The sequence below is a fragment of the Leucopleurus acutus genome (genome assembly GCF_964270905.1).
Source record: "Leucopleurus acutus genome assembly, chromosome: 3".
In the NCBI taxonomy this organism is placed as follows: domain Eukaryota; kingdom Metazoa; phylum Chordata; class Mammalia; order Artiodactyla; family Delphinidae; genus Leucopleurus; species Leucopleurus acutus.
Window position 1 is genome coordinate 17,437,604 of NC_139145.1, and position 72,089 is coordinate 17,509,692.

General features: G+C 44.3%; 1 protein-coding gene across 1 annotated transcript; it reads left to right on the forward strand.

Moving 5' to 3' along the window:
* The first annotated feature begins 1,229 nt into the window (after positions 1 to 1,229).
* Positions 1,230 to 46,749, forward strand: MAML1 (mastermind like transcriptional coactivator 1). Its single transcript, XM_082836641.1, has 5 exons — positions 1,230 to 1,799; positions 35,876 to 37,288; positions 39,539 to 39,778; positions 41,692 to 41,788; positions 43,350 to 46,749. Exons 1-5 carry the CDS (start codon positions 1,473 to 1,475, stop codon positions 44,327 to 44,329), a joined length of 3,057 nt encoding a protein of 1,018 aa, XP_082692767.1. The 5' UTR covers positions 1,230 to 1,472; the 3' UTR covers positions 44,330 to 46,749.
* The last annotated feature ends 25,340 nt before the right edge of the window (positions 46,750 to 72,089 follow it).

Below are 72,089 nucleotides of genomic sequence, written 5' to 3' on the forward strand. Positions count from 1 at the left end.
AATTTATTTAATTCTGGTGTAAAATTTATGTTTGAAGAATGGTAAAAGCAAGACTATGTTATGGCGTTCATGAGCCCTAAGCACTATTGCCTTGGTGGGCCACTTGTATTTTTTTACTGCATTTGTATAAAAACAAGTACTATGTGAATAAGGACTCAATTTTTTCTTCTGATTTTAAAATAAAACATTTTCATTGGCCTAGTAATAAGTTACTGTACCAAAGTTTGAGCTGTTTATGGTGTCTCATTGTGCAGCCTTTTGGCACCTCCTGTTTAACTTTTTAGCAGTTAGGGTGCCAATACCTGTCTCTAGTTTGTCTTGGCCCAACAGAGACGGTCTGTAGTTTCATTGCTCCTGTTTTTTCCTCTACAGTCTCCCACTCCCTTTGCCTACTAGGTATAATACTAGAGTGTAATTGTCTTTAGTTGTATTTTGTTGAGATTCAGTTTTACCTAACAGACCATCTTTTAAATGTAAAGCTTGCAGGCCAGGCTCCCTGTTTTTTTACTGAAGCATCATCCTTTGCAGTTCTACCCCCCCACACCAGAAAAGGAGCTAGACTCCTTCACATCCTCTTCTTCCTGTCTGCTAGGGCTTTTGTTGTTGTAGTAATTGAACTTCTGAAATTTGTTCAAAATTTATGTAAGGGAAGATTATATAGTCTCGATGATTCAGAACGGCGCGAGAAGAAAACTCTTCACCTCATCCGTGTACAATTCTTACCAATTGTGAGGCTGAATGTGAGCCGTGAGGTCGAACGAAAACAGCTGACACTGAAAAACCCTGGATACTTTTTAACTTATCAAAGCCCCATTTAAGAAGCTACAGGAGGAATAAAATGATGAAGCGCTATGGTGCCGGGAGCGTCTGGATCTGGCGGGTTACGCCGCGCCGACTGCCCGTCTTTCCGCGGCGGACCCGGAAGGGCCTGTCCGCGTGAGGCGGCGTTTAGAGCCGGCTCTTGTCGGTCACTTACATGGGTGAGGAGGACTGAAGCCCGCCCACCTGCTTCCCTCCGCCTCACTTGAGAGTTCCTTTTAAACTGCGCACGGGAGCAGCCCCAGTGCGCCTCTTGCGTGCTAGGCCCCGCCCCTCGGGCGGCCCGCTCTTCCTTCTCTGTTTGGCCGCAGTCCCTGTTCATCAGCTGTGACGCCGCTTTCGCCTGCCGGAGCCCCGCCCTTTTCCGAGAGCCCTGAAAACAATTTTAAGATGGCGGCGGCGACGGCGGCGCGGAAAACAATGGGGCCGGGGCGGCGGGGACAGGCCGAGGCCTGAGGTGGGCAGCGAGCGACTGCCTGGGTTGGGCCGAGCGGGGCCAGAGGAAGACCCCCGCCGCGCGCGAGCCCGCTCCGCAGCTTGCGGGACCATGGCGTGGCCGTGAGGCAGCCGGGCAGCCGGCGGGGAGCGGAGCCTGCCGTGCCAGCCGGCCCCGAGAGGCCCGCCTCGGGCCCGGCCCGTGCAGCCCGCGGCCCATGGTGCTGCCCACCTGCCCCATGGCGGAGTTCGCGCTGCCGCGACACAGCGCGGTCATGGAGCGCCTCCGCCGGCGCATCGAGCTGTGCCGGCGCCACCACAGCACCTGCGAGGCCCGCTATGAGGCCGTATCGCCCGAGCGCCTGGAGCTCGAGCGCCAGCACACCTTCGCCCTCCACCAGCGCTGCATCCAGGCCAAGGCCAAGCGCGCCGGCAAGCACCGGCAGCCGCCCGCCCCGGCCCCAGCTCAGGCCCCGGCCCCGGCGCCGGCCCCGGCCCCCCGCCTCGACGCCGCCGATGGCCCAGAGCACGGCCTCCCGGTCGCGGTGAGTAGGGCTCGGGGAGCAGCCCCTTCCCGGGAGATGCTGCCCCTGACGCCGCCCAGGGCCCTTTGAGACTTCCCCAGTGCCCGCAACTTCTCTGGTCTGACTCGGGGGAGGCTAACATGGCAGGGACTGAGTGGTTGTCATCTGCGGGAAATGGCACTGTGGCGTTACTTTGGGAAAACATGACCCTAAGGACCTTACATTAAGGTCCCGGGTGGGAAGGCTGGCGAACTGTCGGTGAAAGGTTTTTCTTCCAGACTGGATTCCGAAATTTTGAGAACTTTATTTTGGAAGAGACTGGCATTTAAGTTGCCTGTGATAGTGGCTTCATTTATTCTGCAAATGTTCATTGGGTCCTTGCTCTTTGCAGGGTCAGGGCTTAAATATGGAAATAAAACGGCCTTTAGTTGACCAAACTGTTCTGCATGGAAAATCAAGAATCTTTGGAAATCTTAGTAAAGACATAGTACTGCTCATTGAGGTGTACAAAGGTATTCTTTATTTAGGCAACCCTGAAATTTGTGAATTTGTGATTCCAGCAATACTGTTGACAAAGCCAGTTTTCATTATAAGCCTGTTTAAAACCTCTGATGATATTAGAGTTTGTTGGTAAATTATTATGCCCTTTGGGTTCTCAGTAGATATTCGGGAAATTTGTTGGTTAGAGGTTTTCCTTCCTGAGACTGATTATAAGGTTCCTTGCTGTTGTTTTCTTGGTAATTTAAAGTTTAGAACAAATGTTACCAATTTAATTTGTGTGTTTTTAAATTCATGCCTCTGTTAAGGTCTCACCTGGGCTGTTGCAGTACTCTTCCCTAATTAGTCTTAAGGTGTTCGGTCTCTTTTACCCTTTAAATGCTAGGTGTGTCACAGCCCCTATGCTCTGTTTGAATTATTTTCCTTATTCTCTCCCACACTAGCTTGGGCTACTGGACATCTCATTGCTTATTGTTATCAAGTCTTACATAGTCAAGTCTTCTCATCCTCACTTTTCTTGTCTGTAAACTGAGGATGTGTTTGGTTTCCTCTAGGATTTTTATAAGACTCAAAAGAAATGAGTGTCGATGTGAAAAATATTTCATAAATGGAAAGGCTGCCTGCAGGACCCTCCCCCATCACCTTTCAGAATCCTGATATCCTTCAGGGCCATCTCATCTTCCTCTTTAAAACCAGTTTCCACCCTACCCCACAGCAGTTAGGATCTCCTTTGTCAAAACATTTAGGAAATGTATTGTCTATGCTATTTATTTTAAGCACAACGTCACATAGTACTTTAGGACATGTCTTGCAAACAGACTGTAAGCCCTGGGAGACAGGGAGGGGTGCAGCTCACAGTCAAAGGAAAGACTTTTAAGAGTTGTGGGGGGTGGGCTTCCCTGGTGGCGCAGTGGTTAAGAATCCGCCTGCCAATGCAGGGGACACGGGTTGGAGCCCTGGTCCAGGAAGATCCCACATGCCGCGGAGCAACTAAGCCCGTGTGGCACAACTACTGAGCCTGCACTCTAGAGCCCGCGAGCCACAACTACTGAGCCCACGTGCCACAGCTACTGAAGCCTGTGCGCCTAGAGCCAGTGCTCTGCAGCAAGAGAAGCCACCACAATGAGAAGGCCGCACACCACAACTAGAGAAAGCCCACGCGAAGCAATAAGACCCAACACAGCCAAAAATTAATTAATTAATTAATTTTTAAAAAGAGTTGTGGGTGGTAATTCCGTGTAAGTAAATAGTGAAAGCTCATAAAAATCTCAATTTTACACTCACATAGTTACCTTGAACCACCCCCTAGAATGTATATTAGTAGTGATTCAGTTTGTTTAAAGAGACTAAGAATTTAGATCCCCTATGATATTTTTAGTCCTCAACTACTAGAGAGAAATTGGACATGCTGTTTGAAGAGAAATTAATTCTGAGTGTGTTAGAACTTGAGTCTGGCCTGTCAGTCATTCTTTTGGGTGATTAGGTATGCCATGTTATGTTGATGTCTTATCGCATTAAACCTTGACCCAGGGATTTCATGAGTTAAACTTTAGAATGGAATTGCTCTTCAACCTCCTTACTAGGAAGAAGGACCTTTTTCACTTCAATCTCCAAGTGATTCTAGGTGAGCTCTTTGGCCTTGGAGTGGGGTTTTAGGAATGGAAGATCAGTGTCACTAAGAACACAGTGGCTTGTTCCGTTTTAGTGGCTCCTGCAGTTCAGAGAGGGGGAGAGTCCTTGCCTTGGTAGGATTTGGAGAGAGAGCACAGCTTTGCCAGAGAAATGGAGGGGAGAAAGTGCCTCTTAGTCATTGTTATTTTTGACAATTCTGTGTATGTTTTTGATCTAATTAATATTCCTTACATAAGGAATATTATTCTTATTTTTTTTCCAAATGTCCTGTAGTACTCTTAGGCAGTCGTTTCATATCAAAGTTACCATTGGTAAACCATTTGTACAAGTGAAAAGGGATCAAGTCAGATTACTAGTAGAGTACACCTTCTGCTTATGTTTTTCCCCTTCTTAGGATATTCCACCACAACAAAACCTTGACCACTATCTTCCCACTGTAGATACTGTTAGAGATGGATCAGAAACAGTGCTTCAGACTTTTTTCTACTCTAATTGTCAAGGAATTACCTCATTAGGTTTTCTTCATACTGTGTGTGCTCATTAAAAACCAAATAGTAGTTTTCTAATGATAGGATTGACTTTTTTTTAAATTTATTTATTTTATTTATTTATTTTTGGCTGCGTTGGGTCGTCATTGCTGCATGGGGGCTTTCTCTAGTTGCAGCGAGTGGGGGCTACTCTTTATTGCGGTGCACGGGCTTCTCATTGCGGTGGCTTCTCTTGTTGCGGAGCACGGGTTCTAGGCATGTGGGCTTCAGTAGTTGTGGCACGTGGGCTCAGTAGTTGTGGCGCACAGGCTCAGTAGTTATGGCACAAGGCTTAGTTGCTCCGCGACATGTGGGATCTTCCTGGACCAGGGATCGAACCCGTGTCCCCTGCATTGGCAGGCGGATTCTTAACCACTGCGCCACCAGGGAAGTCCAGATTGACTTCTTTGTATTAGGGATGCCAGATAATAGAGAATTATCCACTCACTTTATACATTCATTCTGTCATGAAAATAGTCTTCTACAATAGCTTGAACATTTCCTTTTAGTAAAAATTTTTTTTTAATATTTATTTATTTTGGCTGCACCTGGTCTTAGTGGCAGCACACGGGATCCTTGCCGTGGCACGTGGACTTCTTAGTTGCAGCATGCATGTGGGATCTAGTTCCCTGACCAGGGCTTGAACCCGGGCCCCCCTGAATTGGGAGTGCAGAGCTTCAACCACTGGACCACCAGGGAAATCCCTCTTTTAGTAAAATGTTATAAAGGTTTATGCCACATCCCCTTATCCACCATTGTCACACTTTTGCTGCTTACTCCTTAAGTCGTTGTGATAGTCTACCAAGAAATTTGACGGTTGCATGCCAACCATTCATGGAAGTTGCCTTTCCTGCTTAGTTTAGGCATGCAGTATTTCTCTCTCTCTCTTTTTTTTTTTCTTTTTCTTTTTATCCTTTTAATAAGATCTTTCACAGGACAGAAAAATTTAATTTTAATAAAATCCAGTTTATAATCATTTATGAATTGTGTTTTGGTGTTATGTTTAAGAACTCTTTTTATACATCTCTAGATTCAAAATGTTCATATTTTGTCGAGGATTTTTTGCATTTAAGTTCATGTAAAATGTTAATCTGTAATTTCCTTCCTTTCTCTCTTCTTTCCTTTTTCTTTCTTCTTCTTTTTCACTTTTATCTGTACATAACTACACAAATAGTACAAAGAACATCTGCATACCCTCCTTAGATTCTACCCATTGTCATCATCATGACCCATTTGCTTTATCGTTTGCATACATACCTCTTTCTGTCTTCTCTTTCTCCCTAAAACTTTTGTTCTCTGAACCACCTGTGAGAACACTGCACATATGGCTCTCTACCCCAAACACCCAGTGTGTACCTTCTAAGAGTTAAGAAAGATGTGTGAAATCTTAATAATGATTTTGTAGACCGAACTTGTGTAGGAATTATGTAAATAACAAATTATTTTTAGGGAGTAGATATTTCTAAACATAAAACAGACATTGTTCTATAATCATATGGGATAATTTTAGAGAAAAGATGACTAATGTGGTTTTAGAATCCCATTTCTTCCTGTAACATTTGCGACCTTGTCATAGTACCATCTTTCCTTTTTTATCTTCAGTATCCCCTTTCCCACTGGGTCCTTCCCTTTAGCTTGAAACAGGAGCACATATTCTCCTTTCTTTTGTCTTTTCTCACCCTCAAAATAGTATTCTATCTCCTTCCTTCCCTTTGTGCTTTCCACTGCACTTCCCATTTACTCATTGCCCCATTGTAATCTGCCTTCTACCTCTTTTACTTTTCCAAAGCTGCCCCCTTAAAGGACACCAAAGATGGAATTACCAAATTCAGTGGCTTCTTAGTCATCATTCTTTTTGACTTCCTCCTTCCTAAGACTCTTCTCTTAGCTTCTACTCTCTTCTGATTTTCTTTCCAGCTTTCTGACTTTTTTTCTGTCTCCTTCCTGCTTTCCCTTATTAATTCATGCAACAAATGTTTGAGTGCCTACTGTGGGCCAGAGCATATTTTAGTTGCTAGGGTTACAGCAGTGAACAAGACAGATTGAAACTCTGCTCTTACAGAGAGAGATCAATAATTTTTAAAATTAATTTTAAGTTATAATAAATGCTAAGAAAAAATTTAAAGAGTTATGTGATACTGAGTGATTTGTAGCAGCAGCTTTAGATATGGTAGTAGCAGCTTTGTCTTAATTTGGCCTGAATGACAGGAGTTTATGAATCAGCTGAAAGTTTCAGGAAAGAACATTCCAGTTAGAACCACCAGCACAAAGTCTTGGAGGCAGGAACCTTCTGAGCTTGCATGAAGACAGAAAGGAGGTCAGTGTGGCCAGAGCAGCAGGTATGCAGCTGGTATGAGTAAGCAAGGATCAGATCAGGTGCAGTGAGAAGCAATAGCAGGATTTTAAGCAAAAACATCACATGATCTAACATTTTTTAAAGGCCATTCTGGTGCTAGATGGAGGATGTCTGGGATTGGTCTGGGTGAGAGTGGATGCAGTTAAAGCTTTTGCAATGTCTAGGCTGGGGCTGGTGGTAGTAGTGCAGATGGAGAGGAGGAGATGGATTCTGGACAACTTCTTAAGGCAGAAGTGACAGAGGTTGCTGATGGACTAGACGGATTGGATGGGGGCAAATGGGAGGCGTTGAAGGGAATTCCAATTTTTTTGGCTTGAGAAACTTTCTTTGCACACTTTTTAAACATTCATGGTCCCCAACCAACTAAATTCTCTACTTTTTTCACTCAGTTTTCTTTTCCTGGGTTAATGTCATTGATTTTTTTTTTTTAATATTTATTTATTTGGCTGCGTCGGGTCTTAGTTGTGGCATGTGGGATATTCGTTGCAGCATGTGGGATCTTAAGATTGTGGCGCTCGGGTTCTTCGTTGCAGTGCACAGGCTTCTCTCTAGTTGTGGTGTGTGGGACTCCAGGGCGCCCAGGCTCAGTAGTTGTGGCACGTGGGCTCTCTAGTTGTGGCTTGCGGGCTTAGTTGCCCTGCGACATATGGGATCTTAGTTCCCCGACCAGTGATCGAACCCGCATCCCCTGCATTGGAAGGCGGATTCTTAACCACTGGACCACCAGGGAAGTCCCTGTCATTGATTCTTTCATGGTTTCATCTATCACCTGTAATAATGAGATTCTCCAGATATCTCTACCAAGGTTCAGATCCAGCTGTCTATTGGACATTTCCACTTTGATTTCCCACATGTCCAAAAGGGACTCTCCCTTTTTCTTGCCAGTCTTATGTTTCTTCAGAGTATTTTCCCTAGTCCAGTCATCCAAAGTAGAAACTTGGGAATTATCCACTCCTTTTCTTCATTTCCTGTTTTTTTGAGTTTTGTGTTTTGGGGGTTTTTTTTGTTTTGTTTTGGGTTTTTTTGGGCATGCTCTGCAGCATGCAGAATCTTAGTTCCCCGACCAGGTATTGAACCAGTGCCCCCTGCATTGGGAGAGCAGAATCTTAACCACTTGGACCGCCAAGGAAGTCTCTATTTCCGTCTTTAAGTTGGTTATTTGTTCAACCAACATTGAGCTCCTGCTGGGAGCCAGAAATTGTGGTGGTGCCAGACCTGTGTGTCATGCAGTCTCTTGGGGAGTAGGTGGTAAACAGTTCATTGCAAAGCCCTGTTGAGGGCTGAAAAGCCTGTGGGAATACTAGGAAAGGGATGCCCCTTGGGTGAAGTTGGGAAAGTTTTAAAGACGTGACTTTTAAAATGGGTCTTAATATTTTGCCAGATATTTTCCCAAAGGGCGTTATATGAAACGCTAATTTCATGGGCTGTTAAAAGAGTTCTAGAGTTGAGCAAATTTGGGTGACACTGGGATAAACAAATTTAAAGTTTCCTTTATTTAGGATATTTCCAAACATTTAATAGGCTAATATGCATGCGGACTTGAGCTTTTATCAGGGGGCATCTAATAGGATTTTGATTTCTTTGGGAAACTAAGCAAAAGCACAAAATTATGACAGTGAGTAAATCTTTGAATTTAAGGCTTAAAGTGCCAGAGAGGCTGGAAGATAAAACTGGAAAGGTAGGAGTCATATCACGAAAAGCTTTGTCTTTGATACTGGGTGTTTGGACTGAATAATTTTGAAACATTGTGAATCCTGCCTCACACATTTTATGTTGACATTTTGAAATTTTCATCCTAAGTTTTTAAGCTTATGAAAAATTATAATGCATTGGTTGTGTTAATCAATTGTATATTAAATTACTGTAACAATTTATTAAGTGAAATATATGAAATAAGAAATTTATGTAACACATAAGTGCTACATATGTTTAATGTGAATCAACTATTTTAAAAAGAGAAAAGAAAAAGGGTAAAAATGCTGTTTATAGTTGCAGAGGATATAACTTCCAGAGAATTATAAATACTAACATTTAAAAATAAAATGGTTATATCATTTTTTAAAATGTTGCCAGTGGAACCTGAATACCTTAGTGATATGCTTTCATCAACCATTTAAAGAATGCTTTTCTTTAACAGAAATTTTGTTTATTTTAAGAAGGTTTGTTTATTATTTTTTTAAATTAATTTATTTATTTTACTGCGTGTGGGCTTTTCTCTAGTTGCGGCAAGCTGGGGGCTACTCTTTGTTGCGGTGCGTGGGCTTCTCATTACGGTGGCTTCTCTTGTTGCGGAGCACTGGCTCTAGGTGCGTGGGCTCAGTAGTTGTGGCACGCGGGCTCAGTAGTTGTGGCTTGCGGGCTCTAGAGCAAGGCTCAGTAGTTGTGGCGCACGGGCTTAGTTGCTCCGCGGCATGTGGGATCTTCCCGGACCAGGGCTCAAACCCGTGTTCCCTGCATTGGCAGGAGGTTTCTTAACCACTGCGCCACCAGGGAAGTCCCTGTTTTTTTAATTTATTATTTTTGGCTGCGTTGGGTCTTCGTTGCTGCGTGCGCAGGCTTTCTCTAGTTGCAGTGAGCAGGGGCTACTCTTTGTTGTGGTTCTCATTGCAGTGGCTTCTCATTGCAGTGGCTTCTCATTGCAGTGGCTTCTCTTGTTGTGGAGCACGGGCCCTAGGCGTGCAGGCTTCACTGGTTGTGGCACGCAGGCTCAGTAGTTGTGGCACACAGGCTTAGTTGCTCCGTGGCATGTGGGATCTTCCCAGACCAGGGCTCGAATTCATGTCCCCTGCATTGGCAGGCAGATTCTTAACCATTGTGCCACCAGGGAAGTCCTAACAGAAATGTTAAATCATTCCTTTTTCTTGGAACTTGCATTTCTTTTTCCTTTTCTTTCTTTCTTTCTTTCTTTTTTTTTAATTGGAGTATAGTTGATTTACAATGCTGTGCTAGTTTCAGGCACACAGCAAAGTGATTCAGCCCTACACACATATATATCCGTTTTCATATTCTTGTCTCTTATCGATTATTACTATACAGTAAATTCCCTTTTTGCTCTTTTTAAAGTTGATTTATAGGGAATTCCCTGGCAGTCCAGTGGTTGGGACTCCACGCTTTCACTGCTGAGGGCCCTGGTCATGGAACTAGGATCCCACAAGCCACATAGTGTGGCCAAAAAAAAAGTCGATTTATACAAAAGAATGTATGTAGCATTTATAGGTTCTGTGTGTTATATATATTTCTTATTTCAGTAAGTGGAATTACAGTAAATTAGTATACAAATAATAACAAACACATTATAAATTTTTATAAATAATTAAGCAAAAAAAGTACAGGTTTATTATACATGCCTCTCTTAATGAGATGGATGAGGCTTTTCCCACCTCAATTTGTTCACATAACTGTGGATGAATATTACTTGTTGACAAAATGATCTTAATTCTTTTCCTATTTTTTGTTTGTTTTTATACATTTAAGTTCCAGTAATCCTTGTTCATATAAGTATAAAAGAAAGGAAGAAATTTAATTATACAATGTTAATCAAGTTTTTGAAATTTGAGTTGGTATGCCAAAAATCACACAGTGATATGTATCATCAAAATTAATTTACCAATTAGACGACAGCTTGGTTTGGTACACTTTCAACTTTAATGAAAGCAGAGAATTAGAAACCATCTCACTTACAAAAGGATAATCTAGTCATCAGTCATTCACTTTCTCAGTTATGGAGAAATGAAACACAAAGGCTTTACATTTATCAATTGATTGTTGATTATACCTGTTATTCTTTCACTTAGAAGGACCTTGTTTAACCTAATATACTCAAAATTGGTTGGGAAAATCAAAATACTGTTCATTTCAATACACCTTTGCCAATACAGTATTTTTTGATAAAACATTTTTATTTGCTTTAGATATATTTTCATCAAAACCTTAGAGCTGTGACTGTAGCTTGTTTAATATATGAAAAATGTCTACCTAATTGGCAAAATGAGTCTCCATTTTCAAGTTAATCAGCTTTCTGTCAGAAAAAGTTTGCTTCATTTTTCAAATACAAATAATACTATACAACCCTGTGAGTACCATCTCACTTTTCTAAGGGAGAGTTCAAGAGCATGGAGCCTTGTCGTGAGTTTTGTTGCCTGCATAAAATACTGTGCATTGCCTGCGTGTATTTTAGTCATATTAAGCATTCATTTGAAGAGCAATATGTTATTTGGTTAGTTGAGGATGGAAGAATGATGTCTTTAAATGAAAAATATCACCACTCCTGCTGCCCACTCTATGGCAGTCTTAATTCAAAGCATCCCAACTCGCAGGCCAAACTTTGGCAATTTAAGTGCTCAAGGCCCTTAAGTCAGTGAAGAACTATTGTGCCTAGCAGAGCAACAGAAGAGACTGGTATACGGTGAACATTTGGAGCAGCATGTCATTGGGGTGGCATCTGGCACCATGGGAATGAAACCCATGTGCAACACTCCAAGGTCCCTAAAATACTTTGAATGCAGTTCTTTGAAAATGGCCTGATTTCTCTAGGTGTCTTTACGCATATGCCCTTCCCTAGTCTCATAATGCCTGACACCTGCTCACCATTCAGAACTCTGCTCATGTGCCATCTCCTCTAGGACCTCTTTCCTAAGTCCCTCCTCTAGCCAGGCTAGGTACTTAAACCTATGCCAGAACAACCACACTGAGCTTTAATTAGCGTGTTTGCCGCTCTCCATTAGACTATGAGCAATCTGAGAGCAAGACCAGTAGTTTAGCACCAGACCTCACGCATATTTGGCAGTCAGCAAGCATCTGTTGAACGAATGTTAATGATATTGTGGAAGGAGCTCTGAATTGAGAGTCAGAAGCTGTATGTTTTTAGGCTGGGATCATTTCAGAGGTGGAGTTGACAGAGCTAAGACAGTAGGCCCTGATTTGTACTGCCATGTTCATTGCAGCCTTGTTCATAGTAGCCAAGAGGTGGAAGCAATCTGAGTTTCCATCAACAGATATGAATGGATGAAGAAAATGTGCTGTATACATACAGTGGACTATTATTAAGCCTTAAAAAGGAAGGAAATCTTGTCGTATGTTGAAACGTGGATGAACCTTGAGGACATCATGCTAAATGAAATAAGCCAATTGCAGGAAGAGGAATACTGCATGATTCCACTTATCTGAGCTATCTAAAATAGTGAAACTCTTAGAAACACAAAGTAGAATGGTAGTTGCCAAGGGCTGGAGGGAAGGGGAGAGTGGGAGTTGTTCAGTGGACGTAGAGTTTCAGTTTTGCTAGATGAAAAGTTCTAGAGATTTGTTGCACAGCAGTGTGCATATAGTTAACGCTACTGTACTGTACATATAAAAAAGATGGTAACTTTTATGATATGGTTTTTGACCACAAATTATTTTTGAAGTATAGTTGAATTAGTGTTACTTACTGCTGTACAGCAGTGACTCAGTTGTACATAGATATATACATTCTTTTTCATATTCTTCTCCATTATGGTTTATCACAGGATACTGAATATAGTTCCCAGTATATATACCAGTTTGCATCTGCTAATCCCAAACTCCCCATGAACCCTCTCCCCCCAACCCCATGGCAACCACCAATCTATTCCCTATGTTCCTGATTCTACTTCTGTTTCATAGATAGGTTCATTTGTGACCACAATTTTTTAAAAATTAATTACAAGACAAAAACTATGATTTTCCAAACAATATGCTTGGAAGATTTTTAGCAATTATAAGGGCTTTAGTTATTTATTTATTGGCCACACCTTGCTGGCATGTGGGATCTTAGTTCCACGACCAGGGATCGAACCAGTGCCCCCTGCATTGGAAGCACAGAGTCTTAACCACTCGACCACCAGGGAAGTCCCTAATAAGGGCTTTTTAATAAAGGCATATCAAGACATCCCTGGAGATGCAGTGGTTAAGAATCCGCCTGCCAGTGCAGGGGACACGGGTTTGAGCCCTGGTCCGGGAAGAACCCACATGCCGTGGAGCAACTAAGCCCATGCACCACAACTACTGAGCCTGAGCTCAAGAGCCCGTAAGCCACAACTACTGAGCACATGTGCTACAACTACTGAAGCCTGTGCGCCTGGAGCCCGTGCTCCACAACAAGAGAAGCCACCACAATGAGAAGCCTGTGCACCACAACAAAGAGTAGCACCCACTGGCCACAGCTAGAGAAAGCCCGTGTGCACAGCAATGAAGACCCAACACAGCCAAAAATAAACAAACAAATAAATAAATTTATTTAAAAAAGGATACTCTGTGGCAGAGTGTCATGTATATCAGAATTAGAGCGGTCCCCACTTATCTGCAGTTTTGCTTTCCACTGTTACAGTTACCTGAGGTCAACCATTGTCCGAAAATATTAAGTAGAAAATTTTAGAAATAATTCAATAGTTTTAAATTAGGTGCCATTCTGAGTAGTGTGATGAAATCTTGTGCTCTGTCCCCCTGGGGACATGAATCATCCCTTTGTCTAGCATATTTACGCTGTATACCCTATACACCCTTTAGTCACTTAGTAGCCATCTGGGTTATCAGATTGATAGTCATGGTATTTAAGTGCATCTAACCCTCATTTTACTTAATAATGGCCCCAAAACACAAGAGTGGTGATGCCAGAATTTCAGAGATGCCAAAGAGAAAGTGTAAAGTGCTTCCTTTAAGTGAAATGTATAGATTTCAGTACTATCCCTGGTTTCAGTCATCCACTGGGGGTGCAACCCCCTGGATAAGGGGGAACTACTGTACTTGGGGCACTTTTTAACTATATATCTTCTTGCCTACTGATGCCCTCCCTTTTCCACCTCTCCCCTGACTTTCATCCCTTATCACTGCTAAAATGAGTCACTGTTATTCATGGGAATATGTCATATCCCTTAGTTGTGTGGAGGTTTGGTCTCAATTCTTCACTCTTTGGGTCATATTATACACCTACACCCTTGCCATAGTTTCAGAGCAGGCAGAGTATACGTCCCCATTCCTTGATTTGGAGCTTGGATATATGACTTGCTTTGGCCAATGAGACGTTAATGAGAGGGATAAGAGGATATATTGTATTTATGAAACAATAATTTTTTAATTCAGAAAACAAAATCTTGGAAATATTATAAAAATATGAAATATGTGCATGAACTATACATATGAAATATGAGTAATTTTCCCAAAAAGTAAAGAAAAAGAAGACAAAAACGAAAATAGAGAAGAAAATTAGAGGACCAGTGTAGGAGGTTGAACACCTGAAAAATAGAAGTTACTAGAAGAAAGAAATGATTTTAAAAGTAATTTGAGGGACTTCCCTGGTTGTCCAGTGGTAAAGAATCCACCTTCCAATGCAGGGGACGTGGGTTCCATCCCTGGTCGGGGAACTAAGGTCCCACATGCTGTGGGGCAACTAAGCCCGCACGCCACAATATTGAGCTCGTGTGCCTCAACGAGAGAGCCTGAATGCTGCAAACTACAGAGCCCACGAGCTCTGGAGCCTGCGCACCACAACTACAGAGTCCGTGCTCCCAGGAGCCTGCACGTCACAACTAGAGTGAGAAAACCTGCACACCATAGCTAGAAAGTAACCTGAGCGCCGCAACTAGAGAGAAGCCCGAGCGCTGCAACGAAGAGCCTGCGCACTGTAACAAAAGATCCCACGTGTCTCAACAAAGATCTCGTGTGCTGCAACTAAGACCTGACACAGCCAAAAAAATAAGGAAAATAAATAAATAAAATAAATATTTTAAAAATAATAATAATTTGAGAATTTAAGGGCATGAGTTGCCAGATTAAAAGGGCGCACTGTGCCCAGCACTGGGGAAGAAAATAGACCCATGCCAGTTATAAATTCTGAACATTCAGTTTAAAGAAGAGATACAAACTTCCAGCATGGGGAGGCTAGGGTACTAGGTCATATATCAAGAATCAGAGTATCTTTGGACTTCTTGGCGGCACCATAGGAATCAAGAGGACAACAGTACAATGCTGAAATTCTGAAGTAAAATGATTACCAACCTAGAATTCTATACCTAGGCAAAGTATACAACAAGAATGAGTATAGAATAAAGTCATTTTCAGAAATTAAGGATTTAAAAAATTTTACCTATCACCCTTTTTAAGAAGCTACTGCAAGAAATACTCCATCAATATTGAAAGAATAAATCAAGAAAGAGTAAGACATTAGATACAGAAAACAGGAGACCCAACAAAAAAAAAAAATGACAAGGGTTCACTTGGAGGAGGATGATAAATGATACCAGGATGGCTTGTATTGATCATGTCTCTCCTTTCATGCTTTGCCAAGGACACTCATGGAAGTTTTCAGCTTTTCCCTGAGAGTGGGAGGTAGGCCACGTTGGGCTCAGAAGCAGAAGTACAGAGCAGCCCACTCTCACTGACCAGACTTCTGCTGCATGTCCAGCGCCTGGTCTACATGCTGCATGTCTTGCCATGTGCCCAACTGTGGAGAAACCTGTGTTTCTCAAGACTCACTCATGACCTCGCTTGCAACTTCCTCAGAGGGGACCTTGTCAACTTCCATAGAAGCAGAATTCAGACCATGACCCAAGACTGCTCTGCTCACCTCTTTCTGGAGCCTCTGTCCAGTGAGATCAGTGCAGCTTGCTTCTTGCATGGCTGGTGTTTGCGTGCCCTCCCTTTTCAAGACTAGGTGGTATGTTGTTTGGGGATAGATTAAATGAGGATGGTAGAACTATTATTAAAAGCAATTAACACAAAATCAGGATATTAGATATCTGTGTCAGGGGTTGAAGAGAAGGGATACAGGGGCTTCTAAGGAGAGCTCCTCAGACTTAATGTGCGTGTGAATCACTTGGAGACCCTGTTAAAAAGCAGATTCTAAGCCAGAGCAGGGGGAGGCTGAGATTCAGCAGTTTTTAAACCTTCCAGGTGATGCTAGTTCTGTCCTGGGACCATACTTTGAGTGCCACTGTTCTAAAGTGCCGTTACTGTCATTTCTTAATTTGAGCAGTTGATGCACAGTGTTCATTTTATTGTTAACTCTTGATGTATGCATGTATGTGTGATAGCTTTTGCAACAAAAAGGTTTTAATTGCAAAGGAAAATATGAGAAGGATGTATTGAGCAAAAATCCTGGAGATAAACATGTCAAATCATAAAAGCCTTGCGTACTTTATTGTATTAGTCAGTGTTCTCCAGAGAAACAGAACCATTAGGAGACATATATATATGGAGGGGAGGGGAGTATTGATTGGTTTTATTGTAATGAATTGGCTCACACAGTGACAGAGGCTGACAAGTCCCAAGATCTGCAGTCGGCAAGCTGGAGACCCAGGAGAACCAATAGTCGGAATGTTGGCATGCTCCAGACCCCATGAAGAGCCAGTGTTACAGTTTGAGTTCACAGGCAGGGAAAAAAAAAACGATGTCTCAGCTCAAGGCAGTCAGGCAGGAGGAGTTCCTTCTTGCTTAGCCTTTTTATTCTGTTCAGGATCCCACTTGATTGGATCCATCCAAATCAGGAGGGCAATCTGCTTTACTCCATCTACTGATGCAAGTATTAATTTCATCCAGAAGCACCTTCATAGCCACACCCACAATAATGTTTGACCAAATATCTGGGCACCCCATGGCCCAGTCAGGTTGATGAATAAATGTTAAGAAATTGAATGACTTAGAATTTCTCAGCAGCAACACAGGGAGCTAAAAGACAATGGTGCAGTTCCTTCCAAATTCTGAAGAATGATCTCCATACTGGGCTTATCTATCCAGACAAAATACGAGTCAAGGGCATGTGTAGAAGGAAGACATTTTCAGACATGTGAAAAATTAATCTACATGCTTTTTCTTAGGAAACTATGGGAGAGTGTGTTTCATAAAACAAAGGAATGAACCAAGAAGGAGGAAGATATGAGATAAGAGGGACCTTAGGATGACAGTAGCCAGTCCACACAAGAGCTTGTCAGAGGACTCCTGGACAGACTCTGCCAGAAGATGAAGAGACAATGTCTTACGTGAATGCACATCCCGAGAGACATCTAGAACACTGGCATAGAATCAGGGGTTGACAAATGTATGGAAAACCAAAAAATAAGCAAAAAGAATATAACCTTTTTACACCTTTGTCCTAAACATTTTTTACTTTTTTTTTTGCAGTACGCAGTCCTCTCACTGTTGTGGCCTCTCCCGTTGCAGAGCACAGGCTCCGGAGGCGCAGGCTCAGCGGCCATGGCTCACGGGTCCAGCCGCTCCGGGGCATGTGGGATCTTCCTGGACCAGGGCACGAACCCGCGTCCCCTGCATCGGCAGGCGGACTCTCAACCACTGCACCATTTATTTAAATAAAATTAAATAAATAAATAAATAAAAGAACCCGCCTGCCGATGCAGGGGACACGGGTTTGACCCCTGGTCGGGGAAGATCCCACATGCTGCGGAACAGCTAAGCCCGTGCGCTACAGCTACTGAACCTGCGCTCTATAGCCAGCAAGCCACAACTACTGAGCCCGCCTGCCACAACTACTGAAGACCGCACACCTAGAGCCCATGCTCTGCAACAAGAGAAGCACCACAATGAGAAGCCTGCGCACCACAACGAAGAGTAGCCCCCGCTTGCCGCAACTAGAGGAAGCCTGCACACAGCAATGAAGACCCAATGCAGCCAAAAACAAACTAATTAATTTTTTTCAAAAAAGATGTGAGCAGCTATCACTCCCATGTTCACTCCACACACGCACTCTGATACTGCTTCTGAGCTACAGTTACTGCCGATCTTCTTCCTCTTTGCTCTCTTTACCCTCTCCAAGCCTTAGTTCCCTTCCCTGTGAAATGGTGATAATACCTGCTTTGCAGAGTTGCTCTGCCTAGCACAGAATAGGTGCCTAATAAATGGTACTCTTACTGGTTTAGGAGATTTCTTTTTAAATGTTTGTTTTTATTTTGTTGTTTTTGATCTCCTGCCTACCTCTTCTCATCAAATCAGGTATGAGCTGGTTTGGCAAACTAGCCAATCCCAACGAACAAAATTTAGGGGTCTGTTTACTGAGCGGTATTAATGAGTCAGGTCCCGTTCTGGTGCTGAAAAGACTAGAGGTGAATGAGGGAGTGACCCTGCCTTTGGAGCTGACAGAGACAGATGCGGGATTGGACTGGACATCACTGTGCTGTGTTCCATGTGCCACATTAGAGGGTGGCACGAAAAGCCAGTGGCAAACTCTGCAGTCGCCTCTGGGAATTGAGGAAGACTTTAAGGTGGGCACTAGGTGCTCTTTACTGTTGAGTGCAGGGGGATGCCCACACAGCTCCCTGTGCTCCTGGCACATCCACTTTTCTGCTTGCTCACCTCCATCCTTATTGCCACACACCCATGGCCTCTCCCCACTGCTAGCCTGAGAGTCCATCAGAATAGCACCAGTGAACCTGACCTCTCTGCCGCCACCTGTCATCACTCACTGTGCTCTAGCCACACATGAGCCTGCCAGGGACACTCTTTTCCCAGAGACCCTTGGGCAAAACCCTATCAGCAAACCTCAACAGTTCCACCTTCAGCATACATTCAGAATTGGCCACATCTCACCACCTCTGCTGCTACCACCCCAGTCTAAGCCATTGTTTCTTTTACCTGGATTATTGCCTCCTAATCAGTCTTCCTGTTTGCCCTAATCTTCCTATGATCTGGTCTCTGCCCAGCAGCCAGAGTGATCTTGTTCCCCTGCTGGACCCTGCCATAGGTTTTCCATCTCACCTGAGGATAAAACCAACCCTTAACCAGGGCCCACAGACCCTGTGCAGTCTGGTACTCCTGTCCTTCCTGCCTTCTCTCACTCGGTCTCCTCCCCCTGGATCCCCTCTGGCATCATCACTTCAGGCTCCCCATCACCACCACCACTAGGCACGCTCCCACTCGGCCTCTGTATCACTGTTCCCTAGGCCTGGACCCTCTTCCAGAGATGGCACCTCTTACTCATCTCTCAGATTTTGGCTCAAACTTCTCACACTCAGTGAGGCCTTTACTGAGCACATTTTAAAAATCATAAGCCCCCACAAACTTCCTTTCTGTGCTTTATTTCCTTGGGAGCACAAGTTGATAGGAATGTAGGCTCCAGGAGAGCAAGGGATTTGTCTGTTTCCTTCCCTGCTATATCCTCAAGGCCCAGACAGTTGCTGGCTTGATGAGCTCTAAGTAGATTTTGGTTGAATACCCTGAATGAGATAATGAGAAGCAGTTTGGGAGAAAGTGAGAAGGGGCAACGTAGAGGCTTCCCAGCCAGGAAGCCGCCCATGCAGAGGCACAAAGGGTCCTGGTATGTTGAAGTTCAGCTTTCCTGACACAGGAGGGTAGGCTGTGACGAGGAGCCTTGTGTGCAGTGAGGAGCCTGCTGCCAGAAGCAGGCAGCAGGTTTAGGGGCGCTCCCTTTCGTCTTAGTGCTGTCCTGAACACTTAGGTTCAAAGCTGATTGCTAGAGCTGCGTTGTACAGTACTGTAGTCACCAGCCACGGAGGGCTGTTAAGTGCTTGAAGTGTGTCTAGTCCAAATTGAATTGTGCCAAAAGTGTAAAATATGTACTGGATTTTGAAACTGAGTACCAAAAAAGAATGCAAAATCTTTTTTAAATATTACATTTGAAGTGGAATATATTGGGTTAAATAAATTATTAAAATTAGCTTCACCTGTTTATTTTTGATGTGACTACGCCTGGAGAGCTTTTTAAAACTGTTTCCTTGGCCCAACCCCAAGTTTCTCACTTAGTGGGTCTCATTAACCCAAGTTGATGCCTGAGAATTTGCATTTCTAATAGGTTCCCAGGTGATGCTGATGCTACTGGTCTGGGACTACACTTTGAGAACCACTGCTCTAGAACAAAACAGGTTGAAGTTATTTTTTGAGGTGGGGAGGGGAAGAATTTGAAGGGGAAAAGTCTCAGATGAGGCAGGTCCAGAGGGAATAAGAAGGTGCAGCTGAAGGGAGTTAATCTTTGCAAGGAGAGATGTTTCCCTCTCAGAGAAGAGGGAAAGAAGAGAGTTGATAAGTAAAGACATTAAGTTTTGAGGTGAAAAAGAGGTACATTTGAAGGAATCACAGAAGTTGAACTTTGGGAAATGACTTTGAATCAAATAGATCTGTGTTCAAATCCTGATTCAGCACTCACTTTCCATTCACTGTAAGCCCACCCCATAGGTAGTTGTGGAGATTAGGTGAACCAGTACTGCCTCCATTATTGGGCAGAGATCCCACAAAACTGAAGGACAAATATCCATGGGGCTAAAGAACAATAGAGTGACTGAAAGGGAGTGATGGCGAAGGTGGGAGGGTTAATTCTAGAAATGTTCATTGGGTGCTTGTAACTTGCTGAGCATTGGGTGCTTGTAACTTGCTGAGTACTGGGGGTGAAAAGGGCAGGGCTCTTGCCCTCTACGGATGGAGGGAGATGTAGAGAAATAGATCAGTGAGTATTTGCAGTATGACTCGTCATGGAATACAAGTACAAAGGTTTGTTAGAGCACTAAGGGATGGAATAAGGAACTTGACTAGGTTTGGGGTAAGTGGCCAGGGAAAAAATGCTCTAGAGGAGTTGAGGTTTGAGCTAAATCTTAACAGATTAGTAGGAGGTCGCCAGGCCAGAGATATATTCTCAGTCCTGAAAGGAGTTCATTTAAGTCTAGGCTTCAAGGGAACAGCAGAGGATTGAACAGAGTTTATTGAGATCAGATCAAACAGGCCTGTACATGCCAGGTTAAGGAATTGGAACTTCATGTGTAAGTGATGGGGAAGTAAGGAATTTTAAATGGTTCAAATATGTGTGTTTTTTAGAGATCACGTTGAAAGCATCATAAAGAGTGGGTTAGAACAGAGTGAGAATAGATCAGCATGAAGTTACTTCAGTAATCTAGGTTAAAAAAATAATAATAATGAGGAGTTGAACTAAGATGGAGGTGGTGTGGAGGGATCTTACTGGAGAGCGATTAAAAAGGTAGAATCAGCAGAAATCAATGCCTGATCATCCAAGAGGTCAAGGATTGAGCCATGCACCGAGTCAGGGAGTAAGGGGAAGGAACGGATTTGGGGAGGAAGGCAAAGAGCTGAGTTTGGAGGATATCCTGTCTGATATCCACTTGGAGATAACCAGTTTACAGTTGTCTAGAGCACAGGACAGAGGGCTGGGCCCAAAGGTGATGATTTGGGAAATGTTCACTTAGTAAATATTTGAGTGCCTGCCTGTGCCAGGTTGTCAGGCCGTGGACGGGGTTGCCTGGTGAGGTGACAGCAGTGAAGAGGGACGAATGCCTTGCAGGTGTCATCACTGAAGGAGCAGGCATGAGAAGGAGCAGCCTGCAAACAGTGGCCTTGGAAGCAGGAGCAGGTCCAGTGTGGTTGCGTGGGCCTTAAGGGAGGAAGACGTTTGGAGAAGGTCAGAGCTCAGTGCTCTGGTCAGGTAGATACAGTTTGAAACGAGTTCCTTGGATTTAAGAACCAGGAGATCACCTTGGTGAGTATGACAAAGTAGAGACTGCTCCTTGAAGAAGCTCTGAAGCGAAGGAAGAGGATTAGCTGAACAGTAAGAACGTTAGCTCCTCAATAACTGGTAGTGACGCGCCTCACAGCCCCTCCTCCCCACCGCCACACCTTATTTTTTAGATGAGGAGCCAGAGCTTCTGTAGATGTTTAGCAATTTCTCTGTGAGCACACAGCAGTTAAGCAACTGAACCAGGATTCAAACCCAGCCTAGCTGTGCTCTTAACACTGTGCTAAATGGTATGGAGAGTAGGATGGAAGTTAAAAGATGGGAGGTACTGAGCATGTGTCAGTGCTCAGGGGAGGAAGGAACTGGTAAAGAGGGAGATGAATGGGAAATAGAGAAAAAGGTGGTAATTGAATGAGCAAGAACCTTGAGGAGGCCAAATGGGGTAGAGAACCCAAGTGGAGGAGGGCTTGGCTTCGGAAGGGCATAGCCTTGCTTTTATATACACAGTCCCTAATTAAGTCAGAATTGCCCCGTAAACAGGAAGATCATGGTGTTTATGCTTTAGGTAGTTGTTATGATACATTTTTCATATTCATATTCCTGTGCCTGATTGCATTCATAGAATAACAGAATTCCAGAGAATTTCAGAGAGATCTAGTCTAATCGATAAGTAATTATCTGCTGTTCTTTAAGTGAGCTCATGTATCATTCCAAAATAACCCTCCTTTAACCCTTTCACTAATTGCGGCGAGTGGGGGCTACTCTTTGTTGTGGTGTGCGGACTTTTCACTGTGGTGGCTTCTCTTGTTGCGGAGCACGGGCTCTAGGCGTGCTGGCTTCAGTAGTTGCAGCACGTGGGCTCAGTAGTTGTGGCTCGCGGGCTTAGTTGCTCCGCAGCATGTGGAATCTTCCCGGACCAGGGCTCGAACCTGTGTCCCCTGCATTGGCAGGCGGATTCTCAACCACTGCGCCACCAGGGAAGTCCTCTATATCTCCCTTTTTAAACTAGGAAGAGAACAATCCGTATTCTCTCTACTTACTCACGTCTCAAGTCAAGGGTTTTTACTGCAGTCATTCTTCTGGAACTGTTCTGGGCAACAACATCGGTGATCGTTTAGTGACCAGACCCAATGTACTTTTCGGATGCATTTAACCCATCACTCTCCCTTGTGCTCTGTCTTCAGTATGGGCTCTTTATCTGCCCCTTGGCTGGCTTCTCACTCTTTCTGAGTAAATGGATCTGCTCTTGGTTTTAGCTGCATGTGTTGCTGATGACCGTCTTTCCATGGAACTCATAGTCAGTATTATTCACTGCCTCGTGGACATTACCTGGATGGTCCAGTCATTTCTTTGTGGCTAAAACTGAAGGAACCCTCCTCCCACCCCAAAAAAACCCTGCTTTTCCTTTGTTCTCTATCTTACCCATGTATGCAAACTAGATAGAAACTCCTTTCTCCCTCACCCTCAATTTGAAATCGGTTTCCAGTATCTGCTGACTTTTCTTCCTCCCTAAATCTGAAATCATCTCTTTTTTCCCATACCCATGTCAGATCCTCATCTCTTTCATGAACTATTTCTGCAATTACCTACTTGTTTACTCTGGCTTGTAGCCTCCCTCCCTGAAATCCATTCACCACACAGTCATTATAGAGAGCTTATAAAAAGACAAATCTGACCTCATCTGCTAAGGTCCCATTAAAATGACATGCAACACATCACCTATAAGTATTTATACCCCACCCACCCCCCAATCTGAATCTGATCGAGCTTCTAACTGCCAGTTTATAGAAAATACAGAGGATAGAACTTGTAAAGGACACCATGGGGCCACAGTCAGCCAACTGTGGAAGTGGAAAATTTTACAGGACAAGTGACTAAGCTTCTTGGACAAATAAATGACAAAGGGAAGAAAGGGAGAAAGAACTGTTAACATATTGAAAGTCTTAAGAGCATGTCAACCAAATGCAGTGTGTTGGATACTGATTTGAATAAACCAACTGTAGCAACAATTTTTTTTTTTAACATTCAGTAATCGTGTTATGGTTATCTTTTTTTTTGTCTCTAACTTTTCATTGGAGAGTTTAATGCATTTACATTTATATAATCACTGACATATTTGAAATTATTTCTGTTCTTTTAGTACTTGTTGGTTTATTGTCTCCCTTCTTTGATTCTTCCTTTTTTCTTTCCTACTTTTGGATAGATTGATAGTGTTTTCTGTGATCCCTTTTGTTCTATTGTTGGTTCTAAAGCTAAAAACCATATTTCTATCTTTTTGGTAGTTAGCCATAAATTTTAAGGTAAGTACTTAACCATATTTTTTTTCTAACATACTTTAGTTTTCACAAGTCTGTGGAATGGATATTATTAGTCCCTGCATATAAATGAAAGAAATGAGTTTCAAAAGGTAAAGCATATTGCCCAAGATCATATAGCTTGTTAGCGACCGAGGTGGATTTTAAATGAGGTCTATATTATTTGAAAGCATGTATTTTTAAAAAATCTAACACCATGCTGCTTACAAGTGATTAAGGTTCAGTTAACTAGAATCATCCTTGTGTAGACCATATTTTTTTGAAACATCATCAGGCAGTCCAGATCTTCCATTAATTTTGCTATGCAACCTTCAGCAACATACATTCTCTCTCCAAGTCTTGATATCCCCATCTGTAAAGTGGCTTGATTATCCCTAATAACGTTTTTATTTTTATTATTTTTTTAAGATTTTTCTTATTTATTTTACTTATTTTTGGCTGCGTTGCGTCTTAGTTGTGGCACACGGGATCTTTCATTGTGGTGTGTGGGCCTCTCTCTAGTTGTGGTGTGTGGGGTTTTTTTCCTCTCCTCTAGGTGTGGCGCACAGGCTCCACGGCACGTGGGCTCTGTAGTTGTGGCACGCGGGTTCCAGAGTGTGTGGGCTCTGTAGTTGGCAGCACGGGGGCTCTAGTTGAGGCACGGGAGCTCAGTAGTTGCGGCGCGCAGGCTTAGTTTCCCCAAGACGTGGGATTTTAGTTCTCTGACCAGGGATCGAACCCATGTCCCCTGCATTGGAAGGCGGATTCTTTACCACTGAACCACCAGGGAAGTCCCAACATTTTTTAGATCATATTTTTGAAGTGCTTGGAGAGTTCTTTGGTGATTGTTTTTTAAAAAGCTTTTATATTTTAGCAATACATGCTGAAGTATTTAAGGAGAAATGGTGTGATTCCTAGGTTAGTCCAGGGAGCATGGGTAGGGTGTGAATAAGACAAGATGGGCTGTGTTGTTTCAGCTGGACAATGGGTACATGGGGGTCATTGTACTTTCTTTCTACTGTATTGTATGTTTGAAATTTTCCATAATTTATTATGCTTAATTTTGTTTTATTTGTTTTGTTTGCAAAAGATATTGATGAGACAGGGAAATGTAAGCACTGATGGGATATAGGATAATAATAAAGAATTAAAAATTTTAAATTGTGGTAAAATACATATAACATAAAAATCTACCATCTTAACCATTTTTAAGTGTACAGTTCAGTGGCATGAGGTATGTTCACATTGTCTGCAACCACACCGCCATCCATCCTCTTCAGAACTCTTTTATCTTGCAAAACTGAAAACACTATACCCATTAAACAATAACTCCCCATTTTCTCCTCTCTCCAGCCTCTGGTAACCACCATTCTACTTTCTGTCTTTAATGAATTTGCTTCAGGTGTCTTATATGAATAGAATCATATAGTATTTGTCCTTTTGTGGCTGGCTTACTTCACTTAACAATGTCCTCAGGTTTCATCCATGTTACAGCATGTGTCCAAGTTTCCTTCCTTTTTAAGGCTTCTGTGGGTATACCACATTTTGTTTATCCATTCATCCATTGGTGGACACTTGGGCTGCTTCTACCTTTTGGCTATTGTGGATAACGCTACCATGAACATGGATGTACAAATCCTTGGCTTCAGTTCTTTTGGAAATGGAATTCTTTTAGAAATTAAATTGCCGGCTAATACAGTAAGTCTTTTTTTTTTTTTTTTTTTTTGAGGAACCACCATACTGTTTTCATAGTGGCTGCACCATTTTACATTCCCACCAGTAGTGCACAAGGGTTCCAGTTTCTCTGTACACTTGTTACTTTCTGGCTTTTTGATGGTAGCCATCCTAATGGGTTTGAGGTGGTGATGATAAAGAATTATTAATGTTGTAGGTGTGATAATGACATTGTGTTGTTACATGCATATATGTTTAAGAGTTCTTACTTTTTAGAGATACATAGTGAAGTATTTGTGGATTAAATGATGTTATGCCTAGGATTTGTTTTTTAAATTATCCAGGTTTTTGGGGGGGTGGGTGGGGAAGATAAGGAGATGGAAATGAAACAAAATGCCCAAATACTAATGGTTGTTTAAGTTGAGTGATGGGCATATTAGGATTCATTATACTGTTCTCTCTAGTTTTGTGTATTTTCAAACATTTTTCATTAAATCACATTTGGGACAGTCATAGTCCATTCCAGCCTTTCCCTTTCAGTACTCCCTGTTGTGCCCTTTATGCTTCATCAGCATTAAACAACTCATTTTTTTCTGCTTACCTCCCTCCATCTACTGCCATTCAGTGCTCATTTGTATATCCTTGCCTTTGCCTCTCAGCCGAAGTGCCTTCCGCCTCTTCTGGATGACTTCTCTGCATCCCCTTCTCCGGAAAGTCTAGCATGCCATCCCCACACTGTTCTGTTCTCTTTCCTCCCATAACACTCGGGCCTGCCTTCATTGATTCTCCATCAGATTCTGGGGGTGGAGCCGGAACTATGTCTTGTCCTTTTTTTTTTTTAAGTGAAAGTATTTTTATTTTTTAATTTTTTGGCTGCACCTTGCTGCATGTGGGATCTTAGTTCCCCAACCAGGGATGGAACCTGTGCCCCCTGCAGTGGAAGCACGGAGTCTTAACCACTGGACCGCCAGGGAAGTCCCATGTCTTCTTTATCTTTTTATCCCCAGTAACTAGTGCTCTGCCTAGCATATAGTGAAAACCTAGTGAATATCTGAATTCACCATTATTTTGTGCACAGCCTGTATAGGGCATTATCTGTCAAATAGTAGGATCTCCGTGAATGAGCACTGCATGAACCCGTGAGGGTATCTCCCTCTACAGGGCATTGATCGATATTAACAGGACAGCAGTGTGGACCTTTAAAGCTGAGTGGAACTTTAGGTCATTTTACCCAGGATCTTAATTTTATAGGGCATGAAAGCAGGTCCTAGAAGAATTGCATCTTAACTAAGATCACACAGCCAGTTAGCAGTAGCCTGCTTTGTTTCCATATACACCGTGCAACCTTCTGAGCCTCACGTGGCTTCCCAAATAGGTTTTTCTATAGCAAAGAGAATGTGCGGACTGCTTGCCAAGCATGAGAACCAATCTGTTTATCAATTTTGATTCTCAGTATACAGTGTGAATTTTAACTTTCTGCTTTATAACCATTGCAGGAAAAGATTACATTGTGTTAAATACATAGTCCTGCTTTCTTAAATAGCTTTTTATAAAAGAGCTTTTTAAAAGTTTTCTTATCAAAAAAGGTGATAGTCTAACCGGGAAAAGAATTTTAAAAAGAATAGATACATGTATATGTATAACGGAATCACTTTGCTGTACACCTGAAACTAGCACAACATTGTTAATCAGCTATGCTTCAATATAAAATTAAAATTTTTTTAAAAGGTGATAGTCATTTGCTAAAATGACATAGAACTGTACACCCACATTCTACCCATATCTTCTTCCTGGTTGATATTTTGCTATAATTAGGTAAAATACAACTGTTGAGGGAAACTGGGTGAAGGGTACACAGGACCCTCTGTACTCTTTGCAACTTCCTATGAATCTATAATTCTTTCAAAATAAAAAAAATTTTTAAGGTGATGATAAAATTGTCTAGGCACAAAACTAAAGTTTTCTGGAAAATACATTTCTCAAAACTTGGCATTTTCAGTATGTCCTTGTAGGCAGATTTAGTGGCAAGGAGTGGTGCTTACAGATCTCCTTAGTACTCAGTGTGCTTCTAATCAGTGATGATACCAAACTATTAAGACATAATGTCTTAAGAGTGGGAATCTTTAGTAGCAAATTATAGAAGGTTCTGTAACATTTTTTTCTTTAAATATTTTACAAAGAATCTTTTGTAGCCTTGGTGTGTGAGATATTTTTCAGCACAGCCCATTTTTCTGGTAACGTCTTAACAGGGCTCTTTGTGCTTGGTCTCAGGGAGGTTCTCCTTACAGTTTGAAACTCTTGACTCACTCCCTGCTGCTTGTTTTTTACCAAACTCTTTTAGCTTCACAGGTGGAGTTGGGATTAATTTGGGCCCGATCTCAGACTGACCAGGGGAGGGGCAGGGCTGTGGGGATCTGCTGCAGATCCTTCCCAAGACCTCTGAATGCTCAAACTTTAGGAAACCTCATGTAATCTGACTTTAATCTGCCGTAAAACAGAAACAGTGATACTCATCTTCAGGGTACCTTTGAAGATTGAGTGAGATTCTGAATCAGTGGGGAATAGTAAGTGCAGGTGCTGAGTGGTCCTCGAGGCACACTAAGGAAGTAATGACTTGTCCTTGTAGCATTTGGCTCAGATTAGTGCCTTATCAGAGTTGCTACTTTGGACCTCACTGATTTTTCCTCAAATCATTGAAACCTTTAATGTTGCATGAAAATAGATCCACTTTACCTTTAGAGGATCTTTTCCAACAACAGTCGGGGTTCCTGAGTGTCCTCACTGTATATACAGGGTACTAGAAGAGCTCATGGGGGAAAGAAAGGTGAGCATGGTATTAGGTTGAAATTACCAATATTACCTTAAAAAGTTAAATGATTTTATATGTTTCAACCTATACTCTGTTTTTTTGAAGTTTAGTTGATTTACAATGTTGTGTTAATTTCTGCTTTACAGCAGTGATTCAGTTATACATATATATTACATTTTTTTATAAAATCCTTTTTGGACTTCCCTGGTGGTCCAGTGATTAAGACTCCATACTTCCAATGCAGGGGGCACAGGTTCAATCCCTGGTCAGAGAAGTTCTGCATGCCATGAGCTGCGGCAAAAAAAGAAAAAAAAATTCTTTTCCACTATGGTTTATCATAGGATATTGAATGTAGTTCCCTGTGCTATACAGTAGGGCCTTGTTGTTTATCCATTCTATATATAATAGTTTGCATCTGCTAACCCCAAACTTCCAATCCATCCCTTCCCGACCCCCCACCCACCTTGGCAACCACAAGTCTGTTCTCTATGTCTGTGAATCTGTTTCTGTTTTGTAGATAGGTTCATTTGTGTCATATTTTAGATTCCACATATAAGTGATATCATATGGTATTTGTCCTTCTCTTTCTGAAGTACTTTACTTAGTATGATGATCTCTAGTTGCATCCATGTTGCTGCAAATGGCATTATTTCCTTCTTTTTTTTTTTTTAGAAATTTATTTTTTATTTATTTTTGGCTGCGTTGGGTCTTCGTTGCTGTGCGCAGGCTTTCTTTAGTTGCAATAAGCGGGGGCTACTCTTTGTTGCCGTACGTGGGCTTCTCATTGCGGTGGCTTCTCTTGTTGCAGAGCATGGGCTCTAGGGCACATGGACTTCAGTAGTTGTGGCTCACGGGCTCTAGAGCACCGGCTCAGTAGTTGTGGCTCATGGGCTTAATTGCTCTGCGGCATGTGGGATCTTCCTGGACCAGGGCTCGAACCCGTGTCCCCTGCATTGGCAGGCGGATTCTTAACCACTGCACCACCAGGGAAGTCTCTGTCTTTTTGAATTATATTATTGTCTGGATATATGCCCAGGAGTGGGATTGCTGGGACATATGACAACTCTATTTTTAGTTTTTTGAGGAACCTCTATATTGTCAACCTATACTTTTTTTTTTTCCCTTCTTCTTTTGGCCGCGCCACACAGCATGTGGGATCTTAGTTCCCTGACCAGGGATTGAACCTGCGCCCCCTTGCAGTGGAAGCGCAGAGTCCCAACCACTGGACCGCCAGGGAAGTCCCTGTCAACCTATACTTTCATCTACATGTCAGTGCATAAGGAACATTGATGAGAGAGCCACCCCGTCTTAAACAGCCACATCTGTTTGTTAATTCAGAGTGGGAGAACTCTCATTTGGGGAAGTTTTACCACAAAGCACACTGGAATTTCATTGGTGGGTGGTGGAAGTAGAGACTAGGTGAGGGACTGTCCTCACTAAGTGAGATCTAGTGGGTGTGTGGGTACAGTATACTGATTTGGTGTCCATAAGGTGTGGCAACTCCAGCTTGACTCACCGTTGATATCCTGGGGCCCCTCTCGCAGAGTAGAAGATGATGGGTTAGGAGGCTAGGGTAGGAGTCAGGACTGACTGGGTGAGCATGCAAGGCCTCCAGTTTACCATCAAGCATGAAGTATTCTTCAACAAAACCCCCTCGTGGAGGAAATGAGCACCAGATCACATTATCCCAGAACTGAATCCTCCTGAAACCCTGTGCATCAGGAGACCATTAGGTAGTTACAACAGAAACCTCTGAGCTGAGTACCCAGAAGTACCAGATACACTGAGGGCAAGCACAAGGACAGCCAGTCTTGTATGCTTTATAGCTCTTACTGTGTTTGTTCTTAAATAATTTATAATCAGTTCAGACCATTTTCCCATCTGTTATAAATTCCTGGAGATCAGATTCCATGGTTTACTCATCTTTGTCTTCCTCTGCAGTGCCCTGCACATATCAGGCACTCCGGCAAATGCTCAAGACTCAAAAATCTGCCAGAGCCACCGTATTCCACACTTCCCAAGCCCACCTACATCATTCCAGTTAAATTTTGTGCACAGTTGAGAAAATGACCTGGCGTTTCCTTTGGCTAAAAGCAATCGGTATTGCAAAATTAAGTTGTTACTTTGGAACTTGTCTGCAGCTGTTTGCATGTGGATATTGAAAGAGGACGTGGTAGCTTTTATAACTGTTATGGCAAAGAAGGATTCTGTTTCTAATCTGGGACAATCAGCTGACTCATCAGGTGCGTTGACCTCTTAGGTGTCCATCTTCCCCCTTAGGAAAATAGAAAACTGAGCTCCCAGGTTTACAGAGAGCCCAAACCTGACACTGGGGAACAAATGATTTTCAAAAAAACAAAAAGAAATAATAGAAAGAATAACCCCCCCTAAAATTAGCAACTCATTTTTATTTCCTTCTGACGGACTAAATGGGTATGAATTTACCTTCCCAGAAGGAAACTTTTAAAACAAAAGATCTTATAAAGGGTCCATTTTAGGATTATGGTTCCTTTCCCCCTCTCACCCCTAGGTGGCAGCAGGAAGCAGAAAAACCTACATGAAAGTAAAGCACACATGTCCTTGTGTTGTAGGGGCTGTGTTCTTAGTTTTGTTTTGTTTTAATATTTATTTATTTATTTGGCTGTGCCAGGTCTTAGTTGCAGCACGCGGGATCTTTGTTGCGGCAAGCGGGATCTTTAGTTGTGGCACGTGAACTCTTAGTTGTGGCATGTGGGATCTAGTTCCCTGACCAGGGATCCATCCTGGGCCCCCTGCATTGGGAGCATGGTGTCTTAGCCATTGGACCACCGGGGAAGTCCCAGTATTTTTTTTTTAATTGAGGTATAGTTGATTTACAATGTTGTGTTAATTACTGCTGTACAGCAAAGTGATTCAGTTATACATATATATATATATATATATATATACATTCTTTTTTTATATTTTCCATTATGGTTTATCATAAGATAGTAAATATAGTTCTCTGCGCTATACAGTAGGAACTTGCTTATCCGTTCTGTATATAAAAACTTACATCTGCTAACCCCAACCTCCCACTCCAACCCCCCTCCGCTGGCAACCACCAGTCTGTTCTCTATGTCCGTGATTCTATTTATTTCATAGATAAGTTCATTTGTGTCGTATTTTAGATTCCACATATAAGTGATATATCATGGTATTTGTCTTTCTCTTTCTGGCTTACGTTACTTAGTATGATAATCTCTAGTTTCATCCATGTTGCTGCTAATGGCATTATTTCCTTCTTTTCTATGGCTGAGTAGTATTCCATTGTATATATGTACCACATCTTCTTTATCCATTCATCTGTCAGTGGACATTTAGGTTGTTTGCAGGTCTTGGCTGTTGTGAATAGTGCTGCTGTGAACATAGTGGTGCATGTATCTTTTTGAATTATAGTTTTGTCTGGGTATATACCCAAGAGTGGGATTGCTGGATCATATGGTAATTCTATTTTTAGTTTCTTGAGGAACCTCCATACTGTTTTCTACAGTGGCTGCACTGACATCCCCACCAACAGTATAGGAGGGTTCCCTTTTCTCCACACCCTCTCCAACATTTATTTTATTTTTTAAAGGGTGTTGTGTTTTTTTTGATAAATTTATTTTATTTTTGGCTGCGTTGAGTCTAAGTTGCTGCACGCGGGCTTTCTCTAGTTGCGGCGAGTGGGGGCTGCTCTTCATTGCAGTGCATGAGCCTCTTATTGCGGTGGCCTCTCTTTGTTTCGGAGCATGGGCTCTAGGCACAGGGGCTTTAGTAGTTGTGGCGTGTGGGCTCAGTAGTTGTGGCTCGCGGGCTCTAGAGTGCAGGCTCAGTAGTTGTGCACAGGCTTAATTGCTCCACAGCATGTGGGATCTTCCCGGACCAGGGCTCGAACCCGTGTCCCCTGCATTGGCAGGTGGATTCCCAGCCAGTGCACCACCAGGGAAGCCCTCCAGCATTTATTATTTGTAGATTTTTTGATGATAGCCATTCTGACTGGTGTAAGGTGATAGATACCTCATTGTAGTTTTGATTTGCATTTGTCTGATAATTAGCCATGTTGAGCATCTTTTCATATGCCTGTTGGCCATCTGTATGTCTTCTTTGGAGAAATGTCTATTTAGGTCTTCTGCCCTTTTTTTTTTTTTTTTTTTTGCGGTACGCGGGCCTCTCACTGTTGTGGCCTCTCCCGTTGCGGAGCACAGGCTCCGGACGCGCAGGCTCAGTGGCCACGGCCCACGGGCCCAGCCACTCCACGGCATGCGGGATCCTCCTGGACCGGGGCATGAACCCGCGTCCCCCGCATCGGCAGGCGGACTCCCAACCACACTGCACCACCAGGGAAGCCCTTCTGCCCATTTTTTGTCGAGTTGTATGAGCTGTCTGTATATTTTGGAAATTAAGCCCTTGTCAGTCTCATCGTTTGCAAATATTTTCTCCGATTCCATAGGTTGTCTTTTCATTTTGTCGATTGTTTCCTTTGTTGTGCAAAAGCTTGTAAGTTTCATTAGGTCCTGTTTGGGTTTTTTGTTTGGTTTGGTTTATATTTCTGTTACCTTGGAAGACTGACCTAAGAAAACATTGGTATGATTCATGTCAGAGAATGTTTTGCCTACGATCTCTTCTAGGATTTTTATGGTGTCATGTCTTACATTTAAGTCTTTAAGCCATTTTGAGTTTACTTTTGTGTATGGTGAGAGGGTGTGTTCTAACTTCATTGATATACATGCAGCTGTCCAACTTTCCCAACATCAGTTGCTGAAGAGGCTGTCTTTTTCCCATTGTATATTCTTACCTCCTGTGTTGAAGATTAATTGATTGTAGGTGTGTAGGTTTATTTCTGGACCCTCTGTTCCATTGATCCGTATGTCTGTTCTTGTGCCAATACCACACTGTTTTGATTACTATAGCTTTGTAGTATTGTCTGAAGTCTGGAAGGGTTATGCCTCCAGCTTTGTTTTTTTTCCTCAGGGTTGCTTTGACAATTCTGAGTCTTTTATGGTTCCATATGAATTTTAAGATTATCTGTTCTAGGGACTTCCCTGGTGGTCCAGTGGTAAAGCATCTGCCTTACAATGCAGGGGACATGGGTTTGATGCTGTGGGGCAACTAAGCCCATGTGCCACAACTACTGAGCTCACACGCCTCAACTAGAGAGCCTGCGTGCTGCAAACTACAGAGCCCACATGCCCTGGAACCCACGTGCCACAACTAGAGAAGAGAAAACCCACATGCCACAACTAGATAGAAGCCCACATGCTGCAACGAAGAGTCCATGTGCTGCAATGAATATCCCACGTGCCGCAACCAAGACCCAACTCAAGCCAAAAATAAATAAAATAAATAAATAAATCTTTAAAAAAAAGTTTTAAAAAAGATTATTCTAGTTCTGTGGAAAATGTCATGGGTAATTTGATAGGGATTGCATTAAATCTATCGATTGCTTTGGGTAGTATGACCATTTTAACGTATTAAGTCTTCCAATCCAAGAGCATGGGATATCTTTCCATTTCTTTGAATCATCTTCAGTTTCCTTTATTAATGTTTTATAGTTCTCAGTGTATGTCTTTCACCTCCTTGGTCAGGTTTATTCCTAAGTATTTTATTGTTGGGGGTGCGATTTTAAAAGGTATTGTTTTTTTTTTTTTTTTTACATTCCCTTTCTGATATTTCATTGTTGATGTAAAGAAATGCAACTGATTGCTGTATGTTAATCTTGTATCCTGCTACCTTGCTAAATTCGTTTATCAGTTGTAGTAGTTTTTGTGTGGAGCATTTAGGGTTTTCTATGTATGGTATCATATCATCTGCATATAATGACAATTTTACCTTTTCTCTTGCAATTTGAATACCTTTTATTTCTTTTTCTTGTCTGATTTCTGTGGCTAGGACTTCCAGTACTGTGTTGAGTAGAAGAGGTGAGAGTGATCATCCTTGTCTTGTTCCAGAATTTAGCAGGAAGGCTTTCAGCTTTTCACCACAGAATATTATATTGGCTGTGGGTTTGTCATAAATTTATTATCTTGAGATATGTTCCCTCTATACGTAGGGGCTGTGTTCTTGAGTTGAGTCCTAGGATCATGTTTTGCTTATACTTCTGCCCTACAGTTCCATTTATTGAGCATTCCTAACCTTTTCTGAGCTAACTTAAGTACCCAGATATGCATTTAAAGAAATACTTAGCCAGGATTTATAGAACACTGTGCAGTCAGCTTTAACAGTTAAGAAATAAGAAAATCTTGAAGGAGAGGGAATGGAACATTAAAATTGGAACTCAGGGACTGATAAAATTGCCCTCCTTGTTTTCTTGCTCATTACACATTTGTGTCTACGGGTAGTTTGCTGCTGAGAGCTGGTGCCCTTGGCCCCCTCCTACCCTCCACCCCCCGCCCAGGGGGTCAGGTACTTCTGTGCTCAGCCTCCTGGGGTGGATGTGGTGGGTCATTGTGGCCCTTCTCTGTAGCAGAAGAAAGCAGCACAGAGTGTCCTGTGCTACTCTCTGATTCCTCTGAAATCTGCTTATCTTTAATACTGAAAGCTGTTAATTGGAATGTTGTAAATAGCACAGTATAAATGCTTAGGGCCAGTGGTTGGGGGGGAGGTTGGAATTGAGAGTGGGGGATAAAGGACAAAAATGTAACAGAAGTAAACATAGGAAAGGAGCAGACATGTATAGAGGCTGAGTGCAGGTGCCTCTGTTAGTGGAAGAGTTGTATCCTGGTAGCTGAAAACGATGCTGGGAAATAACGGAAAGATACCACCTCTTCTCTTCCCTGTCATGTTCTCTCCATGAAATTCCTGCCCTTGAACTCTCAGGGTGCTTATTGCTCTACGGCTTGCATATGGTGTTTGTCTTATTCTGTAGCCATGTCCATGTATGTCCCATATCCTAGAAGATTGGAAGCCCATGAAGAGCAGGGACCACCTCATTTGTCTTGATATCCCCACAGCACTTGTCCCTGACACACGGTAGACTCTTAATAAGGTTAGTTGAACAAATCCAGTTGAGGAGAACATGGGGAAGTAAGTAACTGCCAGACAGACATGACTGTGTTCAAATTAATGGTCTTGTTAAGAAGTGGCAGGGTTTGGGAGGGCTGGTGACTGGGTGCAGGGGATTAGAAGATACTCACGGTTGGTGGGGAGCAGATTGGGACAGAAGCCAAAAGGCAGAGGCCTGTAAGGCATATGAGGAAGCAGCCTAGCCTGCAGACAAGGGGTGGAGCCGGGCAAGGGCACCTAGAAAGATGAGGAAGGGCATGAAAATGCCTGTGCACCAAGATGGAGGCCTGGAGCTTGTGATCAGCCCCCAACAAGGCCTGAAAAAGAGCCTATACTAGCCCAGTCTCCTTTAGCTGAAGGCAACAGAAATCCAAGTTAAACCAGCTTAAACACAAGGAGGAATTTATTGGTTCCCATAAGTGAAAAGTCCAGGGGGATGGCTGGTCTCGTGTATAACCTAGATTCGGGATGCAAATGATGTCCTCAAGAATGTATATGTATCCTTTGGCTCTTTCTCATTAGCTCCATTCTCAGTCACACCCTCAGATTAGACGACTGTGGGCTGCATCAGGCTTGTGTCCTGCAAAAAGAGCTGCAAGAGTCCAGGGACTGACATTGACTGCAGCCAGATTACTTTCCCACAGCTAAGCTAGTCTTCACTCAGGCAAGGCCACAAGAGAGGAAGAGGCAGAGACAACCCTGGAGGGGGAATAGGGGTGTGTTCCCAGAAGTGAGGGTTGTAAACTGGGCAAGCAAAATCGGCAGGAGAGCACTGCAGGGATACAGGCCCCTGGTTTAAGTCACCATGAGAAGCAGACGGGCCTCATACGTGGTGTATATATAAGTCACTCTTTTTCTTGTTTTTCAGCATCTCCATGATACAGTGAAGAGGAATCTCGATAGTGCCACATCCCCTCAGAATGGTGATCAACAGAATGGCTATGGAGACTTCTTTCCTGGGCATAAGAAGACCCGCCGGGAGGCCCCTCTGGGAGTTGCCGTCTCTTCCAATGGCCTGCCTCCAGCCTCCCCCCTTGGTCAGCCTGACAAGCCTGGCACAGAGGCCCTACAGGCCAGCGGGAAGCATTCACTGGGGCTGGACTCCATCAACAAGAAGTGTCTGGCAGACTCGAGCCTCCACTTGAATGGAGGCAGCAACCCCAGTGAGTCATTTCCCCTGAGCCTGAATAAAGAACTGAAGCAGGAGCCCGTGGACGACCTGCCTTGCATGATCACAGGGGCCGGAGGCTCCATATCTCAAAGCAACCTCATGCCTGACCTCAACCTTAATGAGCAGGAGTGGAAGGAGCTCATCGAGGAGCTGAACAGGTCAGTGCCTGATGAAGACATGAAGGATCTATTTAATGAGGACTTTGAAGAGAAGAAGGATCCAGAGTCTTCTGGTTCTGCCACACAGACCCCCTTGGCACAGGACATTAATATTAAAACAGAATTCTCTCCAGCAGCCTTTGAACAAGAACAGTTAGGCTCTCCACAAGTGAGGGCTGGGTCTGCAGGACAGACCTTTATGGGGCCTTCATCTGGCCCTGTGAGCACAGATTCACCCAGCCTAGGGGGCTCTCAGCCCCTGTTCCACACCTCTGGTCAGCCTGGGGTGGACAATCCCAGTCCCAACCTGATGTCAGCATCAGCCCAAGCCCAGAATGCACAAAGAGCCCTCTCCAGTGTGGTGTTGCCTAGCCAGGGCCCAGGCGGGAGCTCAGAGCTATCCTCTGCCCACCAACTCCAGCAGATCGCTGCCAAGCAGAAGCGTGAGCAGATGCTCCAGAACCCACAGCAGGCTGCCCCAGCACCAGCTCCAGGCCAGATGTCCACGTGGCAGCAGACAGGCCCCTCCCACAGTCCCTTAAATGTCCCTTATTCCATGGAAAAACCTGCCAGCCCTCCCGGTTACAAGCAAGACTTCACTAGCTCCAAACTGCTCATGATACCCAGTGTGAACAAGAGCTCCCCTCGGCCAGGAGGCCCCTACCTCCAGCCCAGCCATGTGAACCTGCTGAGTCACCAGCCACCAAGTAACTTGAATCAGAATCCCGTGGCTAACCAAGGATCCGTGCTGGACTACGGCAACACCAAACCCCTTTCTCACTACAAAGCAGACTGCGGGCAAGGCGGCCCTGGGGCTGGCCAGAGCAAGCCGGCCCTGATGGCTTATCTTCCCCAGCAGCTGTCTCATCTGAACAACGAGCAGAACTCCTTATTTCTAATGAAACCAAAGCCAGGAAATTTGCCCTTCCGATCACTGGTTCCACCTAGCCAGGTGAGCACGGGGCTTTACTCTGTTACTCTGCATCCACATCCATCCTAGTGTGGTTACCAGGTCCCAGGTAGTTGTGAAACAAAGGGAGGGAGGGAGCTGGTACTTTCGTCCTTTGACTCCCTTGGGAGTGAAAATTGACCAAGCAAACAGGATTGATTCTTAATAAACAAAAATAGGGTAAAATTCCCTAGTGTAACTTGGTTTTAACTGTATACTCATTTGAGGAATCCCCTGCACTTGGTCTAGTGTCTCTTTCATGCCATACAACTTAAGTTATTTGTGGCAAGATCACATTTAATGTCCTTAGAGGCTCTGCTTTTTTTTTTTAATACCACTTTTCAAACATGTGTGTTCAAAATACCATAAGTTTTAGTAAGCTTATAACATTTAGGTGAGTGCTGCTTCCTAACAGGTTATTTAGTCAAGACACTCAAGCCTGGCAGAATCACATGGCTTTGTAGGGTGGAGAATAGTCAAGTACCATTCTATGATGATCATTATTTGCATTTCTACTCACATTCAAATATGTTCTAAAATGTCTCCCCACTGGAAGCCTTCTCATGGCTAGGGCTTGTACAGTAAACAAACACAGAGTGTTCCCGGACTTCCTCAAAGTTAGCACTTGCTTTTCTTACTACACAGTGTGTCCTGGATTGTCTTCTATATCTATAGAAGACATATATATATAGATCCATTGATACTTTTTAACACTTGTGTGACAATAGTTGTGTCACATGCAGTTGGGTGTATTGCATTGCCTCCTTTCTTTCACTACTGTAAGCCTGCAGTCTATTTGTAGCACACTCTAAAATTTTAAAAATTAAAAAAAATGCTAGTAATACCATGAGGAAATTGACATGTTCAGATAGTAGTGAGGGTATGTAAATAGGCACAATGCTTTTGGAAAGTAATTTGACTTTTCGTATTTTTCATAAGCCATAAAAATGTTCGTAAGCATTGACACATTATATACCCCCGCAGAAATAATCCAAAAAAAGGAAGAAAGTTACATACAAGATACTAATTGCATGATTATTTCTAATAGCCAAAAACTGGAAGCAGTCTAAGCATCTGTCAGCAGAAGAATGCATGTGTAAACATTCATACTTCTAATTATTTCAGCCACTAAACTGCTACATAGCCACTGAGAGCATCCTAAAGAAAGAGTGGCACAGTGATGTCTGCCATTTCAGTAGTACTTTGCACCTCACAAGGCACTCTTGTAGTCCATAAGCTTCTGGTGATTGGAGTGAGGAGATTACTTCAGAATCTGTCTACTCTAAGATCAGAATCTTGTAAAAAGATTAAATATACAAATGAGGGACTTCCCTGGTGGTCCAGTGGTTAAGACTCCACACTCCCAATGCAGGGGGCCCAGGTTTGATCTCTGGTCAGGGAACTAGATCCCGCATGCCCCAACTAAGACCCAGTGCAGCCAAATACATACATACATACATACATACATACATACATACATACAAATAAATAAGGACTGGGTAAAAGCTCAAAAAGTTGAATTTGTTCAAATGATAATTGCTTTTTGCCTTTTTCCTGTATGAGTTAAAAATTTTTCCTTTTCTTTTAAAGGTAAGTAATGATGTTGGGGTAATATTGTGGTAACCTTTGACATGACTCTCACTTTAGGTCCAGGTATTAATAGAGAATATCCATTAAAATTCTCATTGGTACTCAGTATTTTTTGAGCATGAGTATCTGACAAAAGTCAAGCAGTCTCTTCCTAGGAAAATGCTGTACACATGTGGACAAACCATATAATTTCAGGAGGTTCAGGGACAGCCCAGCCACCAGGGGCCCAAGGTTTGCACACTCAGAATGTAGCATCTCCATCGACCAGAGCCCCTCAGAAGTTCCTCCTCTGGGGGCCTATCCACACCCATGCATTCCAGTAAGGGAGCATTTATAAGCTACAGTTGCCACTGGAACTATGTATACAAATATACGAGCTTAAATGTAAAATCACACCTTTGCCACTGGTGAATCATAGGAAACAAACCTAACATGAAGCTAGTGACTGTTCATTGCCATGCCTGGATACTCAGGTGTTAGTGCTGTTGGTCTCCAGCCCCGCCCTGGAGGGTGGTTTCACTGGAGTCGCCTGCAGGGAAGAAGAGGCTTCAAGAGAGAGCCTTGAGCCAGGTTTTCACTGGATGCAGCTCATCTTCTCTGATCAGGGCTTATAGTCTTCAGTGTGTCCCACCTGACTTGAGACCCCCTTTTCTGTGTTGACAGGACCAGAACCCTCCCAGCGTCCCTGTACCAACCCAGGCTGCCAGTGTGGGGACTCAGCCACCTGCCGTGTCCGTAGCCAGCACTCACAGTAGCACCTCCTTTCTCAGTAACCAGCAGCAGGCAGCTGTAATGAAGCAGCATCAGTTGCTTTTGGACCAACAGAAACAGAGGGAGCAGCAACAAAAGCATTTGCAACAACAGCAGTTTTTGCAAAGGCAACAGCACCTTCTGGCAGAACAGGTAAAGGGAAAGGTGGAAGAAAACCCCACCATCCCTTCCCATGTTTTCCTGCCTCCCAAGTCACTGCAGTGGCTACAAGCTCCAGTGTGTATGTATGTGGATTTGTGATTGTTTGTATGCCCGGTATTAGAGTATCCTTGAAACAGGAGTGTGACGTTTCTCAGACAGTGGTAGCCTGTGTCAGAGCAGCTTTATGTCACTTAGTGGGGATTAATGAAGGCCGAATCTGTGGCTAAAACTGTATGTGTTAGGAACATTTTTCCATGTCCCTTGTCAGCAGCTACCAAAGCACTGAGCTCACTTGGTCCACCAGTTTGCTGTGGGATCCAGCTTTTTTGTAAAGGTAGAGATTGCTATAAGGGAGAACATAAAGCGGGGAAATGAAGACATCCCTGAGGTCCTGGGGTTCAAGAATCAGGACTGACAAGCCCCCTCCCAGTCCTGCAGTTCACCCACTTGGTCACCAAATGTAGTGTTCAGGTACCAAGGTTACAGGAGTTCTTAGGATTTTAAATTACATCCTTAAGACATAAGAGAACTAGCTACCCAGAGAATAAAGTTGATTGAGGATGACTTTAAAGCCCACATTACTGCCTCAATTCTGCCATTTTTTAAATAACAGCTTTATTGGGATGTAATTCACATGACATACAATCCACCCATTTAAAGTGTATTATTCAAATAGTTTTTAGTTTATTCATAGAGTTATACAAACCATCACCACAGCCACTTTTAGAACATTACCTAAAAGAAACAGGTTATTTAGTCAAGACACTCAAGCCTGGCAGAATCACATGGCTTTGTAGGGTGGAGAATGGTCAAGTACCATTCTATGATGATCATTATTTGCATTTCTACTCACATTCAAATATGTTCTAAAATGTCTCCCCACTGGAAGCCTTCTCATGGCTAGGGCTTGTACAGTAAACAAACACAGAGTGTTCCCGGACTTCCTCAAAGTTAGCACTTGCTTTTCTTACTACACAGTGTGTCCTGGATTGTCTTCTATATCTATAGAAGACATATATATATAGATCCATTGATACTTTTTAACACTTGTGTGACAATAATTGTGTCACATGCAGTTGGGTGTGCAGTTGGGTTAACTTTCTTAAGAAAGTTCTTTGCTTCTAGCATTATGTGTCTGTTCAAAAAATGACCCTCTCCTATTTTAATTACCCATTAAAAGTTGTTCCCCCATCTTCCCAAGCCTAGGGCACCACTAATCTACTTTTTATCTCTATAGATTTACCTATTCTGGACATTTCATATAAAATGCATTCAAGATTCAACCATATTGTAGGATGTATCCGTACTTCACTCCTTTCTGTGGCTGAATATATTCCATTATATGAATATGCTGCATTTTATTTATCTGTTCATCAGTTTATAGACGTTTGGGTTGTTTCCCCTTTCTGTGGACATAGGTTTTCAGTCCTCTTGAGTATACACCCTGGGATGGAATTGTTGGGTCATATGGTAACTCTTTAGTTTAACCTTTTGAGAAACTGCCAAACTGTTTTCCAAAGCAGCTGCACCGTTTTACGTTCCCACAGCAGTGTGTGAGGGGGCCAGTTTCTCCACATCCTTGACACACTTATCTGTCTTTTTGATTCTAGCCATCCTAGTAGGTGTGAAGTGGTATCTATCTTATTGTGGCTTTGATTTGCATTTCCCTGGTCTGCCATTCTTTTTTCTTTTAACTGATACATCACCTTTTTTTTTTTTAAATCATTGCCCCATCCTTCTGTCTCATACTACAATTTATTAAGAGCCCCCCAAATGAGATTACGAGCATTATCTCCATAGGAGTCCCTCTGAGTAACAAACTTGGACAGTTTACTTTTCTCTAATCGCTTTGTTCTTGTTTTATGTGGGTCTTGTAATTTTCTGTTGTTCTTGGCATTTTCTAGGAGAAGCAACAGTTTCAGCGCCATCTGACCCGCCCGCCACCCCAGTACCAAGACCCAACACAGAGCACCTTCCCACAACAGGTTGGACAGTTCACAGGTGAGGAGTGTCTGAGGCAGTGGAGTGGGGCAAGGGAAGGCAGGCACTGGACAGAGCACTTTCCTATTTTCCAGATAAGGAGAGACTTAATGCACTTGTATGCCTTTTGCTTCTTTTCTTTCTTCTTGTCTGCTCATATTGGTGTCATGGGTGGCAGTATCAGCAGCAGACAGTTGGCCAGAAAGGGGCAGGAAGCATTCTGAGGTCTCAGCTGTCTTGTCTCAGATATGTGAGGGAACCTGACCGCCATTGCTCAGGCTCTTGCTCCAGAAATAGAGAGAGATTTCAGTTGACAAATGCAGTAAAATCTAGGCCATACCTGCCTTCCTAGCTCTTGGAATATCTTCGAAACCTGTGCTTCTCTTGGTCAGTGATTCTCGTTATAAAGTATCCCAGAGAAGTTGACCATAGCTGTGCATTCCAGAGGAGACTTAAGTGGGTTTTGTTGTTGTTGTTGTTGTTTTTGCGGTACGCAGGCCTCTCACTGTTGTGGCCTCTCCCGTTGTGGAGCACAGGCTCCGGACACGCAGGCTCAGCGGCCATGGCTCACGGGCCCAGCTGCTCCGTGGCATGTGGGATCCTCCCGGACCAGGGCACGAACCCGTGTCCCCTGCATCGGCAGACGGACTCTCAACCACCGCGCCACCAGGAAAGCCCTTAAGTGGGGTTTTATGCTTGTGCTAACAGGGACCAGGGGTTGAAGTCTGTGGGCATCTCAGAAGCCTGGGTCTTGGCCAGCTTTCCTGCCTTCATCCCATCTGATGTTGTTGTGGGCTATCAGTGGTAGAGAAGTGGACTGTTTCAGCATTTCCCTTTTGTCTTCAACTCAGTTTTTAGTTTAGGTGCTGATGGAGAGAGGAAGAGGAGAAACAAAGTGTACTCAGTTATGGCCAACCCCTGAACAATCGCTCACCTACCAACAAAAAAACATCTCAGTCAGGGCTGTCACCATGCATCCACTGCTTAAGACAGAGTCCCAAATAGCAAGTTCCCTGAGGACAGGACCTCTCTGTCCCATTCCGTGCTGTCTCCCCAGCACAGAACCTACCACAGAGCAGGTGCTCAGTAAATATCTTCTGATTTCAGTCCAGACTCCTTCCTCCCTTCACCGCCCTGCAGTGCCACACTGTGTGGGCCTCATCTAAGTGATCCTGACAGTCCCTGCCGAGCTAGGTCTAAACCAGAGTCACAGTCCAGTTACCCTTTGGCTTTGCAATCCTGTCCCCTCCTATGGTGGCTGCAGCTCTTCTGAATCTGGCCGGGACCATCTCTTCCTTTTATCTCTAGATACTCTCCCCACATTCTAGCCATAGAGTTTGCCCCTTCCTCTGTGCCTGTCTTAATCCCCTTTTTGCTCCAGACCGGCCTCCATTCCACCCTGTGGGAAACCTTTGCCCCCAGGGTTCTCTTTGAGGTTCCACTGATCATGAGGTATCTGGTGTTCTGGTTTTGCCTTTCAGGCCTGTGGGATAGCAGCTGCAGCATGGGTCTTGGAGGCACCACTCCATAGTGGTGGTGAAGAAATGCTAGCTTAGTTGACAGAATTTTCTCTGTCTTCTAGGGTCCTCTTCTGCCATGCCTGGCATGAACAACTTGGGTCCATCTAACTCCAGCTGTCCTCGAGTGTTCCCTCAGGCTGGGAATCTGATACCAATGGGTCCTGGACACACTTCGGTTTCCTCTCTCCCTTCAAGCTCAGGCCAGCAGGACCGGGGTGTGGCTCAGTTCACTGGCTCGCAAAGCATGCCACAGGGCAGCCTCTATGGCATGGCTTCTGGTATGACCCAGAGAGTTGCCCAGCCCCCGCCACAGGCCACCAATGGACATGCCCACATTCCACGGCAGACCGGTGTGGGCCCGAACACCTCGGTTTCAGCTGCCTATGGGCAGAACTCTCTGGGGAACTCGGGTATCTCCCAACAGCACAATAAGGGGACCCTGAACTCTGGTTTAACTAAGCCACAGGTCCCAAGGGTATCGGCAGCCATGGGAGGCCAGAATTCCACATGGCAACATCAGGGAATGCCGAACCTGAGTGGCCAAACCCCAGGGAACAACTCCGTAAGTCCCTTCACTGCAGCTTCCAGTTTCCACATGCAGCAGGCCCACCTGAAAATGTCCAGCCCACAGTTCTCCCAGGCGATGCCCAGCAGGCCTATGGCCCCCATGAGCTCAGCAGCTGCAGCAGGGTCCATGCTGCCCCCTGTGAGCACACAGCAGAGGACCAGTGCCCCTGCCCCAGCACCTCCCCAGGGAGCCCCACAGCAGGCCTTGCCGGGCCTGAGCCCAGCTGGGCCTGAGCTGGGGGCCTTCAGCCAGAGCCCCGCCCCAACAGTGGGCGGCCGGGCAGGGCTACACTGCGCCCAAGCCTACCCTGTGCGGACCGCAGGCCAAGAACTGCCCTTTGCCTACAGTGGGCAGCCAGGTAGCAGCGGGCTGGCCAGCATGGCCGGAGATGCCGACCTGATCGACTCCCTGCTGAAGAACAGGACTTCGGAGGAGTGGATGAATGATTTGGACGACCTTCTAGGGCCTCAGTAACAGGAGGATTTGTGGTGTTTTCAGTGTTCATACAGCCTATATTTTTCTTCTCAAATTCAAGAAAGAGCAACTACTTTGGACCAAAAGCCCACAGCCCGGGGAGCTGGGCAGGTAGAGCTAGAGCCATGGGGCTGAGGCCTGGTCCTCCCAGGCTCTGTGGGGCCCAGGGCTCCCAGCCAGCAGTTGTGGTATGTTGGGCCGGCCCCACCCCATCTGCTGGCGTCGTTATCTGGTTTTGGGACAGCAGGACAGGGTTCTGCAGGTGGTTTTCTATCCAAATGACCAAAAAACCAACAGTGAAACCCCACGATGTCAGGCTTATAAAAATCTATGCTATCATGTTGACTTAATCCAAGATTTCTCCACTTGCCCCAATTTTGGGACAAATTTTTGTTGAAACTTTATAGCAGAACTATTTGCAATTTGTAGCATAGAAAAGATTTTAAATTTTTTTTAAGGTTTTAAAACAGATTAGGGTAGGTGGTGGTTTAAATTGATAAGTGGCATTGGAAACTTAGGGTTTCCTTTTGATTAAGAGCCTTTTTTATTCCTGCTCTTTGTCAGCTTTCAGGGCAAAGGGAGGCTCACTGGAAAATCATTTCCGTAAGTGCAGGCTGTGACTGCATGTGCCAAAAAGGAACAGGATGCCATGAGAAAGCAGAGTTAGTGACACAGATCTGGTCTTTCCAGCAGCTCCTCCTTCTCCCAGAATGTTGTTCTTCCAGGCTGGCATTTAGGAGGATATGGGCTGAGGAATCCCTTCCTCCCATGTGTTGGTAGCAAGACCCCAGGCGGCCCCCAGGCCAAATGCTGAAATGAAACAATTGGGATTCCTGTGTCCTCTTTTGTTGTTTCTCCTTTTGCAGTTTCTCCGAAAACTCATCTTTAATGTGTTAGGAAGGTGATCATTGTCGAGTTATGAACAGATGTCTTTCCTGTACCCTGTCTTCATTTCCCATAACCTTTCTTTCTGCCTCCCCTTCTTTCTCTCTCCAGCCCAAATGGAAAAACTCCTTAAGCCACTGATTTACTGGATTGGAGAGAAAAAGAAAGAGTCATTAGAATTCCCTAGGGAAGCCTAGCATAGTAAGGAGCTGGGTATCCCTTCCCCAGAAAGCAAAGGTTTGTGGGAAGGAGAAAAATAGGTGTGCCCTGTTTGGCAGGGAGGACGCAGGCTGGGCCAGAGGAAGGAATTCCACTTTGTTTTACTACTTCTGCCACTCCCTTGTCAGATGACTTGCACTTTTTAAAGAGAATTGCTTTGTAACACTAATACATCCTTTCTAAAGATTCAAATGGATTTCTCTCTTAAGGTCTATGACTTTTTAGGTCTTGACTAAGCTAAGAGTCCACAACAACCTGTGGGCTGTTTGTGGGAAATGAAGACAGAGCACTTCGATGTAACGAAAGCAACATGGTAAGCACAAGGTGAGACCCTTTTAAATGGGGTGTCGGAGAGAAAATAGTACACTGAAAAGAGTGGCGTATATACAGAGTGGTCTCTGGCGAAACCACAACCCCATTTTTATTTCCCTGGAGCCTCAGAATGGATAATTCAAGGAGTATCATATGTAAAGAATTGAGCCAAGGAAAATATTCACACAACCAGCTTGAGTGGCTTTGAGGGGACAAAGGTTTGTACACACATTGGTAATTATTTTGCACCAGCAGTGCCTTTCATGGGGGTACTTGGACCCTCAGATCTTCTTCTCTAATAGCCATTTGCCACCATGGGTGGTGTTTGGGCCATTTCCTCTTTAAACACCCTCCCTGCCTTCCCCAGTCACTGAATATAACTCTCAAAGAAGGGAATGAATCATAAAGCCAGTGAAGACTCCACCCTCTGAGTGAGTTCCCCAGTCTGAAGGGGAAGAGGGTGACTTCAGCGGGTTTTCTACCAAAAATAGCGGGCGGAAGGCTGGTGGTGGGTCCTTGCTCCTCTCCTGGTCTCCCTCTGGCTGCTGCTCACCTCTATCCCTGGGCACTCGCGCCTCTGCCTCCCCCTTGTGAGGAGGGCTGCCCCTGCCTTAGTCCTGGGGCCACCTAGACAGACAGCAGGCTTCTCACTTGCTGCAGTGTCAGAGCAATAAAATGTGATGCTTGGAGTCCCCCCAGGGAGCTGCCTGTGGCTTTATTTATGAATCTGGTTTTTGGGTAGTCAGGGAAGGAGACAACTCCACTTCAGTGCAAATCCCCATCTTCCAGGAGCCATGACTCAAAAGAAAAGGGTGCTTGGACTTTTGTTATACACACTTGCTTTGTGTAAATAAATGTTTACAATTTTATATTAAAGATGGAATAAGCGTTAGAGCTTCTGACTGTATATTTTTTACTTTTATAGATTTTAAAACTATGATCCTTTATATATGTGTTTTGGGGGCTATAAGTTTTATGTCAAACAGTTGGTATTGTTAACTTTTTACTGTCATCAAAGTACATAAAAGTCCTATTAATTCCCTTATTCTTCTACTTCCCTTAACTCTGGTATACACCAAAAAGAAATCTTTACTTTCCTGTTTTATCATTATAAAATAATAAAAGTATTTTGCTAGTATGGAAACTGCCCATGTATTTCAATTCACATGGCTGTGCCACAGGCAGGAGGTGGACCAGTACACAGCTGCTTTGTTTGGTAGTTGATTTCCTTTGTGATTTAGCTGCTTTCTTAATGCACATTGGTGGTGGGGGTGTTTGGTTTGTTTTTTGGTGATACATAGGAAATTAGCACTGACATTGCCCAGGGCCACCGGTCTCTCCCCTCTCTAGACCTCATCCATGCTCTTACGTCTAATGTGAGGGAAGTTGGACTTAAGGGATACTTTAGATCCTTAGCAGTTCAGATGTTTTACTTAAACCCTTCGATTTACTGTCAGTGCAGTTCTCTAGGTCTTGTTTCGTTTTCTTTTTTATTGTAAGAAAGTGTGTGCTCTGGCATGTTCACCCACCCACTCTTGTCAGTGTCACACTGTGAAGGGGCATCAAATGATGACAGAAGCCACACCGGGAGCCTGGAAGGCAAGTCTTCTCAGTGACCTCTCACCTCAGCCATAGGCTGGAAGCGGGTCAGACCTAGAGAAGCTGGAGCTCTTAGAAGGGCAGGAAAGAGCACCCTTCAGGGAGGAAGCCTGTCATGTGATGGAATTGAAAGGTTTAATTACTCTAATGAAGCCTAACATAGCCATGTATATAAGGCACAGTAAAGGGAAGAACACAAGACTCATGAAGTCTTGGCTGAGAATGCACAGAATGTGTGTGTTGTTTGGCGTGGGGTGGGGGACACGCTCTCATGAGTGGTGAAGGAAGTACAAAACAGAACCAAAGGGAGATGATTCTGCTTGTCAGATTACCTCAGTCATCCTCAGTACTGACTGCAGTGTGATGAGGCAGGCTGCTGTACAACTTTTTTGTGGGAAGAAATTTTGAAAAAGGTAGCAAGCGCCTTAAAATATTCGTGCCGTCTGTCCACCCCAGAAATTCCAATTCTGAGAAGCCATCCTTGAAAATAATTCTGAGTGCAGAAAATGGTTATATAGCACAGTGGTGTTCCTAGTAGCACTATTTATAACTGCAGAAAACTAGGAGAATCTAAAGAGCTGTCAGAGGGGATTGGTTAAGTAAATTGCAGTACTTCCTCTTGATGAGATACAATATAGTTACTTTAAATATTTAGGAAGGTTTTGAACATTGCAACTTGGAATGCAGGTTTTGTTGGGCTTCTGTTGGGAGCCAACAGAAATACTGGCTAATAAAACCCTGAACATTCCCTGCCCCCAGTCTGTATTTTAGGTTACCAGCTAATTCCCAGAATCAGAGGAGGTGTTTAACAAGCCAGGCCTCAGGAATGCCAAGGGTCAGGCAGTTCCAGTCTCTGCTGCCGGGCCACCTTCCCGAGTCTGTCGAGAGTTACAAGCCAGACTCATGTGGTGACCGAGGCAGGCTTCTTGAGGCACAGCTCCCTCAGCTCATGTTTATAGAGCACCCACTATGTCCAGGCATTGTATTAGGAGCAGGGAAAGTAGCAGCAGTATAGGAGAGCAGGGCCCTGCTCTGTGGACCTTCAGTCTCATGTGAAGGGGATGTCATAACATGTGACGGATGATTTCAAAATGGTGTCAGGAAGAAACTAAAGCAGTGCATAAGGTAGAGGCTGCTGTGGGGGAGGGGAGGCCTGAGAGACTTTAGATGTGGTGGGCAGAATAGGCCCCTCTAAGGAGACACCTAACTGAGGCCAAGTACTGGAAGGGAGCCAGCCAGAGCTCTGGGGAAGAGCAGTTCACAGCCACATGGAACAGGAAAGGAAATTCCCCAAAGGAAGAGGGTGCTGTTAGCAGGAAGGGAGGAACGCTGAGAAAGTAAAATCAGCAGATGCCCAACACATGTTCAGTTAAAAGCACAAAGGACATATGTTGCATATAGTAGGAGAGTGAGCCCTTGCCCCTCTGCCAGGTGACCCCAGCACTGCAGCATCCTCAGTGCAAGCCTGTGCTACTCTGGGGCCTCTGCCAGCCCAGCCCAAGGAGATGCTGAAGGTAAGATGGGGTCCCACGTTCATCCCTGGGGTTGGACTGCTCCTGCCATCATTAGCAGCTTTATCAATTAGACAACCTTAAGGCCAGTCAGCTGATGAAGGTGTGGAAGTGGCAATGTGGAAGTGGTAAAGGTGTTGAAAGATGCAAAATGGTGGTTGCCTGTGAACTTGGTCCAAGGCTAGTTAACTAAAAGTTCCAGGTACTCCGGGACCAGCACAAAGAATGGTAGGTGATGTCTTGGAAACAGGTCAGCTCTTCTGCACATGGGATCAGTTTGCCTTACTGGAAAGCTGGTGATGCACTTGCCACTTTTCAGATAGGCTTTGCTTATGTGGCAAAGATAATTTGCCTTCTGAATGGTTGCAGTTAGCTGGGCTGCAGACCCTATTCAGTACCTGCAGACCATTTCATGGAAGTTGGAAAAAATAGCTTCAGACCCTCACTCAAAGTGAAATCCAGCATGGCAAGGACAGAACACACGGCTCCACCTCGATATCAATGTTCTGGAATGCAAACTCTGAGAGAGGTAACCTGTGCAAGAAAAAAATAGGAAGGTGTCCGAGGAAAAGATATCTGCTGCAAAAACAGATATGGCAACAAATACAACAGCTGCCCGAGGGTGGGGTGAGGGGGTTCAGGATTCCCTCTCCTGTCTAATGAGGCCGGGTGGGAAGAGTCCTCTGCTGCAAGTGACATGGTGGGTCCTGGCCAGACAGGCACACCATGCATTCCGGGGCTGTTAGGTGGTCGGCACCGGGAGTCCAAGTAGAAGGCTCCATTTGTCTTTGTATCTGGAAAGTAGAATTTTTCAAGGTTACAGAGAAAAAAAGCTGGAGATACATACTCTTAATAAGTTGTGAAGGATCTAGCTCCAGTTGACGCAGCTGAGGTGAGTACTTGCTGCCCTACCTTTGGATTTATCACTGCTGATACCTCCACTATCTCTCATCTTGAGTTTTAAGGCTCTAGATAGGTTGTATACTTTAAGTACCCACTTCTTTAACGCAGGGCGAAGCCCAACCACATACAGTCATCTTCAAAGTCAAGAGCTGCAAATGTTGCCATCCTTCCTACTATGTCATGTTACCCTTGGAGTTGGAGGCCCAAGAAAATCCTTCACCCAAGTAGTAAAAAAAAAAATCCAAATCTGCTCTATTAGTTATATCTCCCCCCATGCCATTTCTTCTTTTTGATGCTTGTGCGGTAAAAGACGCTTAAACTCTGCTGCTGCCTCTCGTTCCTTCTGTTGAACCTATCCAGCCTCCTCTGTTGGCTCCTCTCTCCATCCATCCAACTTTTTAGCCCTGCCATAGTGTTATAGGAAGACTAGAACAAGAGAACAGGCTTGTCTGAGCCCAATCCTGCCACTACAGACAAGGTGTGAGCCCAGCTGCCTCTTCAGGACCGAGGGGCTCCTTCCACCAAATGCCAGGAATGTTGGCTGCTGCCAGCTCTCAGCTGAGTCTGGGAATTGCCTTCAGTGGAAAGGAGCTGCCTTGCCTGTGGCTATGCCCCCTACTCAGGGGCAGCCCACATCTGGAGCCTGGCCAATATGGGGGTACAAAGGCCCAGCCCCTTTCCTCAATTTGGGGCATGAAAGGGCCACCCAGATCCACGGTGCCAGTGGGACCATCTGAGGCCTCTGTTGCGACTGCCTCTCGGTTCAACACCCCTCTGCCCAGTCCAGCTGCCCTTGCCTACTCACCAAAATCTGCTTCTGGGGAAGCCAACCTGAGACAGTAGGAGTGGGGAGTGCTCTCAGAGCTGGCTGGAGCTGGCTTACTGCCAGCTGCCCGGCCATGAGAGCCCCATCACTGGTAACCATGGGGCAGGAAAAGCCACTAGCATGCTGAAGTTAACAGGCTTTCAGCATGGTGATACCGGGATAGGATACTGGAGAAGGGAATGCAATATGCTACGCCTCCGAGAAGTTTAAGGGAAGGAGTAATTATAAGAACTGTGGAACAAAAGCCAAAAAAAGTGTTAGGATGTGGAGAAGGTGGGAATGCAAAATAGTGCAGCAGCTATGGAAAACAGTATGAGTGTTCCTCAAAACATTAGAGCTACCACGTGATGAGGCAATACCAGTTCTGGCCATTTATTTATTCAAAAGTACAGAAATCAGCAGATATTAGCACAACCATGTTCATTGCAGCACTATTCACAGTAGCCAAGATGTGGAAACAATCTAATTGTCCACCCATAGGTGAATGGATAAAGAAAGTGCGGTACATGCATACAATGGAATATGCTCAGCCTTTAACAAAAGAAATTCCGCCATGTGCAACAACAGGGATGAATTTTGAGGACATTTTGCTAAGTGAAAAAAGCCACAGAAAGGCAAATACTGTATGATTCCATTTACATGAGATGAGGTATTGAAAATAGTCAAATTCACAGAATCAGAGTGGAATGGTGGCTGCCAGGGGCTGTTGGAGGGAAAATGTAGAGATGCTAATCAATAGGCGAAATGTTTTAATGAAGCAAGACTAAGAAGCTCTAGAGATCTGCTCTATAACAACAGTCAAGAATACTGTATTGGGCTTCCCTGGTGGCGCAGTAGTTGAGAGTCCGCCTGCCGATGCAGGGGACACGGGTTCGTGTCCCGGTCTGGGAGGATCCCACATGCCGTGGAGCGGCTGGGCCCGTGAGCCGTGGCCACTGAGCCTGCGCGTCCGGAGCCTGTGCTCCGCAACGGGAGAGGCCACAACAGTGAGAGGGCTGCGTACCGCAAAAAAAAAAAAAAAAAAAACTGTATTATACACTTAAAAATTTAAGAAGGCAGATCTCATGTTAAGTCTTCTTACCACAATAAAATTTTTAAAAGAACTGTGGTGTCAGGGGACTATTCCTAGGGCCCATCACCAATGTATTGAAGAAAGACAATGAAAAGCTGAGGATGATTAAGCACCAGCTTAAGACCGAGTGTGAGGGGCTTCCCTGGTGGCGCAGTGGTTGAGAGTCCACCTGCCGATGCAGGGGACACGGGTTTGTGCCCGGTCCGGGAAGATCCCACATGCCATGGAGCGGCTGAAAAAAAAAAAAGACTGAGTGTGAAATCAGAGGGCCTCTTTGGCAGGCTCTGAGAAGGGCAGACAAAGCTGAGGGGAATCAAGCCAAGCCGTAGGTGTTAAGAGGGCAGATTGAACTTTCAACCCACTAAATCTCCTACACAAAAGTCACTGTCCTCATTAGGAAGGAGAGGGACCCTGACACTTGGGATGGGAACATCTGATTGATGCCTTAGAAAGCCTTGGAAGCCCAGGTCCCCCTGCAACCCCTGGGCCTGCAAACACAGCCTGCTTCCTCTTAAGGATTGGTGCCTTCATCTTGCTTAAAAATCATGCACAGACCTCTTCCCCACCTCCCCTTCTGGCCACTGGATCAATAATGAGGGTGATGTAATAACAACCTGTCTCGGCAAGTGTTGGGCCTGTTGAGAGAGGAAAGGGACAATATGCCGAAGGCACTGAAAGACCTTGCCAAGATGGATGGGCAGGAGCCAGGAGTGTGTGGGACTGAAAGGGCTGGGGTGGGGGGAAGGCAGTGCTAACAGGAAATGGGTCCAGGGAGGGCTTTATCCATATGGGAGTGCCCTGCTGTAACACATGACTTATTACCCTAAACGCTACACTCCCAGGAAACATAGATAATATACCCCTAGCTTGGCTTTTGGAAGCTTTGAGAAAGCCATGGCCTGTGCTCAGGGAAGTAGAAATGCAGGAGCTGCTGCAGCAGGCAGTAGAGGCAGGGCTCCACACGCTCAGTGAAGGGCATGCAAGAGTGGACAGACTATATTTGTGATGGGCCACAAAACCTACCAGCCAATTATGTTCTGCAAGAGGACCCAGAGGACATCCCATTTACCCAAAAGAGAAGGCACACTGGAGAGGGGCACCACATCACTGAGAAGCTGGGTGGCCATTCCTCCGAGGCCCAGACTGACAGTAGAAGGCATAACAGAACCAGCCTCCCTGATAGCAGTGGGGTTGTGGGCCAGGTGGCAGCATGGACATTTCAGAAGCCAGATGTGAACAGTTATCATAATGAACGGCCAGGTTGGAGGACCTAACCCACAGAGAACTAGGGAGCTATTAAGGGATCACAGTGTAGTGCAGGGACAACAGTGTAGTGCAGGGCAGCTGACAAGAGGTTGGCTTCCTTTATACAAGCAGAAGGAATCAACAGTGGGTCATTGATTGGTTGGCTGAGGGAAGCTGTCCCAAAACAAAAGTTACAAAACACTGCCCAGTTTCCAGAAAGGCAGCCATCACTGCGAGTGACACAGTAATGATTCTCCCTGTCCTCCCCAAAGGGACCCATAGTCATTTACTCAGAGAACCATACCCCAGGGAGGAGGAATACCTAGATTTTGCTAGGTTACTTGGATATGAAGTCTGAGTTGACATTGACAACTGGAGGTGCCAGGAGTCTTCGTGGCTCCCAAGTTAGGTTAGGGGTGTAAGAGCAATACATGAAATGGAGCCCTGGCCCAGGTCTAGCTCACGATGGGACCACTGGATCCACAGCTGCACCTGACTACTTCCCTAGACCTGAGGTTTAATCAGAGTGGACACACCTTATCATTACAGAACCCTCCCACTGGCCAAGTGGAAGCCTTGGAAACAGCTCCTCCCAGCCAAGAGAGTATATGAAAAACAATGTTGCATTCCAGAGGGAAAAGCAGAGATTAGTGCCACCCTAAAAGCCTTATAGGATGCAGAGGTGGTAGTCTCCCTCCCATATGCTCATTTAATCCACCAGCCACTACAAATAGCAGATAGTCCCTGGCAGAGAACTTGGACTGCTGCAAACTCAGCCTAGTTGAGTCCAAACTGCAGCTGCGATGAACATCAACCAACTTCTGCCATCAACCACCCTGGTGCTGAAAAAAGGGGCTTATGAATGGACTAGCTATGATGGCAGTGGTGGAGGCTCCACACGATCCCAGCAGTATTGCCCCAACTCACCAAGGCTACTCTAGCTCTGTCACTGCTGAATGTCCATCCTGCCAGTGACAGAGACCAATGCCAAGCCTCTGAGTCGATCTATCCCTCGAGGAGACCAACTAGCTACTTGGTGGCACATTGGTCCCTTCCATGCCGAAAAGGGGAAGACATTCATCTTTTTTTTCTTTCCTTTCCTTCTTTTTTCCCTCCCTGCAGCTTTCCATTTTTAAATAATTTCAAACTTACAAAAAGAGTTGTGAAAGTAATACAAAGACCTCAAAAACATTATGTGAAGTTGTGGCAGACATGAAAGACCACATATTGTATATTCCCTTTATATGAAACGTCCAGAAAACAGATCAGTGGTGGCCTGGGACTGGGATCTTATGGGGGAGATGAAAATGTTCTAAAATCAGATTATCATGATGCTTGCACAACTGGGTAAATTTACTAAAAGTCATTGAACTGTACTTTTTTTTTTTTCGGTACGCGGGCCTCTCACTGTTGTGGCCTCTCCCCTTGCGGAGCACAGGCTCCGGACGCGCAGGCTCAGCGTCCATGGCTCAGGGGCCCAGCCGCTCCGCGGCACGTGGGATCCTCCCGGACCGGGGCACAAACCCACGTCCCCTGCATCGGCAGGCGGACTCTCAACCACTGCGCCACCAGGGAAGCCCTGAACTGTACATTTTAATTTGCTGAATGTTATAGTATATAAATTATATACCTCAATAAAGTTTTTTTTTTAATAGTACAAAGAGGGACTTTCCTGGTGGCACAGTGGTTAAGACTCCACACTCTCAATGCAGGGGGCCCAGGTTTGATCCCTGGTCCGGGAACTAGATCCCACATGCCACAACTAAGAGTTCACTTGCCACAACTAAGGAGCCCACGAGCCACAACTAAGGAGCCTGCCTGCTGCAACTAAGATCCAATGCAACCAAATAAATAAATATTTTTTAAGTTAAAAAATAAAATAGTACAAAGAATGCTTATATACCTTCACCCGGCTTCCCCATATGTTAACATCTTTTATAGCAACAGTACAATTATTTAAAAAAAGGAAATTAATATTGAAACAAAGACTGTTAACTAATGGACAAATGTGTTTTTTTTAATTAATTTAGTTTTGCGTTGGGTCTTCGTTGCTGCACACGGGCTTTCTCTAGTTGCGGTGAACGGAGGCTAGTCTTCGTTGTGGTGTGCGGGCTTCTCATTGCAGTGGCTTCTGTCATTGCAGAGCACAGGCTCTAGGCGCACGGGCTTCAGTAGTTGTGGCTTGTAGGCTCAGGGAAGTCCCAAATGGAGAGATCTTATCCAAATTTCACCAAATGTCTCATATGCCCATTTTCTGGTCCAGGATCCTATCCAGAATCACACTGCAGTGAGTTGTTGTCAAGTCTCCTTAGTATCCCCGGTCTGTGACAGTTCCTATGTCTTTGTTGTTTATGTTCTTGGCACCAGCTATTCACATCTCCTGGAATGGGCACAAAGTCCGGGTGTGGCCTTGCCTGTCCTGCAGGTGAGTGGGGACCAGCACTGCTATCCAAGGGATCAGAGTGTTTGACCTGCCAGTACAGAATACATCTTATGTTGCTTTGGACCAAGGGACCCTCTCCACAGCAGTGCTACCATGGGTACATGGCAGCAGGATCCCTTCCCTGGGAATCACCTTGGCAAGGGAGCTGTCTGGCCCCAGTTTACAACTCCGACCCAGGGCCACCCGCGTACAATGCCTGGTCCCTGTGTGGGGGATGCACAGGCCCAACCTGCTTGCCCCAATTTGGGGCCACTCTGAAGGACTTTCCAGCTCCAGGGCCCTCTCTGGGGCAAGCTGAAGCTTGGCTGCAACCACATCACAGCTCAACACTCCCTGTGACCTGCCCTACTCTCCTCCTGTCTTTTACAGCTGATGTTTCCAGGCCCAATTCCCAAGAAACTCCTCGCACACAAATACTCTCTTTCTGAGGAACTCAATCCATAAAAATGGAAGGTTTTACATTTAAGTATGTTTTTGTTGAGGGTAGATTTATCAGCGTTTCAAAGGCTTTTGCGGCCCAAAACAGGTCAATTGAAAGCCCACCCTCCTCAGCCTCTAGAATAGCCTACAGGAATGAGAACAGCTATTTCCCAGCACTGTGGCCTCCCAGCATGTACGTGGGGCTTCTGCGAAATGAACATTTTCAGTGTTGTGGAATGTTTCCTTCTGATTTTAAACTCTCTTAAAACTGTCAGGTAGGGACTTCCTTGGCAGTCCAGTGGTTAAGACTCTGCTTCGGACGTCCCTGACGGCGCAGTGGTTAAGAATCCTCCTGCCAACGCAGGGGACATGGGTTCGAGCCCTGGTCCGGGAAGATCCCACATGCCGCGGAGCAACTAAGCCCGTTGCACAACTATTGAGCCTGCACCCTAGAGCCCGCGAGCCACAAATACTGAGCCCATACGTCACAGCTACTGAAACCCATGCACCTAGAGCCTGTGCTCTACAACAAGAGAAGCCACCGCAATGAGAAGTCCACGCACCGCAGCGAAGAGTAGCCCCGGCTCGCCGCAACTGGAGAAAGCCCACGCTCAGCAACGAAGACCCAACACAGCCAAAAAATAAATTAAAAAAAAAAAAAAGACTGAGCTTCTGATGCAGGGGGCGCGGGTTCAATCCTTGGTCGGGGAACTAGGATCCCACATGCAGCGTGGCCAAAAAAAAAAAGAAAACTGCCAGGTAGAGAATTTTGGTGAACGTCATCAAAAAGTCTTACTGCCTATGATGTTTAAATCAGTATCAGTATAATTTCATTTTATAAAGATAGCTGGTTTTTGTATTTTTATATTTTATTCAAGTGAATGTATTAGCTATTCATAAAAATTAAAATTTCTAAAATCATTATATTAAAAAAAATACAACTAAGTATTCACTGAAGCTTCATCTGTAATTGTGAAATATTGGAATCACCCTAACTGCCCATGCAGGAGGATCTTTGGATAAACTCCAGGATCTCCCCACAATGGGGTTGCCTGCAGCCCCATTGAAAGAATTAAGAAGATCTCTTCCGTTAGGAAAGAAAGCAAAGTGCAGAAGAGCGTAACTAGTACGTTACCTTTTGTATAAGAAAAAAGAGGAAATAAGAAAATTTGCATGTGTCTGCTCATTTGTGCAAAAAGAAAAAAAGGGAAGATAAGCCAGAAACTGAAGGGATAGTTACTAGGAGTGCGGGTGGGGATGGAATGGAAAGACTGAAGAAATGGGATGGAAGCAGAGATGTTTCTCTGAGCCGATTTTTGGAAACTTGTGAATGTTTTACATTCACAAATAAAAGAGAATAAATAAAGTCAACAAGGATGACAAACACATGAACCAGTTTTTCAAATGTATAACATTTGGACTACATACCCTCAGGCTGAAGACAAAGGGAAAGCTAAACAAATACACAACTCTAGCTTGTAGGTTTCTGGAGGCATAAGTTACCAATTCTGGAACTCTTGCCTGTGCAAGTAAGTAAATAACATTGTGGATAATGGGAGCCAGATTTTTCACTAGTAGAGAAAGATAGAGTTATAAATATGGAAAGGAGGAGGGATAGAATGCACCCTGTGGTTTTAGATTTAAAACTAAAACTTAGTGTAAACTCATGGTTTTTAATGTACATAGAGATATATGTAAATATATGTATCTCTCTATATATCTGTGTGTATATACATATGCACACTATATATATTTATATATATACATACATACACACAACCTGTATGTATGTGTGTATGTGTATACATACATCTCTTTCCCAGTTTTTTCTCCTGAGAAGGCATAGAAGCAATGAGATCAGAGTAGCAGTGAGCACACCTGGGCCCAGATCTTGGTTTCTAAATACCATTGTCCACTAAAAAGAACAGGTCTTCTTGTCCTTGGAGGAATGACTGATTCCAGAGCTGGAATAAGGAAAGTACTTAGATGCACTCTGAGAATCCTGTTGTGATAGAAAATAAGGAAATGCTCAAAGGAAGATGGAGACATGTAAAAAGGATACAGAAGCCAGTTCAAAGGTGTACCCGTGTACCCACTAGCCAAATCTGGGACAATATGTACATCAAAATAAATAATGGCAATAAAGAATTATAACCCATTAAGTAAAATAAGAATTTATTTTTAATTTAAGAACTTATGAATCCACAATGATTCAGTTAAGTAAGTGGAGAAGAAGGGAAAGTTCTTTCTTAGTAATAAAGGTAAAAAGAATGATGGAATTAGAAAATCACCATTTGGCAATCATCTAATAATAAATAATAAGTGATTCAGGCATGAATCACCAATACTTGTTAAAATTGGGGGGTGAATGTTTGAGAAGAAACAGAATTTTTTACACAATCTCAAACTGTGCCCCTACAAAGATACTTATTTCAATGTGGGAAAAAAGTTACTTTTGTCAAAGATAAACAAAGTCAGACATTAGGTAAGGGAGATAACAGAGTGGGGACTCCAGGAGAGTACAGGAAGTGAAAGATTACAAAAAGCCGGTAAGAGGGTTGGCCAGTGTCAAAGTGATTAGGCCATCCTTGTCTGCTAACTGACACTACTGAAGTTAGATTTCTCTCCTCCCTCAGAGATTGGAAGACAGAGGCCCCAGCCTAACTCATGATGACTTTTCAAGGGGATGACTTTCAGCTCCTTGAGAAGGACACTCCTGGGTTGTAGGAGATACAAATACATCTTAAAGGGAAAGAAGAAGTTCTTAACAATTGTAGGGTTTTTAAATAAATGCTCTAAGAACAGGGAGGTCAAGAGCCTAGCTTCAGGTGTTGGTTGGGACAAATGGTAAATTCTTGTGTCAGCCTTGAGTTTTCCTGGCACTCAAGGGGGCTGGGTCATCTCAGGGACATGTGCAGCCTTAGGCTGAGATTGGGCAAAACCTCTTAGTGTGAGGGGTTTGTCCAGGGAGGGTGGGCTGAGAGTTCTTGCAGTTCTCACTTTACGGTATAGAAACCAGCAGACACCATGTTAACAGCACAGGTTTATCACCAGGTATGGGACAGACTGACATTACGGATGGTGCTCTAAAGACACCACTACTCTGACATTCCTGCCCAAAGAGTATCATCAATTATAATCTGTGGAAACTTTGGATAAACCCCAATAGGTAGATTTCTACAAAATAACTGACCTATGATCATGAAAGACCAAGAAAGATCCATGAACTCATGAACTCTTCCAGACTAAAGAAGACTGAAGACTCTTGACAGGTGAACAAACATGTAATCCTGGAGTCCATACAAACAGTATTGGGGACTTCTCTGATGGCGCAGTAGTTAAGAATCCACCTACCAATGCAGGGGACACAGGTTCAAGCCCTGGTCCGGGAAGATCCCACATGCCGTGGAGCAACTAAGCCCACATGCCACAACTACTGAAGGTCTACTAAGGTCTATTGATTAGATAATGGTATTATCTTTTAAAAATTGAGACATAACTGACATATAACATTATATTAGTTTCAGGTGTAACAACATAATGATTCAATATTTGTGTATATTGATAATAGTATTGTCTTAATATTAATTTCCTGATTTTGCTAATTGTACTGTAGCTATATAAGAGAATGTTCATACACACTGGAGTACTGATGAGCAAAGGTGTATTTTGTCTGCAAATTACCCTCAAATGGCTCAGAAAGATAATGTGTGTGTGTGTGTGTGTGTGTGTGTGTGTCTGTGTGTATGGAGAAAAAGAGAGAGACGAGACAGATCAAATACAGTATTAAAACAATAGAAACTTGGGTTAAGGCTATATTGCAATTCTTCGTATTCTTTTTTTTTCTTTTTTATGTATTTATATATTTATTTATTTATTTTTGGCTGTGTTGGGTATTCGTTGCTGCGTGAGGGCTTTTCTCTAGTTGCAGCAAGCAGGGACTACTCTTCGTTGCAGTGCATGGGCTTTTCATTGCGGTGGCTTCTCTTGTTGCAGAGCATGGGCTCTAGGTATGCAGGCTTCAGTAGTTGTGGCTCGCGGGCTTAGTTGCTCGGCGGCATGTGGGATCTCCCCAGACCAGGACTCAAACCCGTGTCCCCTGCATTGGCAGGCGGATTCTTAACCACTGTGCCACCAGGGAAGTCCCCTTTGTATTCTTCTTGCAAACTTTCTTTAAGTATGAAATTATGTTTTAAAAAAATTGGGGGGGAAAAATGCAAACCCAATCTGACATCATAAGCAAATTAATTCCAAGTGGATTAAAGATGTCAGTGTGAAAGTTATCAAGCTTTTACAATAAGGTAATGTAGGAGAATATCTTGATGACCTGAGGGTAGGAAAGGATTTCTTAAACAAGACGGAAAAAGAGTTAACCATAATGTAAAACATGGATTAATGTCTTATAGTAAAATTAAGAGCTCCTGTACCAAAAGCCACCATGTGGACCCTGCGGACACTAGCCTCCGGTCAGAGGGAGCCCCTCCCCAAGCTGGCTTTGGACAGTGGCCAAGGGAGAAGTGCTGCAGCCACAGTGGTGGGTGACTCTTACTTGTGCCACAAACCCAGCCATTCCATGGTGTGATGGGCCACTGCTGTGAATGTTTGGTCCCACAGAACCAGCTCATGTGACAGGCTGCTCTGGCCACATAGTCACTTGGTGCCCCAATGTCCCAAGGTCCCATGGTCAAGTTTAGCTTCATTTTTGGAACAGTGTTCAGTCACTGAGTAAGGCACAGCTTTGCTCCAGGGCCCTGAGGGTGTGCACTAGGACTCCTACTGGGACTTGCCAGAAACACCTCACATCTCTGTCTACTTCTAGTACCAGGGGACCTGCTGGACCTTGTGGACTGAGCAGGAGTTTGCTTGCCCTGCAGCTTGGCCCTGCTGCAAAGCCCTTTACTTCCTCTGGGTCCTATTCACAGCTGACAGCCTTCTGTGCCACCTGATAAATGTGTCTTGGCAGTGTCCCCAAGTGTGGAATATGCTGCATCCAAGACCCAAGGCTTGTCTTCCTTTTATCGTGGTGGGAGGTGCAAAGTGCAATAGCCTGTATTTAATTCCAAGGGATGTCTGACATGCCGCTGCCTAGTGACCTCACTGAGGGGACAAGCCCGTGACCCTCCAGAAGGCCTGTGTCTTAACAAAGCCTCGATGTGCTCAACACTTCCTGCTCATCAGGCCAATTCACACCACATCATCAATATGATAACTCAAGACTCAAGCTTCCAAGAATCCCTTGTCAGAGGAGTCACACAGGATTCGCTTAATTCCCCCAGCAATGAGTTGTGACAATACGTGTGAAATGTTGTCATCCGGGGAAGCTCATAAGAGACTCAGCACCCAGGGTTCTTACTGGCAGCTGGTCACCTAAGTACCCTCTGCTGGCATGAACTAAAATTCCAGAGTCCCAAAAGGAAAGCAGTTGTTCAACATAAACCCAAACAGGTTTGGCACAGTGAGCCATTTTTATCAGTTAGTAGTGGGAACGCTCCCAAAATCGAAGTTCCCAGACACCGGCCAAGAGCCAGCCTTGCAAGCAGGTTGCAAGGACATTAGTCTCAGGACTGTTGTGTTTGCTGTGTTTTGTACACTGCCAACTGCCTCATATGACCGTTCTAACGATACATCCAGAAACCAGGGAAATGACCCAGGGGTCTTGGGCCCAGTGGGTTCATGTGAAATGGACCTGGGCTAGGACTCTATTTGGAGGGCCTGGAACACGCTTGGATTGTCACCTGACCCTCACAGTACACCCCTGCACTAAGAATGGAGCCAGTGATGGTGCTTTGGGTCCCTAGGTGTCAGTGTTAAATCAATTCTCTATCCCACAGTCCTCAAAGACCCGAGAGTATGTATTGCTCTTTCCCTAGAGAATGCCATTTACCAAGGCAACAAGGGATGCACTGGTGAGGGGGCAGGAACATTGCTCAAAAGCCCATAGTGGCCATCCTCTGCAGTCTGGGATGGATGATAGGAAATGCCATTATAGAACTGGGTCCCATGGGAAAGATGGAAATGATAACAATCAGAAATAATAGAGGCTAGATGGCAGTACAGAACTGTCAGAAACCAAGTGTCAGTGATGACCATGATGGTCACAGCAAGATCAGGATGCTGGGATATGGAGGGACGGCTCACAGAACGATGTTCCTAGGGATGGGAGAGATGGGCAGTCGACAGGGTGGACTGTTAAACAGCTGCAGCCAAGAGAGATGGATAAGCAGAAAGCCAAGTTAGCCGCCCCGGGAAAATTCATGATCCGTTGTCCCACTTCCAGACCTGAATCACTTCTCAGACCCAGAACCTACTGACTAAGTCAAGGCCAGGGCCCTCGTAAAAACTTTGCAATGCATGGCCTCCTGGAGGAGGCCTCCATGGAGTGTTTCCTCCATCCGCCCCTAAAGGGATCTGCCTGATTTACCCAGGTCAGTGTTCTTGCTAACAAGGTAGGAGAGTTTTAGTTTTTTTAGTTTTTTTTGAGGTATAAATGACTTAATATATCAGTTTCAGGTGTCCAACATAGTGATTCAATATCTTTAAACATTACAAGTGATCACCACGCGAGAGTTCTTTATATATTCTGGATACAGGTGCTTTATCAAACATATGTTTGCAAATATTTTCTCTAAGTCTATGGCTTATCTTTTTATTCTAGTGTCAACTACAAATTGGCACTTGCCATGGACACTTGCCATCTACTTCTACAAATCAGTTAAATCAGTTGCCACTGCAGCTGCTGACCTTCAACACCCCCTGAAAGAATTCAGGGTGGAGGGATGTCCCTGGTGGCCCAGTGGTTAAGAATCTGCCTGCCAATGCTGAGGACAGAGGTTCGAGCCCTGGTCCGGGAAGATCCCACATGTCACGGAGCAACTAAGCCCGTGCACCACAACTACTGAGCCTGAGCTCTAGAGCCCATGAGCCACAACTACTGAAGCCTGCGCGCCTAGAGTCTGTGCTCTGCGACAAGAAAAGCCACCGCAATGAGAAGCCCATGCGCCACAACGAAGAGTAGCCCCCCGCTCGCCACAACTAGAGAAAGCCTGTGCTCAGCAACGAAGACCCAACGCAGCCAAAAATAAATAAATAAAAGAATTCAGGGTGGAGATCAGGAATGAGGCACTCTCTGCTCTGGAAAAACTGGCAGATCAGGTCTTCAGATATAGTTGGATAGTTTCAGGACCTGATTTTATGAGCCCAATTCTTGCATCCCCTCATATCTAGAAAAGCACTAAATTCCTTCATGGTGACGTCTGCTCCTCATGACTAGCAGTAACCCTCACAAGACCTTCTGCAAAAAAAAAGTGCTTGATTGCATGTACTCCCCCTTCACCAAAATCACATATATATTGAGCTTCCTCCCCTACCTACATTTTTTTTAATATATTATTTTTAAAATTAATTTATTTTATTTTATTTATTTTTGGCTCTGTTGCTATGCGTGGGCTTTCCTTAGTTGCGGTGAGTGGAGGCTACTTTTCGTTGTGGTGTGCGGGCTTCTCATTGCTGTGGCTTCTCTTGTTGTGGAGCACAGGCTCTAGGCGTGTGGGCTCAGTGGTTGTGGCACGCGGGCTCTAGAGCCCAGGCTCCGTGGCATGTGGGATCTTCCCGGACCAGGGCTTGAACCCGTGTCCCCTGCATTGGCAGGTAGATTCGTAACCACTGTGCCACCAGGGAAAACCCCTCCCCTACCTCTCTGGAGCAGTTTCTCAGAGCTATCCAAAATGCTGTCTCCAGGGCTATAGTCCTCATTTTGCCCCAAATAAAACTTAACTTGCAACTCTCACATTGTGCATTTTTAAAAACTATTTATTTATTTGGTTGTGCCAGGTCTTAGTTGCAGCAGGCTGGCTCCTTAGTTGCAGTACGTGGCTCCTTAGTTGCGGCAGGTAGTCTCCTTAGTTGTGGCATGCAAACTATTAGTTGCAGCGTGTGTGTGGGATCTAGTTCCCTGACCAGGGATCGAACCCAGGCTCCCTGCATTGGGAGCGTGGAATCTTATCCACTGCGCCACCAGGGAAGTACCTGTGCATTTTTTTTTAAGTCAGCACTAGTAGTATGTTTGGATGAGCAAAAGTTTTAAATTTTGATGAAGTCCAATTTACTTTTTCTTTTATGGATCACTGGAGCCAAGGTCACAAAGACTTTCTCCCGTGTTTTCTTCCAGAAGCTTTTATAGTTTTATGTTTTACACTTAAGTCTATGATCCATTTTGAGGTACTTTTCAGATATGTGTGAGGTATGGATGCAATTTCATTTTTGCACATTTGTATGTCCCTGTGTCCCAGTGAAACCATGTAACCATTCGAGATTGGGACTCGAACCCAGCCAAAGCCCATACTGGGACTTGAACCCACAGTCTTTTAACTGAGATCACACCTGGTCTCAAGACTTAATGAAGCTCAGGTTCTTGATGTCTCGTCACAGAAAGAGCTCAGTTAGAGACAAAGTGATAGGTAAGAAGTGGATTTATTTAGAGAGAAACACTCTCCACAGACAGAGTGTGGGCCATCTCAGAAGGTGAGAGAGGCACCAGGGTATGAGGTTGTCAGTTTTTATGGGCTGGGTAATTTCACAGGCTAATTAGTGGGAGGAGTATTCCAGCTATTTTGGGGAAGAGGTGAGGATTTCCAGGAACTGGGCCACTGCCCACTTTTTTTTTTCTTAAATTTATTTGTTTTATTTATTATTTTTGGCTGTGTTGGGTCTTTGTTGCTGCGCGCGGGCTTTAGTTGGGGAGAGTGGGGGCTACTCTTTGTTGCGATGCGCAGGCTTCTCATTGCAGTGGCTTCTCTTGTTGTGGAGCACGGGCTCTAGGCACGCGGGCTTCAGTAGTTGTGGCACATGGTCTTAGTTGCTCCGCGGCATGGGGGAATCTTCCCAGAGCAGGGCTCGAACCTGTGTCCCCTGCATTGACAGGTAGATTCCTAACCACTGTGCCACCAGGGAAGCCCCTCACTGCCCACTTTTTGACCCTTATGGTCTGCCTCAGAACTGTCATGGCACCTGTTGGTGTGTCATTTAGCTTGCTGTTGTGTTGCAATGAATGTATACTGAGGCTCAAGGTCTAGTGGAAGTTGATTCGTCCTCCATCTTGGACCTATTCGGTTCTAACCAGTGTATGTTGTGTCCTCGGGCTATGTCATTCTTTTAAACGTTGTGCCCTACCCTCTTCCCTCCTGTTTCACTAGCAGCACTTGTAGAAAAGTCTAGACATCTTGCATTCATTGTCTTTCAGTTTTGTCACAAATTTTCCCTAGATGTGTGAGCTTATTTCTAGACTCTGTTAGATTCCACTAGTTTGTCGAATTTTTTGTCATAGTAAAATTGAACGGGGCCCTGTGGGCTTCCAGGCACATAGGACTTTTTGTCCTGTTTCTTGTAGGCAAGACTCCAGCCTCCATGATCTTCCCTAAGTTCCAGGGGCAGATTTGAACAGTTGCTAATCAAGGGAGGGGCAGCCAATAAACCACCTGAAGCAAGATTAAAGGGACCAAAGAAGCTCAACAAGATTAGGAGACCTGGACCACCTGAGACCCTGCACACACCCTAATTTGCCAGCAACCCCACCCTTAGGGAGTATGGTTATAAAACCCCTCATCAGGGCTTCCCTGGTGGAGCAGTGATTAAGAATCTGCCTGCCCGAAAACCTAAACAGACATCTCTCCAAAGAAGACATACAGATAGCCAACAAACACATGAAAGAATGCTCAGCATCACTAATCATTAGAGAAATGCAAATCAAAACTACAAAGAGGTATCACTTCACACCAGTCAGAATGGCCCTCATCAAAAAATCTACAGACAATAAATGCTGGAGAGGGTGTGGAGAAAAGGGAACACTCTTGCACTGTTGGTGGGAATGTAAATTGATACAGCCACTATGGAGAACGGTATGGAGGTTCCTTAAAAAACTATAAATAGAACTACCATGCGGCCCAGCAATCCCGCTACTGAGCATATACCCTGAGAAAACCATAATTCAAAAAGAGTCATGTACCACAGTGTTCATTGCAGCTCTATTTACAATAGTCAGGACATGGAAGCAACCTAAGTGTCCATCGACAGACGAATGGATAAAGAAGATGTGGCACATATATACAATGGAATATTACTCAGCCATAAAAAGAAATGAAATTGAGTTATTTGTAGTGAGGTGGATGGACCTAGAGTCTGTCATACAGAGTGAAGTAAGTCAGAAAGAGAAAGACAAATACCGTATGCTAACACATATATATGGAATCTAAAAAAAAGTGATTCTGATGAACCTAGGGGCAGGACAGGAATAAAGATGCAGACGTAGAGAATGGACTTGAAGACACAGGGAGGGGGAAGCGTAAGCTGGGACGAAGTGAGAGACTGGCATGGACATATATACACTACCAAAGGTAAAATAGATAGCTAGTGGGAAGCAGCCGCATAGCACAGGGAGATCCACTGGGTGCTTTGTGACCACCTAGAGGGGTGGGATAGGGAGGGTGGGAGGGAGACGCAAGAGGGAGGAGATATGGGGATATATGTATATGTATAGCTGATTCACTTTGTTATAACACACCATTGTAAAGAAATTATACTCCAATAAAGATGTTAAAAAAAAAAAAAGGATCTGCCTGCCAGTGTAGGGACACAGGTTCGAGCCCTGCTCTGGGAGGATCCCACATGCCGTGGAGCAACTAAGCCCGTGCGCCACAACTACCGAGCCTGCGCTCTAGAGCGTGCAAGCCACAACAACTGAGCCCGTGTGCCACAACTACTGAAGCCTGCACACCTAGAGCCCGTGCTCTGCAACAAGAGAAGCCACTGCAATGAGAACCCCGTGCACCACAACGAAGAGTAGCCCCCATTCTCCGCAACTAGAGAAAGCCTGCACACAGCAACAAGGACCCAATGCAGCCAAAAATAAATAAATAAATTAATTAAAAAAAAAAAAACCAACAACTCCTCATCAAATCTTCCTGGGTGGGGACACATAGTTTTTGGAGGCAGGAGCCTGCTTTGTCCTCCTTTGCCTGGCAAAGTAATAAAGCTATCCTTTTCTACTTCACCCAAAACTGTGTCTCTGAGATTCGGTTCGGCACCGGTGTACAGAGAAGTTTTCGGCATCGATACCGTTCTGATTACTGTAGCTTTATACTAAAGTCTTGTTGTACTAAGTGTTGCTGTGCTGAGGGGTCTCATTCACTAAGTCTTCTTATGTTTCCTTGCTGGGTGCACATCAGGGATGCTGCTTTGTCCAAGGAGTAGCTAATGCTCAGAGGAGGGGGAGATGAAGAGGAAGATAGGAGAGGCAGGAAGAGGAGGAAGAGCAGAAGGAAGAGGAAATTTCCAGTTGATGAGTCAGGGTGAGGAGGAGAGTTAGGAGACTGCAGAGTGGGATCCCTCAGGCTCCTTAGCACCCAGCATGGAGCCTGGGACCTATGGCTGCAAAGAGCAGAGATTTGCTGGTCAGTCAGAAGCAGCTCTCTGTGGAAGATGTCTGTGTCTACAGTTGTCACCCTGTACAAGTTAGAGGTTCCTCCAAGAGAAGATTTATTGTCGTAGTTAAGAGCATGAGCCATGGCAGTCACTGGATCTCAACTCATCCATCAAGAACCAGGCACCTACTAAGTGCCTGAAGCCGAACCCAGCCTCTGTACCCCAACACCAAATTAAATCTTGGAGACAGAATTTTGGATGAAGTAGAAAAGAATAGCTTTATTGTTTTGCCAGACAAATGGTGCCACAGCAGGCTAATGCCCTCAAAACTGTATGTCCCAACTTGGAGAGGGTAGTGAGAAGTTTAATAGTAATGGTTCAAAGAGGGCGTGGTGTGATCTTCTCATGGATATTCTTCTGACTGGTGGGTGGTGAGGTAAGTAGGAGTCAGCATCATCAACCTTCACGTCCAACTGGTCTGGGGTCTCCGTGCTTGTGGACAGCATACCATCATTTTAATTGAAAACTTCTCCCACCTGGAGGGGGTTTCGGATTCTGCAAAACAGCTCAAAGTTATTGTTGCATGTAGCCGTTGATGGGGAGCCAGGACCTTGCCCCAAGGCTGCACTATTGTTTCTCTTGACTGTTTTCTCCCTGGTCTTGCATCCCCTCCCTTCCCTAATTAACAACTGCTTGAATCTGCCCATTGGAACTCAGGGAAGGTCATGGAGGTTGAATGAAGGCTATTTCCTGATATCAAAGAAATGGGGGACACAGAAAGGCTTTGTGCCCAGGAGCCCCACAGGTCCCTGCTTGGTATCATGCTGAGGGCACCCAGTGCTGAGCAGGACAGACATAGCCCCCCACCTCAAACTGCCAAGTTGTGGAAGTCCCTGGCTTGCCCCTGGCTTCTCTGGTCCCTGTGACCTTGGGCACAAACTTCTCACCTCTGAGCCTCAGCTATTCCTTCTGCAAAGCAAGGTCCCTGGTGTGTACCCCGCAGGAAGTGTAACATGACCCCTCAGCAAACACACTTAGCAGGGAACTTCTTTTTGTCTCCAAATCTCCTCTATAATGGACCTAATGGACCCACATTCTGGGTTTGTCTGGGCTTCTTGTGGTGCCCTCTATCCTGCCTACTTCCAGCACACAGGCAGTTTGATCCAAAAGACCTCGGGCGGGTTGGCGGAGAGGAAGAGAGCTTTCTGTTGCAACACCTCTGGAGGCAATATGATCACTGGTTATTCCACTATCAGCAAAGCTACGTTTGGTGAGGGATTCAGATGATGACAGCCTGTCTCCTCCCTTATAAAGGTCCCTTTCAACCTGCCACCTATTGGTTTCAGGAGCTGTTAATGATCTAGATCTATGATGTCATCACAGGCTCACTCCTACTTCATATAGTATCTAGAATTCATCTGTAAAGAAAGAATTTTCTCTCATCTATTCTTTAGTTACCCCGATAGTTTGACAAGCAAAGCAAGATAAATGCTCTATTGCGTGTGTATATCTATATGTATGTATTAAAAATTTTTTTGTATATTATAATGTTTTGACATCTTAAAATCCCTTTCTGGCAGGTGACAGACTGCCCCTTGGGGTAGCCAATTCTTGGAGATAGTGAAACATCAGGGAAGGGGGCAGGGCACAACCTTTAGAAGAATGACACAGCCAAAGGACACAACATACACTGATTAGAACCGAATAGGTCCAAGATGGAGGATGAATCAACTTTCACTAGACCTTGAGCCTCAGTATTCACTAGACCTTGAGCCTCATTGTAACACATCAGCAAGCTCAATGACACACCCCCAGGCGTCATGACAGTTGCAAGGCTGACCATAAAGGTAAAAAAGTAGGCGATGGCCCAACTTCTGGAAATCCACACCCCTTCCCCAAAATAGCTGGAATACTCCTCTCACTCATTAGCCTATGAAATTACCCACCCCTATAAAGGCTGACAACTCCATATCCTGGTGTCTCTCTTGCCTTCTGAGATATCCCACACTCTGTCTGTGGAATGTGTTTCTCTCTAAATAAATCCACTTCTTACCTATCACTTTGTCTCTCACTGAATTCTTTCCGTGATGAGACATCAAGAACCTGAGCTTCATTAAGTCCTGAGACCAGGCGTGTGATCTCAGTTAAAAGACCATGAGTTCAAGTCCCAATCTGAGTTACAAGGTTTCAATAGCAAGTTCAGCTGGGTTCTTACCTTTGATATGCAAACTAACCAATCCAGAGAAATAGCTCCTCTATCTGGGCCCCACACCTCAGGAGGCACTATTCTTCTGCCTTAATCATCCCAGGGCCAGGCATCAGGCAGCTAGAGACCACCCCTATAGTTTAGAGCCTGCTAACACTATCCCAACTAGGCAGTTATAAGCTGTTTACCCTGCCCTGCCTTGCCTTTCCTGTGGGAACCCCAGGACCTAGACTTTTCTCCCTCACTGCTATCTTCTGCCTCCTAACCACTCTGCTGCTTTCCCATGTGGCCCTGTGTGGGGTGCCCTGCCTCCTGTCTCTAGGACCTGCGAGTATAATGAACTTTGTTCTCCTGAGCCTCTCCTGTGGCCACACCTGACTGACCCTCACATAAGTGTACACAAGACAAATGCTTACTTCTTTCTTTGTATTTGTCAATTGTCAGAAGAATAAGTCCTTTAGCAAGCAACTATCATTACACATTCATGAATGTTTAAATATTCATATATTTGATATCTCAATAAATCAGTCTTTTTTTTAATCGATGCATGTATGCATTGTCCCCTCTATTCTGTTTTTAACAACAACAACGACAAAGCATGGGCTTTAAGCCCAGGACAAACAATAATATCTAGCCAGAATTTGATCACATTGTTTTGTTTTCTATTTATGAAAAATAATACTGATTTTATTCTAAAGGTGATGATATAAAGTTTATTTCAAAGATTTAAAGAAAAGTATTAATAATCCTCAACAAATACTAACAAACCAAATCCAGCAGCATACAAAAAGGATTATATATCATGACCAAGTGGGAATTATACCAGGAATGCAAGGTTAGTTTAACATTCAAAAATCAATTGATGTAATACATCACTTTAATACGATAAAGAAAAAAACATATGATCATCCCAAGAGATGTAAAATAAGCACTTAACAAAATCCAACACCATTTTTATGATAAAAACAGACAGTGAACTAGGACTACCTGATAAAAGACATCTACAAAAACCCACAGGTAACATCATACTTAATGGTGCAAAACTGAATCCTTTCCCCCTAAGATCAAGAACAAGATAAGGTTTTTGCAACTTCAGGGTTTTCTAGTTAGGGCAAGTAGGCAAGAAAATGAAAACATGCAAAAGGAGGAAGTAAAACTATCTCTATTTGTAGATGACATGATCTTGTATATAGAAAATACTAAGAAATTCATTTAAAAAGCTAATAGAGGGACTTCCTTGGTGGCACAGTGGTTAGGAATATGCCTGCTAATGCAGGGGGCATGGGTTTGAGCCCTGGTCCAGGAAGGTCCCACATCCCACAGAGCAGCTAGGCCCATGTGCCACAACTACTGAAGCCCACGTGCCTAGAGCCCATGCTCCACAGCAAGAGAAGCCACCGTGATGGGAAGCCTGTGCACCACAATGAAGAGTAGCCCCCACTTGCTGCAACTAGAGAAAGCCCGCCTGCAGCAGCGAAGACTGAATGCAGTCAAAAATTAATCAATTTTTTAAAAAAGGCTAATAGAACTAATAAATAAGCTCCTGAAGAATATAAGAGCAACTCACAAAATTTAGTTGTATTTCCATACATTTTGTTGAATAATCTAAAGATGAAATTAAGAAAACCATTTCATTTACAGTAGTATCAAAAAGAATAAAATATTTAGAAACAAATGTAACAAAAGAAATTCAAATCTTATACTCTGAAAACTATGAAACATTGTTGAAAGAAATTAAAGACAATCTGAATAAATGGAAATACATTTCATGTGCACAGATCAGAATATTTAATATGTTGAGATGACAATACTCTCCAAATTAATATACAGATTTAACACAATTCCAATTAAAATCCCAGCTGGCTTCTCTGTAGAAATTGATAAGGTGATCCTAACATTCATAGAGAAATTCAATGACTCCAGAATGGCCCAATGTTGAAAATGAAGATCACATTTGGAGGACTCACACTTCCTGGTTTCAAAACTTGCTAAAAAGCTACACTCAAAACTCTGATGAAAGAAATCCAAGAAGAATTAAATAAATGGAGAGATATTCCATGTCCATGGACAGGAATATTCAATATTGTCAAGATGCCAGTTCTTCCCAACTTGATCAATAGACTCAAAGCAATTCCAGTAAAAACTGCTGCAAATTATTTTGTGGACATCAACAATCTGGTTCTAAATTTTACATAGAGAGGCAAAAGGCCCAGATAGCCAACTCAATATTGAAGGAGAGCAGAGTTGGAGGGCTGACACTACCTGACTTCAAGAATCACTATAGGACTTCCCTGGTAATGCAGTGGTTAAGGATCCACCTGCCAATGCAGGGGACACAGGTTCGAGCCCTGCTCCGGGAAGATCCCACATGTCACGGAGCAATTAAGCCCGTGTGCCACAACTACTGAGCCTGCACTCAAGAGCCCGCGAGCCACAACTACTAAGCCCATGTGTCACAACTACTGAGACCCACGTGCCTAGAGCCTGTGCTCTGCAACAAGAGAAGCCACTGCAATGAGAAACCCGCGCACGACAACAAAGAGTAGCCCCTGCTTGCCGCAACTAGAGAAAGCCTGCGCACAGCAACGAAGACCCAATGCAACAAAAAATAAATAAATAAAAATAAAATTTAAAAAAATCACTATAAAGCTATAGTAATCAAGACAGTGTAGTATTGGTGAAAGAACAAACTATTTGTCTATCA

Excerpts from the sequence above, each read along its gene's own strand:
- MAML1 (XM_082836641.1), top strand. The coding sequence starts at position 1,473 with ATGGTGCTGCCCACCTGCCCCATGGCGGAGTTCGCGCTGCCGCGACAC. Across the intron at positions 39,779-41,691 it reads AGCACCTTCTGGCAGAACAG|GAGAAGCAACAGTTTCAGCG; the intron begins GTAAAGGGAAAG and ends GGCATTTTCTAG. Across the intron at positions 41,789-43,349 it reads ACAGGTTGGACAGTTCACAG|GGTCCTCTTCTGCCATGCCT; the intron begins GTGAGGAGTGTC and ends TCTGTCTTCTAG.